Raw genomic sequence first — 72,089 nt, 5'->3', positions numbered from 1 at the left:
TGTTTTCAGGATAGGCCACATCAAGCACTCTTATAGATCAAGATGTCAACTGTGTGTCAAGTTGGCAAAGGGTGGACCTCTGATGACTTACTTTCACTGTCCATTTGACTGGCTTTTGAAGCACACCTGGCAAGGGATGTCTCTGAGTGTGCCTGTGAGGATGTTTGCAGACAGTACTCACTGACAGGCATTCTCTACCTCTGCTTCCTGACAGCTGAGATGTGGATCGCTCTGTGCTACCTATCCTGATAGGCTGAAATCCTCAACTGAACCTATGTCAGGCATCCTTCTGTGATGAAGTCTTTCCTATGTGCCACTGCTAGATAGAGACAGGCAGAATCAGTGGGACTTCTGCCTCAAACAGCTCCCATTTTGGTCTACCTTGAAAGAAAATGAGAATTAAGAAACAATGTTTTCCTTGATTTTTAAGTATTTCTTATTTTCATGAGCATGTGTGTTAGCCTACATATATTTCTATGCACCATATGCATGCAGTGCCCACAGAGGCCAGAAGTGGGGTTTCAGATCCCCTGGAATGGAGTCTCTGACAGTTATGAAGTAGCAGTGAGTGGCCCCAACAATGACCTGTCTTTCTGTCCCCAAACACAACATTTTAAAGGCAGGGTCATTATTAAAATTTTACCAGATTTAGAGAAAATCAACTTGCTTAAGGCTATATGTTACTTGGGCTCTTTTGAACCAAATAAGAGAGAATTTCAAGGTCTCAAACGCTTGACAGCTTGCAGCTGGTTTTTAAATGTGCTGTTTCTTTGGTTCTTAGTTTCTTTATTTCTAGGCAGTGGCAGTGTGAAGCATCATTCATTTATTGTCCTCTCTGCATTTGGCTTTGGGCTAACCCTGACATCATTGCATTCTAATCACAGTGCATATGGTGCCTGATCAAGATTGCCAATGCAAATAATGGTTTCAATGGTCTATGAGATCCAAGCCTAGTCTTACGTATACTGTCATTAGCTTTAAAAATGCAGGATTTGTGACCCCATTGATTTCCTTATTTGGAAGCAACCTAGTGGGTCTAACCAATATCTTCTTAGGCAACTCACGAAAACAAGCTTAGAGACATCTGTGGTAGATCACATCCCCGTCTATGTTGATGTGCCTTTGCACAGTGACATGGTAGATATTCCTGTCAAAGGGTGGAATGTAATTCTTTCAGGGGAATTGGAAATAAAGTTCACATTGGCTTCCTCTAAATGCCAGAGAGGCAGCATGTATAAGTCCCTGCATTTACAGGGCTCTGCTGGCTTCCACTGACTCTCACTGGGATCTCCTCACTGCTGTGAAGCCAAAGCCCAGGCTAGCCTTCCTTCTGCAGGGAGCAAGAATGTGAGAAGAGAAGCTACTATTGCTGAGCCCACCTCTGCATCCCCAGATCCGGGAAATCTACCAACTGACTGCACAAACAAGAAAGGGCAAGTCTAGACAACAGACCGGTCTGCCTTAGGACAGAACAAACAAACAACGGAACCAGCACCTTCCAAATCTGAGCTTATGTGTTTTGATCCAAAAAAAAACCCAATGTAGCATTGGTCATAGCATATTAACTCATGGTACCTCCTGTTTCCTCCTAGGAATATAAGCAGTCAAGGTTTTTGTAAAGGTGACACTTCGATCTGCTTGTTGTAATACATAGGATATGCCTTTGGGTAGGGATACAAATGATCTAATGGTCTGATAATTAAACTAGAATTTTTCAATATTCCCCAATCATGCTATTTGTTCAGCAAATTGTGTCTTTCATATTTTCAGAATGCCACTCTGGCAAGGCTCCCTGTGTTCATTCAGAGAACAGAATGTAGACTGAGATTTGCCTGCATAGGCGTTTTGTATTAGGATAGGCACCATGACTGGGAATTCCAGTTACTTGAATAACACCAAGGCAGGGTTCATTAGCATGGAACACAAATGGTTTTGTTTTTTTTTTTTTTTTGGAAATGAGCTTAAGTTCCTGGGAAAGGAAATGATATTAAAAAAAAAAAAACAGCTAAATAAATACATACTTGGGAAACAGATTCAAATAATAGAAGTAAAATATATTAATAAGATGAAGAATTAAAGGAAGTGCCTTGATTAAGGAGGTGACCTAATCAGTGCTTACTGTATAAGTGTGAGGACTCCAAGTCAATGGTCAATACACACATAGAAAGCCAGGCATGGAAGTGCTCACCTGCAATCCCAGAGCCAGGAAGGTAGAGACAGGAGGATCCTGAGGCCTCTAGCCAATCTCTCTAGCTATTGGACACCTCCAGCTTCAGTGAGGGATGCTGATCAACAAATAGAGCAAAGGTCAGAGATGAAGATATCGGATGTCAACCTCTTGCCTATTCATATACATATAGTCATGAAAAACCATAACCAAAGGAGCTGAAGGGGTTTGAGCCTCATAGGAGGAACAACAACATGAACCAACCAGTATCCCCAGAATTCCCTGGGACTAAACCACCAGCCAAAGAGTACACATAGAGGGACCCATAGCTCCAGCTGCATATGTAGCAGAGGATGACCTTGTTGGTCATCAATGGGACTCCTCCTTGGTCCTGTGAAGGCTCGATGCCCCAGTATAGGGGAATGCCAGGACAGGGAAGCAGGAGTGGGTGGGTGGGGGAGCAGGGGGAGCGGGGATGGGATAGGGGGTTTTCAGAGGGGAAATCAAGAAAGGGATATCATTTGAAATGTAAATAAAGAAAATATCGAATAAAAAGGAAATATAAATAAATAAAATAACCAATAAAAAAGAAATCCTAAACAAAAAAAGAAAGAAAGAAACCCCATACATATATGCACACATACACAATATATAAACATATATACCACACACACACACACAGGCATCCATATACTGTTCATACACTTGTATATAAATACTGTATACACACACACACACACACAAGAAATACCTAGAATCTGTTTCTGGGTGAGCCAATCACAGTGTTGCGCACACTTCTGCACCTCACACCCACTCAGTCACTATGGAAGAAAATGTATATCCTGGCTGAGCTAAGAGTGGAGCAGAGACTAAAGGAAAGGACATCCAGAGACCACCCACCTAGGGATCCATCCCATCTGCAGACACCAAACTCAGACACTATTGCTGATGCCAAGAAGTGCTTGCTGACAGGAGCCTGGTATAGCCATCTCCTGAGAGGCTCTGCCAGAGTTTGATCAGTATAGATATGGATAATTGCAGCCAACCATTGGATTGAGCATGGGGACCCCAAGGGAAGAGTTAGGGGAAGGACTGAAGGAGCTGAAGGGGTTTGCAATCCCTTAGGAAGAACAAAAATATCAACCAAACAGACCCCTTAGAGTTCCCAGGGACTAAACCTCCAACCAAAGAGTACACATGGAGGGACCCATGGCTCCAGCCACATATATAGCAGAGAATGGCTTTGTTAGTCATCAGTAGGATGGGAGCCCATTGGTCCTGTGAAGGCTCAATGCCCCAGTGCCGGGGAATGCTTGGATGGTGAGGTGGGAGTGGATGTGTCAGGGGGAGTACCTTCATAGAGGCAGGGGGAAGGGATGGGATAGGGGGTTTGCAGAGGGTAAACTGGGAAGTGGGACAACATTTGAAATGTAAACAAATAAAATAACCAATTTAAAAAAAGAAGAAGAAGAAGAAGAAATCTCTCAAGAGCTTCTCACATCCTTACAGAATCCAGTTAGAAGAGTACTTACTTATTTTTTTCTCTCTCACAGGGTGGGCAATAAAAAGTCTATGAACTAACAGACTCGATCCATAATTTACACGTAAATCCCATAACACCATATGCAACGGTTGAGGACTTTTGATACATGCTTTTATATTTCCTCAGTTTGTATCTTTTCCTAGCTGAGTCAGTTCTGCTGAACATTCCTGGCATGTTAATCTTGTCCACATTGTGTTGGCTATGCAGGGTCAACCTCTGGCCTTTGCTCAGGAACTTGCTTAGAGCTCACAGTCAGAGCCCTGTGCCCTGGTTAGCCTTGGCCCCTGTTTTAGTCATGACTTGACTCTGTTTGGTTCACTGGTTGCCTGAGGCCATATCCTTCTGGCCAACCGTGGTCTTTAGAGTGACCTCCTTTGATTTGTACAATTGACTACAATTCTATGTCCTAGAGTGATGGAGAAAAGGGAACAACGCATTCCTCCTGCTGAGAAGAATAGACTCGAAATGACAAGCACGCCACTATTGTGTGTGATTGCAGAGTAACGGATTTTTGACTATGATTTATGCAAGTTGAAAGAAATTAGGCATTTTACGGGATCTACAGGAGGGCGGAAGAACCAAGCTTTTGTCTGTGCTAAGGAACAATGACCGAAATCAAGCACAGCTGTGATCTGATGAGGAGCTGACTTCCCCACTGTGCCCCAGAACTAACTGGCGCTTGTGCAGTGAGCCTCTCAGCTCTGACAGAAGTCTGCGCAAGGGGGGTGGGGGGGGGGGCAGAGGAACTCCGTACTTCCTGCTCACTGGCCTCAGCAGATACCCAGCTCGGCACTCCTAAGAGTCCATTCATATCCATGTTGGAGGCCTGTGGCCCACAGGACACACACATGCAAACACACACACACACACACACAGAGAGAGAGAGAGAGAGAGAGAGAGAGAGAGAGAGAGAGAGAGAGAGAGAGAGAGAGAATCGCAGACACTGTGCTAAACTGTAACTAGAGAGCTGATTTTCCTATTTGTGCTGTATCATCCCGTGAAAATAATCATGGTGAATAGACATTAACCAGGAAGGATAACTTCAGTGTAATGTCTGTCCACCATGTTTTGGAAACATCAGAGGTAATGTATGTGCTATTTTAAGCAGGCCAGGGACATGGACCTGGTGCAACCCCTCTCCTGCTCTAGGCTGCTGTTCAATACACACTAGCATATTCTGTTACATAGGGAAGACAATGGGTGTGGTGCCCAGTGTAACTGTATAACCTCATTGAGTTCTCTTTATCTTAACAGCCAGGTGTTACTTTAAAACATGCCTCACAGATTAAGTGACATTGCATGATGTTCATTCAAACTCAGAAATCTGGTATCAATGAAAATAAGAAATGTAACAACTATAGACGTTTTATATGTGCATGCTTGGTATCTGTGAGACAATGGGATGTGGAACTGGGATGCTTATCACAGAGAGACCAAATGCCAGTAGTCCTTTCAATTAATGTTTCTTCCAGACCCAACATCTGTACAGTGGATTAAGTACACATATACACAGATGACTAAGGCATGGGCCAAACACAGTACTCTGGACCCTGGGGTTGCAAAGTTTAGAAAGTGAGGAGAGCAGTGTGACCAACCAGCATAAGCAACTGTGTAAAGATAGATATGTGGTCAGATAGTGTGTTATAAGGAGCAGTGCCAGGCTTACACTCAGGATGTGTGACTTGTGGGCCCTTCCTCTTGCTGTCCCACAGAGTATCTCTGTGACAAATACACTTCATCAGAATGCTGGAAAGAGGGGCTGGTGAGATGGCTCAGTGGGTAAGAGCACCCGACTGCTCTTCCGAAGGTCCAGAGTTCAAATCCCAGCAACCACATGGTGGCTCACAACCATCCGTAACGAAATCTGACTCCCTCTTCTGGAGTGTCTGAAGACAGCTACAATGTACTTCCATATAATAAATAAATAAATCTTTAAAAAAAAAAAAAGAATGCTGGAAAGACAAAACATATTTCACAGCAGCCCTCTGACCTTTAGAATATTAGCAACCAAGATAGAGGACATCAGATTACCTGTGCCTGAAGATTGCTGATGGTAACTGTAACTCGTTTGCCATTCATGTGTGACTCGTGGCCACTAAAGTGACAGTTCACTAAGTGTCCGAATAATGCTGATGTGATGAGCCATAACAATGGCATTCTCTGTGATAGTCATGATGCTTCTGCTACTATAGCTGACCATGCACACAGCATAGTTATGAGTGGATCTTCAGAGCAAGCATCTGCAGTACTGATAAAAAGAAGCCCAAACACCATTAAGAGAAAAGATGGGGAAGGGAGGGAGAGAAGAAGGAAAGGAGGAAGAGACAGAGAGGCAGATAGATAGATAGATAGATAGATAGATAGATAGATAGATAGATAGATAGATAGATAGATTTTAGTAATTGCTACAAGAAGTCAAACAAATATTCTTAGTAATAAGTTCAATGTAGCTTGTGTACCCATTCATTTAGTTCTCATTTTCATTTACATTGTTTGACACTGCTATGTTATCTGTGAGATTTCAAACATGTTGAGGATTTGGCCTTTATTTTTCAAGTTAGTAACTTGTGTAACAACGATAAGTATAAGTAAAAGTAATTATTTTTTCTTTTTTCATTGGATATTTTCTCTATTTACATTTTAAATGTTATCCCTTTCCCAGTTTCCCGCCCCCTCCCCAAGAAACTCCCTATATCATCCTGCCTCCCCCTGCTTCTATGAGGGTGTGTCCACACCCTTGCATTCCCCTACATTGGGGCATCAAGCCTTCAGAGGACCAAGGACCTCTCCTCCCACTGATGTCTAACAAGGCCATCCTCTGCTACATATGGGGCTGAAGCCATAGGTCCCTCCATGGATACTCCTTAGTTTGTGGTTTAGTCCCTAGGAACTCTGGGGGGTCTGGTTAGTTCATATTGTTGTTCCTCCTATGGGATTGCAAGCCCCCTCAGTTCCTTCAGTCCTTTCTCTAGTTACTTCATTGGAGACGCCATGCTCAGTCTGATGGTTGGTTGCGAATTTCCACATCTGTATTTGTCCGGATCTGGCAGAGCCTCTCAGGAGACAGCTATATCAGGCTCCTGTCAGCAAGCACTTCTTGCCATCCACAATAGTGTCTAGGTTTGGTGTCTGAATATGGGATGGATCATCAGGTGGGGCAGTCTCTGGATGGTCTTTCCTTCAGTCTCTGCTCCACACTTGGTCTCCATATTTTCTCCTGTGAGTATTTTGTTCCCCCTTCTAAGAAGCACTGAAGCATCCATTTGGTCTTCCTTCTTCTTGAGCTTCATATGGTCTGTGAATTATATCTTGGGTATTCTAAGCTTTGGGGCTGATTATCCACTTATCAGTCAGTGCATACCATGTGTGTTCTTCTGTGACTGAGCTACCTCACTCAGGATGATATTTTCTAATTCCATCCATCTACCTAAGAATTTCATGAATTCATTGTTTTTAATAGCTGAGTAGTACTCCATTTTCTGTATCCATTCCTCTGTTGAAGGATCTGGATTCTTTCCAGCTTCTGGCTATTATAAACAAGGCTGCTATGAACATAGTGGAGCATGTGTCCTTGTTATACATTGGAGCATCTTCTGGGTACATTCCCAGGAGTGATATAGCTGAGTCCTCAAATGGTATAGCTATGTCCAATTTTCTGAGGAACTGCCAGACTGATTTCCAGAGTGGTTGTAGCAGCTTACAATTCCACCAACAATGGAGGAGTGTTCCTCTTTATTGACGTGGAAAAATCAGTGATTAAACAGATACCTGACTTAATATCTAAGATGTCAGTTTAAATAAGAACACTTTATTTCACCTTTATTTTATTAAAATCAAAATACTTATGACCTGACACAAGGCAGAAAGTTATAGTCATGCCTGTTTATCACATTGCGCAGAGAAGAAATTTTAATAATTGAGTTTTAAAACCACTGCTACAGGGCTGGAGAGATGCTCAGTGGTTGATCACAGCTTTGTTGTTCTTGCCTAGGACCCAGGTAAATTCCCAGCACTGACATGATGATTCACAACTACCTGTAACTCCAGTTCCTGGTGACTTAGCGCCTTCTTCTGGCCTCTGCAAGCACTGCACACAAGTGTGAATGTAAATACATGGAGGCACGCATACACATAAAAATATGTAAGTCTTTTAAAAAGTTTGTTTTAGGTAAGACTGAATTCTGCCTTAAGTCTAAAAACAGGAAAATGCACACACTTATTATATATATAATAAGGTGTGTGTGTGTGTGTATTCCATATGTGTGTATGTATATATATATATCTTATAACAGAAAGCTGCACCTATTATTGATGTGTATTCAAATTGCCAAATTGTAGAACCAATCTAGTTTTGTACTAGTGGAAGACAGTCCTCATCGGTAGATGGTAAATACCATACCATGCCTGTCACATAAACTCGTGATGCTAATGGACCTTCTGTCCATAGACAACTGAATGGGTAAAGGGCACTCTTCATCCCAGGGAATAACATGAGGTTGAACTGGCCTGTGTGTCCCAACCCTCCTTCCCCCTTTTCAGCACTCTCCCTTCTCATCCAACTGTATATGTCTACAAGTTCATGTGAGTTACCCTTTCTCCAGGCCATTGTTCTGATATTGTATTCTTGCACCTGTTTTAATATCAAACTTGATCATATGTCCTTGCCTTGCTGACCATGGTGAATGGCTCGGACCTCTAAGCTTCCCAGCCCTCTGACTGTGAGGTCATTAGGCTAAATCAGTTCTTCAGTGGTAATTCTTTCTGGTCCTGAGCACACAGCTTAATATAACATGGCTGCCTATCATGGCTGACTTCATCATCAATTTGACATAGTTTAAAATCACCATGGAAGCACAACTGTGGATATAGCTATGAAGGCTCTTCCAGAAAAGTTCAAGTGATGATAAGGGAAGACCCACCCTGAAGTGTGGTAGCATCATCACTTGGGCTGAGCTCCCAGACTGAATATAAAGAAAGAAGCTGAGTGAGCCCATGCTGCCATCTCATCATGTGACAAACTGTCTCTGCGCTCCACCATGCCTCCCTTGCCCACCATGATGAATGCACTCTCACACTGGGAGCTAAAATAAAACCCTTCCCTCCTCAAGACTGTCAGTAACAGCATCAAGAGGAGTGACCAATAAAGTACCTATGAGATGGTTATAGGGTGTGAATAAAGTTAAGCCCATTGCCAAAACCAGAACAGATACTGATAACTTTAGTACAGGGGCCATTCCCTGAGAATAAAATAAATACCAAGATTAAGACCTTGAAGTGAATTATATTCCATTCGCCTACCACAGCACGATGAGATTAAAGTGCTGAACAGTTTGTATATACCTCACAGAGCTGAGACGAACACAAAATGCATGTCATAAGCTGGGTTTCATTTGCACTCCTACCAGTGATGGTTCAGTTACAGGATGAAGGGTGGAGGCTAACAAAGCCTAAGGGGTAGTGAAAGCTTACCAAGCTGAGTTAGCATCTCCAGAGATGGCTCTCTTCAGGAGGCAAGGCTGACTTTTGATACTGGAAAGGACAGTGTTTACACAGAGCTGGGGAAAAACAGATGGTTTTGTAGAAGTGGGAAGTATGGGGAGAGGGGAGGGAGGCTGCTGTGTCAGTGCGCTGCTAAAAGCTGATTGGGAGGCAGCGGCAAACGGCCGGTGCTCAGAAGGTCAAAGAGGAATGTAATGAAGCTTTGAAAGTTACTAACTGCCAGAGAAGTTTGAGGGTTTGGGGATTTTTTTTTTATGGTAAGTGAAGCGAATGATTGATTGATGAAATGGGGGGGAGTACACATTCTGTTGATTAAACGTTGACCATTATAATTTTCAGTGTAACAGCTGTGCCTGAAATTGCAGTAATTCAGAATGAAAAATAGACACTGTTGTTCTAAAATAGCCCGGACCATTTGGAGCCCTGCAGCACGAGTCTGTGCTTTGTGGCTTTACCGGGAACATAGTGGGGTGCATGTTCTTTGCCTTTCATTTCATTTCATCATAATGGCTTGTTCTATGGATGGGGAGCTCAAACTGAACAACAGTCTCACAGCGAGGGCTGCTGTGTGGGTTGTGTACAGGAGTAGAAGTGCCAGCCAAAGATGTGAAACCTCTTCCTGTCTACCTTGTGATAATTTTTATGCAGAGTATTTTAATGATGAAATGTGCACGCTTTGTCTACTAAAAGTCTATTGTCAGCTTATTAGCATCTGCATTCTGTTATGTTCCTGAGAAATTAAACCTTAAGTTTAATTTCTGCCTTGGCATCACCTTTAACTCGTTAACCATTCTATACCAAAAGGTAGAAAGAATCCATAAATACAATCTACAAGTCAGCTCATGGCTCCTTAGTGTTTACTTCTCTTCATAATTGATCATCGCTTTAGCCTCCAGTGGCTTAGCACTATCTGTATGGCCAAATCAATTAAGTTGTGTTTCTACATTGACATATAGTATCTCCTCTACTAGCATTATCTTATCTTTTACATTTCTAATTTATGCCCATGATTCCTCATATCAAGGAACTCGAGGCATTACCCCATTATAGAGTTTAGAAATCAAGAAGATGCTGGAACTCAACCAACCTCTGTTTTAGAAGGACAATGCTGGTGCCAGTAGGAAGGTGAAATGGAAGACAAGGAACGAGATGTGCAGGCAATGGGATGAGTTTTGAGATAGATGTTCAGGGATGCTGAGTGCATACAGAGCAAGGAAACAGCAAGGAGACATCTCCAGTGCTGAGTAGAACTTGTTGTTGAGCAAAGAGAAAGAACATGCTCACAGTCTCAGCCAAGCTTACTGAAACTGAAAATGGGCCTCTGCCTACTTTAGGGAGAGGATGGTACCTTTGCAAGGTAGCAGGTTGCCATGGCAACAGTATCCTACGAACTGCAAATAGAGTCCATCGTCTCTGCCAGGGACCAATAGAGATTTTTCAAAAGGCCAGAAACAGCATTCTGGCCTAACTGGTCTTTTGTTATGGGAAAATGATCATCAAATGATCACCATAAACACGGTCAACACAAATTTTATATAAAGATAGATGCTAGGGTATCTCACTGTAGGAAAATGTATTAGTCAGATTCTCTAAAGAAGAAGGGCAGGCAGAAAGAAGGGAGTTTATTAAACTGGCTTACAGGATGTGGTCCAGGTAGCCCAACAATGCTATCCCACACTTGAGATGCTCAGTCCACAAGACTGGTATCTCAGGAGTCCCATCCTGGTGCTGATGCTATGGAGACTTCTTCAGTCTATGTTGGCAGCCCAGAGAATGCCAAAGTCACAGTGTAGATGGACTTGCCAAGAGAAGTAAAAGCAAGCAGGCTCAAGGCAAAGGCTCCTTCTTGTGTCCACATTCATCAGGGCTTGCACCAGGAGATGCTGCCCACATTATGGATGGGTCTTCCAGCTTCACACTGTCTGATGAAGAAAATCCCTCACCGAGTGCCCAGTCGCTTGTGTTTTAGTTGATTCCAGATGCAGTCAAGTAGACAAGCGAGATTAGCCATCATGGACAGTACAGGTACCTAGCTCCCCTTGGCTCACAGTTCTCATCTGATGTTCAGAAAACTCATAGCACAAGTGAGTGGAATGCCAGCCACCAGCAGCAGCAGCAGCAGCATTCAGGGAGCAACATAGTGCAGCAGTCAAGATCATGGACGCTAATCAGAATGCCTGGACTCTTATTGCTATAATTTTTAATACACTTTTAGTACACTGAGCTCAGGCAAGATAATTACTCTTTCTGTGTTTCCACTCCCTTCTCTGTAAAACAAGGAAATCATGAACGACCTTAACTACTTCACAGATTTGGCATGGAGACTAAATGCACTAATATTTGTAAAGTACAGACAAGACACACAGTAGGTAGTGTTAAATGAGTAAAAATGTCTTCATTAGGCTCCTCCTAGATTTATAACTTCACAATAGCTCCCTTTTCCTGGTAGTTTTCAAATCCTTTTTTAAAAAGATTATTGTTTGTTTGTTTGTTTGCTTGCTTGCTTAATGTGTATGTGTCTAAGTGTCTGTGTGTCCACTGCATACATGCAAATGACCTTGGAGGCCAGAGGAGGGTGTCAGATCCTCTGGAACTGGAGTTATGAGCAGTTGTGAGCCACCAGTGTGGGTGCTGGGAACCGAACCCGAGTCCCCCAGAATGGTGCATGCTCTATGCACCGAGACCTCACTCCAGACCCTGCTTTTCAAAAATCAATTTACTTTTATACTTTATTGTGTTTAAAGAAACCAAAGAGAAAGTTTGGTTTGTGTGGTAGGGAGGAGGACGCCTGGAGACAAATAGACCCTGGAGGCTAGCTTGTCAGCTATTCTAGGCCAATTAGAGGGCTGCAGGTCCCAGGAGAAATTCTGTCTATAAAACTAAGGTGGAGAATGATAGAGGAAGACATGATGTTGATCTCCGACTTCCACATAGCACACACGTGCTTATAGTCACTCCCCATCCCCACCACCACACGCACGCACACACACTCACACCCACATATTCATGCCTGTGCATGTTCACACACACACACTATTCAAAAAGCCTTAAAATGTATTGGAAGCCTCCTGTGTTTCAGATTCTGCTCGTGGCACTGGCCCATTTAATCCTCACAAGAACCACATGGCGTAACTGGCAGCTGGAGGCAACTCAGAAACTCAGAACGAACCATTTCATAAATGGTCAGGTTAAAGCCAATCTAAACCCACATACCCTTGATTCTAATGTTAATAACTTTAGGACTATGATTACATGGTATTTCTCAGCTAAGTTCAAAGTAGCTAATAACTATTATCAGTTACTATTATTATTGTATGTCAATATTTCACTCTTGTTTTACTCTTATCAAATATTCTGGTTTTGGTAGCTACCCACCAGGACATATAACAAATTACCAACCTGCTACATTGCTCCAGGATGATTAACATGTTATCTTCAAGGAACAAGTTCAATGGATTTTTTTTTTTATGGTGGGTTGACAGATTCAAGATGGATTTGGTGCAGGGTTCATCCTAACTTATATGGAGCATCCATTGCCTGCCACCACAACTGAAACACACTAGCTTACTGTTCTAGCCATTGAACAGAGCTTTTCCAGACTACAGCAGCAGTTTGGTGTTGTGTGGGGGATGTGTGAGTGTATGGTATGTGTACATGAGTTGGCAGGTATGTGCACCTATGTATGTGCATAGCTCCAGAGGCCAGAGGAGGCTGCTGAGTGTCTTCTCTCACTCTCCACTTATTCCCTTGGGACTGGGTCTCTCATTAGCATGGATGTTTGCCGTGTTGTCTAGGCTGGCTGTTCACCAAGCTGCTGGTTCCATTTTTCCTCACCCTGCAACACAGGTTATTGACATGGATGGTTATTGACATGGATTCTGGGGACTCGAACCCATGTCCCCACACGTGTACAGCCAGCACTTTAAGCAAGAGGCTATTTCCCTAGGCTCCCACACTGACATTTTTTTATCTCATAAAAATATTTGTAGCATGTTTTGTCCAGTAATTTTATTTTATTGCATCTTGAAATTGTAGTGAGAGTCCTTTATGTCCTTTAGGCAGGTTAGGCACTTAATAAAATATTTATAAGGAAATAAGGCACAATTCAAACCTACATATAATTCATTACATATCGGGCTAATAGTTGACCCACCATCCACTTACGATGAGTGACACATTTGAGACACACGGAATCATCATTTCATTTCTCCAGTGTCACCAAACTTAGACTTGATACAAATGACCTCATATGTTATTTTCTAGATAATTTTCAGTTCAGCATTTTGTCAAATTTTATTTATAGCTATCATCTCCAATTGCACAGAAATGGAATCTCTTCACATCAGAGTTTAAAGGGAACAGACATAGTCTCAGATACTGGGGCAGAGAGACAATCACCTCTCTTACTCACTCCTGAAGGCTCAGAGAGAAAATAGAAATGATTTTAGACGAAACTATAAAGGTTAAATGAAATTCTTTCTCTGCCGTGCACTGGTTATAAAGCAATCTCAGAGATTAGAGCAGCATCCGACAAAATGTGCGGGAATGCCAGACTCGGTGCCTCTCAACCAAATCAGCACCTCCATACAGTGCTCACCCATCCCGCCTATACATTCCCTGACAGAAAATTTATCAATAGGCATTATTTTCATTCATGTGAGTATACCTGTAAGATGAATGTAATACACCTATGAGTTGTTTTCTGCAAACCAAAACAACAAACTCTCCAAAGTGATTAACCTTTTAAGCTCATCTAAACAGATGCATTTTTCAAGGTACATGTCTACATTTTACCCATCATACTAAAAAACCAAAAACAACAACAAAACAGAAAACAAACAAACAAACAAAAACAAAACAAAAGAAACCAGAGAACTTCTAAGTACCCACAAACAAGACCACATTTCCATTTAAGCATGCAAGCTAGCAAGCAGTCTCTCAAAAATCAAAAACAATGGAAAAACTTACCTGCGTCGTGGTTAGCTATAGTATCATTTTATACTACGAAATATCGATCTTTGTGAAATTGACATTTTAATTGGGGCTAGAAAGATGGCTCAGTGGTTCAGAGTGGTAAATGGATGTATGTGTAGTTTTAGACAGTATGGGGAAAGAGAAGTTTCTAATCTCTCTTTCCCTTATCTACAATAGTGTTAACTTCTATTTAAAAAAAAAATACAAATGCCAGGGCATCCTCATGTGTACATTTTAGCTACTTAGGACAGAGAATTTGATCTCTTGTCTAATGGGACACAGTCCTTCCCCTGGCTCCAGGTCCCATGGATGGCCTCTCTGCATCCTCTACATGGGACTTCCAGGAGACAGTCCAACCCATAAGCTCCTGTAAGACCAGAATTGCTTTGTTTTTCATTCTATCCCCCTGACCCCACCTCTCTCTGTCTCTCTCTGTCTCTCCCTCCCCCTCCCCATCCCTCCTCCTCTCAGTGTGTGTGTGTGTGTGTGTGTGTGTGTGTGTGTGTGTGTGTGTGTTTGCACACACGTGTGTGTATACATGTGTATATGAGGCCAGAATCAGGTGTCTCTCTCATTCGCTATCCATCTTGACAGACAGGCTCTCTGACTGAACCTGGGGTTTACTGCAGCAGCAAGCCTAGCTGCCCAAGAAGCTCCAGGGACTCCCTACGTCCATGTCCCCAGTACTTACCTTAAAGTAGAATCTCAGAGTTGTTTTAGCTTTGTTTTAAACAGAATGAGTGTTGGATGTGTATCAGGTTTTCTATTTTCCCTCCATCTCCTCTCTCTAGTTTTTGTCCTGATCTGAGCCCTGATCTGATGAGCTTGAATTGCACGGTCCCCCTGAGACTAACAGCTAAATTTGGCCCATCAAAACAATGATCAGGAATTCCATATGGAGATACTAACCTTCACCAGACCAGAGCTCCTGAACGTGTCTGTTAGTCTACCCACAGCCACACTGGCTCCTCTTTTATGGCCACTAGAAAATAACAGTAACATTTCCTTTGCATTTCCTGCCAAGTCTTCTACACTGGTGAGGGCTTCTCCTCTTGCTGGTTTCAAGGATCTTCATACCCTGTGACAACGGATGCTCCAAATTCTGACATGAATTTTTTAGTCATTGTTCTAGGAAGCATTTACTTCTTTGGAAAAAAATTTAAATAGTAATTCTTTTCTTGAGCCGACTTATAAAGTGATACTCAGATCCAAATTTTAACAAAGCAGAAACACGTAGAAATGTTTTCATAATACTAAGAGTTAAATCAAGTGAGTATTAACCAGACTGAGACGTGAATGTGATGTTTGAACATGTGTGGGTGCTTATTCATTCATTCAGCTGACATTTGTTGAACACCTCCCAGGTGTTAGGCACATGCCAGACACTACAGAGACAAAGGGAAGCCCCGGTGGCTGTCGGTCGGAGATAAGCTATAGACAAGATCACAAGCGGAGGTACCAATGCCACTAGGATCCTGGCTCGAAGGTCCTTTAAACATGATCACAGACACATTTATGAATGCATCAGACCACCTGCTGCTCTGATGTGCCCCCTACCCACATGGTACTAAGGCTTGGTATTCCTCATCAGAGAGAGGCATGGGGTGGCAATACCTCTTGTCTGTCAATTCCCTGACTTGCTCCATTGCTCCACCTGGTTCATGCCAAAAGGCTCCTCATCCCATGGTTTCCTCAAACTCCTTCACAACATCCTTATGGATTACATTGCCACTGTTCTTCTGCTTGAAACATGATAGATTAGGCCAGTCATCGTTTCCTTACTGATACACGCAGAGCAAACTTCATGGACCAATATAGTCTCACAGACCACACTGTCCCCTTCCAAATGGGCCCTTGCACTTGAAGTTTAATGCACTGTGGTCACCATCTATATCTATTTCTTTTTTTTTATATCTATTTGTTTTTATTTAATTTTTTTCCATTTTTTATTAGGTATTTAGCTCATTTACATTTCCAATGCTATACCAAAAGTCCCCCATACCCACCCACCCCCACTCCCCTACCCACCCACTCCCTCTCTTTGGCCCTGGCGTTCCCCTGTACTGGGGCATATAAAGTTTGTGTGTCCAATGGGCCTCTCTTTCCAGTGATGGCCGACTAGGCCATCTTTTGATACATATGCAGCTAGAGTCAAGAGCTCTGGGGTACTGGTTAGTTCATAATGTTGTTCCATCTATAGGGTTGCAGATCCCTTTAGCTCCTTGGCTACTTTCTCTAGCTCCTCCATTGGGAGCCCTGTGATCCATCCAATAGCTGACTGTGAGCATCCACTTCTGTGTTTGCTAGGCCCCGGCATAGTCTCACAAGAGACAGCTACATCTGGGTCCTTTCAATAAAATCTTGCTAGTGTATGCAATGGTGTCAGCGTTTGGATGCTGATTATGGGGTGGATCCCTGGATATGGCAGTCTCTACATGGTCCATCCTTTCATCTCAGCTCCAAACTTTTCTATATCTATTTCTGTGTCCCTGAATGCTGTCCTGCCTGCCTCTCTTGCTGTACCTCCTTGTCCACATGCTCTGATCTCCATCTCCTTGCTCCAGGGCAGCAGACTCATCACATCTACAAGGAGAAGCCTGCATCCTCTTGTTTCCCTCTACCACATGAGCATCTGAGCAGGGGCCTGGAGAAGGGCAGGACTTTTTGTATTTTTCCCACCAGGTCTAGAGGAGGGCTGTGGTGATGAGCTCTTTCTGTAGATGAGCAGTACACAGCACATTTTATGAGGACAGGTCTATGTTCCACCCCTGATCCAGGAACCCAGTATTTATCAATTATGAGTTCCTTGGATGCTCCTCCAGTCAACTGTGGGTTGGGATGATGATATAGAGGGAATGACGACCCAAATGCAGCTTGGGGCATTGCATCAGCTAGCCTGAAGGAAACTCCATGAGTGCATTGTGGAAGTAGAGTGTATATCATCGGTGTGGATAGAAAAGTGTTTATACACAGGCTTGAAATACTAAATGAAGATGCCAATGACTATGGCTTATCTTGGTTATCAACCTGACCTACCTTTGAAAATGGCACCTCAACTGAGGAACTGTCTTCATCAGACCAGCCTGTGCACATAACTGTGGGGCATTTTTCTTGATAGCTAACTGATTTAGATATCCCTAGCCCATGGGGAGCAGTGCCACTCTTGCTGATAGCTGAGCAAGCCAGGGAGAGAAAGCCAATAAGCAACATTCCTCTATCGCCTCTGCTTCAGCTCCTGCCTTTAGGTTCGTATCTTGTGTTCCTGCCCTGGATTCCCTTGACGCTAGACTGCAAAGGAATAAGCTGAACTAAACCCTTTCCTCCCTGACGAGTGCTGTTCCTCCCAGCAACAAAAAGAAAATCAAGACAACAACCATTAGTACATTCATCCTGGCAGACAATGAAGTTCTTACTGTCTTCATAGTTTTGTTTCAGTTCTGTTGATTCCAAGAGTACCATAACCACAATCCTAGATAATCCTAGTCTTTTCTGATCAATCTCTTTCACTTAGCAATGGAGACTCCTCCATTTTTTCATTGTTTAATAGCTGATGTTTTGATCACTGATCAAATGGTCCATGTCATAGAATATGCTAGCCATTCTTCTGTAAAGGAATGTCTTGGTTGCTGCTGGGTTTGGTGGCTTAAGAATAAAGGTGCAATAAATTTATGGATGCATGTCTGAGCGGGCATATCAACTCAACTAGGTAACACTCAGGAACATGCTCACTGGCTGGTTTGACAAGTATGTGTTTAATTTTGTAAGAGAGTACCAAACCACCGTCAAATGCAGTAAGTAAGTAAGCAATAGTTGTAGCTGTGTGTTCCTTTCTCAACTTGGTCAGTTTGTATCCTGGTACCTAGCTCTCATTTGTAATGCCATACTTCACTGGGCATCATTTATAAGTTTGTGTGCATTCTGCATGTCTTCTTCCTGAGTTATAATCTTGTTCCTGTTTTTGACTGAAATTGGACTGTTAATTTTCTATTACTGAGTTTTAGGCCTTCTTTGTTAATTTTGGGTAATAATTCTTTATCCGATCATGGTCTGTTGTTATTTGGGTTTTTTTTTTTTAATTTTATTTTATGGTTGTTCTGTTAAAATTCTGCTTCATAGAGCAGGAAGTTTTGATTTTTCACAAACTGTAGCATCATGCTTATCAAAGATTCTATTTTTACTTTTAAAAAATTCATGGAACTGGAGAGATGCCCCACCAGTTAAGAGCACTGGCTGCCCTTACAGAGGACCTGGGTTCAGTTCCCAGCCCTGACATGGAGGTTCACAACTACCTGCAGCTCCAGCTCCAGCTCCAGCTCCAGCTCCAGCTCCAGCTCCAGCTCCAGCTCCAGCTCCAGCTCCAGCTCCAGCTCCAGCTCCAGCTCCAGCTCCAGCTCCAGAGGATGTGACTTCCTCTTCTGGTATCCATGGTTACTGTGTGCATGTGGTTCATAGACATGCATGCAAGGAAAACACCCACAGACACATAAAATAAAAGTAATTCTTTAAAAACAACAACAACAACAACAACATCAAAACAAAAAGGTTATCTTTCAGAACTTTTAGCCTTGCATTTGATACTTCAGTCTGTGACCCAGTCTGTGAGCAATGCACACCTTCTGAGCTGAGCTTAGGGATCTAGGAAGAAGTGCCTTGCTTTCCATTTGTTCCCTTCTCCCCTGCCGGGAGAGTCAGAGTGACAGCATTCGCTTCATCTCTTTATGGGTCACCAGCTTTTAAGGAGCACAAACGCTGCTCAGCTGACACTGAGCAGTCCCAGGAATACCCTTTCTACTGGCAAAGTGAATATCTGTTATTAGGGAGAGATTTACACAATATTTCGGATTATATCATGCACTGAGAAAAACAGCTGTAAAGCTGTCAAGACGCACACCATGAATGAAATTGCTATTAGACAGAAGGACATCCAAACGGAGGTGATTCTGTGAGGGGACTGAAGTAGTACCCTTCACAGTGCCATCGGAAAGGCCTGCCCTGTCTTCCTGAAAGGGGTGAGAAGCAATTATACAGCGTCCACTTCAGAACGAAAAGGAGGAAAGCTGACTGGACAGGTAGTGCAGACCTAGCATCCCCCATGCTGTTCTCCCTCATCTTTTATATTATGTATTTCCTCTCAGTTACCCTTGTGCTTTGGTAGGGGCTGTTACAAAAAAAAAGAAAAGAAACAGAAAGAAAGAGAGAGAGAGAGAGAGAGGGAGGGAGGGAGGGAGGGAGGGAGGGAGGGAGGGAGGAAGGAAGGAAGGAAGGAAGGAAGGAAGGAAGAAAGAAAGAAAGAAAGAAAGAAAGAAAGAAAGAAAGAAAGAAAGAAAGAAAGGGGGAGGGAGGATGGGAGGGAGGGAGGGAAGGAGGGAGGGAGGAAGGAAGGAAGAAAGGAAGAAAGGAAGGAAGGGAGAGAGAGAGAGAGAGAAAAAGAAAGAAAGAAAGAAAGAAAGAAAGAAAGAAAGAAAGAAAGAAAGAAAGGAAGGAAGGAAGGAAGGAAGGAAGGAAGGAAGGAAGGAAGGGGGAGGGAGGGAGGGAGGGAGGGAGGGAGGAAGGAAGGAAGGAAGGAAGGAAGGAAGGAAGGAAGGAAGGAAGGAAGGAAGGAAGGAAGGAAGGAAGGAAGGGCTTTGGGTGTTTTAGAAAGTTAGAGTAACTATGAAGCCAAAATTCACTTTTTCAGTATTTTGTTTTTAAATTTATTTATTTATTCATTTATTTATTTATTTATTTTTAAAGATTTATTTATTATTGTACATAAGTACACTAGAGCTGTCTTCAGACACGCCAGAAGAGGGTATCAGACCTTATTATGGGTGGTTGTGAGCCAAAATGTGGTTGATGGGATTTGAACTCTTCGGAAGAGCAGTCAGTGCTCTTACCAGCCGAGCCATCGCACCAGCCCCACATTTATTTATTGTGTGTGTTGGAGCAGTGAGAGTCAGGATGCTTTCTTGGAGTTGCATCTCTCCTTCAACTATGTGGGTTCTGTGGATGAAACCCAGCTCACCAGACTTGCTGGCAAGTGCCTTTGAGACACCTCACCAATCCCAAAACTCATTTCTAGGTTTGTTTCCATGTGTTTGTGTGTGTATGTGTGGTTTCTGCGCTTGTTTACTGATTCATGTTCAAGAACCACTAAGTAAAGAAAGATACCAAAACACAAATAGTGATTCTGTTTTGTTAACTGAACCTAACTCAATGGCAAAGTCAGATTGAAGTCACAGCATGAATGAATTATCATACGCCTATCACAGGGTTACAGAGGAAATCAGAAAGGTACTCATGTTTAGTGTCATATTACACAAAATAAATGAAATATATTTAAAAACAAAACAAAACAAAAAACCTTGTCCATGGCGCTCAGAAGAGACATTAAATCCTTGTGTGAACACGTGAGCAGCCTTGCACTAAATTACTCTTATCTCTTGCAAACCGTACCTAGCCTAGTGATGTTTTTCATTAATAACTTGACCCAGGTTTTTATTGTTTCACTGTATTACATATCCAAATATACTTCTTTCAAGTTTGTGGGCCTCTCTATATCACACAACACTTTCTTACCTCCTTGATAAAGTGGTTTTTTTTTTTTTTTAACATATTCACTCTCTCAGGCTTGTTGAGAATTTGGCTGCAGTGTTCTTCCTTCATCAGAGAATAGAATGTACGACATGATAAAAGTGATCTTATTACATGATAACTGTGAGCATCTGTTTTCCTTCTGCTTGTGGCAGAGAAACTCTCAAACATCAAGATTCAAAACATTTTGTTCCAAAGAGCCATGAAGCTGTACACACGGGGAACAGAATCAGATGTAACGTACAGTGTATATCATGTAACATACAGTGTATATCAGAAGCCTGTGCTCAGTGGGCTTGCAAAAACTTCCTGGCTCAAGGGTGTTTCCTTAAATAGAATGTGCGAATTCTAGTTATTTTGGGAAGACTTTAGAGAGAAGGGTGTGGAGAAGGGTCAGTCTGCCAGGCGACATTGCTCACAGCCCCATCCCAAATTTCAGTGAAGCCACCAGAAGACAAAGCATGGCAAGCAAGCTTCAAGAAGCCCACCCCGAAATCTACAGAGGGATGATTGATTTCACGGCAAAGATCTGAACCAATTGCCTCTGAATTCTAATTCCGCCATGCGGACGCTCTAAGAGTTCTGTTACGGTAAACTGACGGTCTGTGAAAAGCCACCCACATTGCTCTAAGCTAATGTATACAAACTGAATTTGCAATAGAGTCTTCCAGTTTGACTGGAATCAAAGGTATTAAAATGTGAAATTTCAAAGACATATGCTGGAATCCCAACTTGAGCTCTCTTGTATTTGACCTTAGATGCTAAGCATTGTGCTATTGGATCAGTATTTGGGAATATGGGGATGTTAGTGAACATTGGACCGCTATAACAAAATACCTCAGGTGATTAAGGAATAAGGAAAAGGGGTTATTTGGACTCAGGTTCCTGGTCAGTTGGTCCCATTCCCGGAGCCTATGATGAGGTGACACATGACACAGCTGGTAAGAGCATTTGACACAGCCAAGGTTCTCTTTGGGTAAGTTCTGTAAAAGCTCCCAACTACTTGACCTTCAAGACCTCTGACCTCTCAGAGGGTTCTCACCTTTGGTCAGTAAAGTGCCTTCCCTTCTCTCAAGGATCAGTTGTCCCTCCAGAGTCCAGGTGAAAAGTAGGCATAGGAGTGCATGCTTGTGATCCTAGTTCAGGGGATATAGAAATGGGATTCCCTTGGGTTCAGTGGCCAGCCTAACCTACTTAGTGAGTTCAAGGCCTGTGAGGAACTGTCTAAGGTAGGTGGACGATGTCCCTGGGGATGGCCCGTGAGGCTGTGATTTGGCCTCCACATGCACGCAGCACAAATGCACACACTGAAGAGAGAGGTGGTGGCTCTGGGGACCTAGTAACACCATGATACCCAGTCACCATCCAGTTTTTTCTGCTGCCAAATTTTTACTGAATAACAGGCACAGTCAGAACTTCTGAACGGTGAGCTTCTGCTTAAAGGGGACATTATTTTACAATAACAAAAACCAGCTTTGTGACTGTTGTGTTTTATAATAATAAAGGGAGAGAGAATGTGTCTAGTGGATGTGAGGTAAGCTGTGGGGGAAGGGGGTGCCTCCGAGGGCCCATGCTGAGGCATCCCTCCCCACTGGGTGACCAGCCACAGGACAGTATAGTATAGGATAAAGTTTATTCAGGGCATGGGGAGGGGAGTTGATAGGGTAGTAGAGACAGAGAAACGGGGGGGGGGGGAGAGGGAGAGAGAGGGAGAGAGAGAGAATAGACTGTAGAGGCAGGCCATGAGTGCCGCAGACCCTCTGGGCCCCTTTGTCTGCGTGGAACAGGTCTCTAGTTGCTGGTGGACAAAGCGTAGGATGAGTGACAAACAGACGTACATAGGAGAGGTCGTGTGGAATCTGAATGTATTTTTCAAATCAAGCATCAGACTTTTTATGCAGAAGACAATAAAGAAGTTGGGTGACATACCCACAAGGTACAAATGAGGTAACCGGATGCTTAATGACTCTTACACAGAATAGAGAAATGAAAACACAAAGACTGGCAGGAACTGGGCAATAAAATAACTGAGACAGAGTCAGCCCTATCTAAGGTCAGCTATAGTCTTAGAAGCCAGGTGTGAGAACTTTTCACTCCTAGGGCAAGGGCTTTCACACCCAAGTCATGGTGCTAACTAGGGAGTTCCGTTCTAGCTAACCATCTCATGAATAATGCAATACTCTAAAACCACAGCCCGATCTACTTCCTAAACCATTGTAAATTCCTGTATATGGGTGTAACGCAGCTATAGTTCTAAGTATCTATTCTGGTTTCTCCTACGGTCAGAAACTTCTTTCTTCCTTGGTGATGGTAGATTCCTGTGAAGGGCAGTGATCTAACTTTTACTCAGAGATAGTGTAATACCAGGGGCAGAACTGAATTCCAAGCCCAAGGTCTTGCTCAAGGACGATCTAGGACTGTTGGAACACTGAGGCTTTAGCTATGTCAGAATTCAATCTTAAAAGGCACTTATAATAGAATGATATTGAAAGAGAGCACGTGGGTCCATACACTAGACTAATGTGGGCATGGAGAATTAAGGGAACGCCAGACTCCAGGAGGAGAGCTTCCTTGAAACTCTTTTCCTCATGAGTGACTTTTAAACCTCTCGGCATGGCACATGAGCATCTGGAGATAGAGTTTGGAGGGGGAATGGGGAGAGAGGGGGAAGGGTTGAGAGGACAGAGGGATAGCAAGAGGCAAGAGAGCAAGAAAGCCGAGGGGGCAAGCAGTCCCTTTTGTAGTGAGTTAGGCACACCTGGCTAACCGTTGCCAGGTAACTGTGGGGCAGAGCCTAGACAAAATGCTAACAATGAGGAAAAATGGAAACGAGATGTCATAGCAGGTGACATAATGTCCGTCGCTTGCCCGTCCTCACACAGAACAGCATGGAAGAAGAGACAAGCTACTAGGATGTCAACTGGAGCTTCTCCTGGGTCTCACATGGCGCTTTCCAAAATCTGCAGACGTGTCATTCTTGTTCCCTGTGATGAGTGCCACGTCCCCCGTGTACCTTCTTGATTGCTGTGTTTTTTTATGTGGGGGAGGGAACGCTTTCTTGACAATTCCCCTAGAAAAGTAATATATCTTCTCAAGAGGTCTGAGTTTTCTAAACAAGCTGTTTTAATTTTGCCAGGAGCAGTGAAGGGTAGGAGATTTAAGTGTCTCCAGTGTAGTGGTATTGTGGCTGTTCTCAAAATAAACTTCACGGTGTCAATGCTGATGTCATCTTTACTTATCTTTCATCTCAAAAACAACTCAACACTTAGGAAAGGAGTTGAGAAAAAAATTAAGAAGCACATAGGTGGAGCGAATATAATGATATAAAACTGTTCAAATTCTAAAGAAAACAGTGGTCCTTGGGAAAGGCTGAGTTTCCCAATCTCTGGAACTGTGTGTCTCTGTATGGCTAAGATGTGGCAGTAGGTGGGGTTGCTACTGGGACCTAGTCAGTAGTGGTCAGGGATGCTGTTAAACAACCCACAGTGTACAGGATAACAGAAGCACCTCATCTTATCTGTCATCTGCGCCAAGCTTGCTGTGCACTTAGCCAGTTAATTATTCCTGAGCACTTACTCAAAGCTCAAAGATGTCCTACCCATGTCAAGCTCAGAAAATGTCATAGCTCTATTATCAACTCTTAAAGGTCCTTCACCCTACATACTTTCAGTTTAAACGCCTAAAATTTTTAAAATTAAATTAAATAAAAATTTAAAAGGGTAGAGGTGTCTGAAGCAATTTCTCAGTGATTAAGAACACTGGCAGCTCTTCCAGAGGACCAGAGTTCTATTTCCAGCACATGGCTGCTGACAACAGTCTTTAACTCCAGTTCCAGGGGATCAGAGACCTTCCCACAGGTGCACATGTGAATGAAATAATCAAAGAGCATTAAAAGTACTTAAAAGTAAATGAAAGAAACTGACACTTTGCCACTCAGGTCCCATCACCCTCGGGTTCCTGTGTCAGCCTCTCTCCCATCATAAGGAAACAGCGGGCACATCCTTAACACTGACTGGAATGACAGGAAGCTGTCCTCCAGGTCAGAGACATATGGAGGAACAATGACTCCTCTGTCTTAAGGAGAGACAATGTGCATGACTGACAGGACCCTGAGTTCTAAGGAAGACCTGACCCATCCCACTCTTCAAGCTTAATCCCACCCATTCCCCCTCTGCTTAGACTCTAGCCCCTTTTCTGCCGTGATCAGTTACGGTCCCTAGTGCCCATAATGCTAACTCCCCTGTTAAACTCAAGTTTGGAGATGCTGGTCAGGTTTCTTACACCTGTGTCTCTTTGACTTGAAGACAATCCCACAATGATAACCTTGCAATTAGCAAAACTAGCTGATGACTGCTACCCATCAGAGTCCTGCTTAGTGGATCTTATTCACACACCCCTCTGCCTTTTGGAACACTGTACCCTTTCCCATGTTGAGAGCTGGATTTCTTGATGGGCTCCTTTCCCAACAATCCCAAATCGCTCCGTGGGAGAGGAGTGGATTTCCATCTCTATATTAACCCATAATATCTTACATTGTCTTGTACATAGGTCACTGCAAAGAAAATCAAACATTATTTTTGTATTTAAAAAAAAAAGCTATGCAAGTTAGTTTTTGACAACTTGACACAAACTAGAGTCACGTGAGAAGAGGGACCCTTAATTAAGGAATCACCTCCATTGGCCTATGAGTATGTCTGTGGGGCATTTTCTTGATTAATGATTGATGTGGGGAGGCCACCTACTGGGAGCAGTGCTACTCCTGGGCAGGTATTCCTAGCAGGACGAGCAAGCAGAGGAGAGCAAACCAGTAAGCAACTTGGTCCATGGCCTCTGCTTCCGTTCCTGCCTTGACTTCCCTCGGTGATGGACTGTAAACTCTATCCCTTTCCTTCTCACACGCTGCTTTTGATCAGAATGTTTTATTACAGCAACAGAAACCAAAATGGAAAAGCATCTAAAGAATTAGTCATTGCCATCATTTCTGTGGACACAGCAACACAGACCCCAAGGAAGCCTCCGGCTCCTCCACTGGATTACGGACAACAAAGCTACTCTGTAATCAGAAGACCTGAAGCTGATGCCCACACCACCATTTAGCCAGGCACAACTGAAATATGGAACAAGAAACATTTCAGGAACAAGCTGGGTGGTGGAGTAGCATCCACATGGGCTGACATGGCACTGCTTAGATGTCGTGACAGGAGAGGAATATACACGTTAAAGCCAGCCATCCAAACAGAAATGAGAATGTGTGAACAGGTCTATTATCCAAAAAGTTATCTGTGACAAAATGATGTTTATAGCAGTGCTTAAAAATGGACTGTCCTGTAGGGATTGCATTTGAATACTGTGAAGTTACTCTTTATAAAAGGTGATGAAAGTGCTCTTATTTTGAGAGGATTTTATACTATTCTTCAGATCAGCAATGAAAATAAATACAAGTTTTTAAAACAGGTCCACACTTACGTTTTGCTATAGAAACAGAGAATTGAATTGTGTTAAGATTCTACAAAATTTATGGTAATCTGAAATACCATATATGTCCACTAATTTAATAAGAATGCATAATTTAAAAATACTGCTTTCTTGCCATTAGACTTTCCAGTAAATAATGAAAAGTGTTTGAAACAGGACTAGAGATATTTAAATGTGTGTTAGCATCATCCCAAGGACCAGTCTTCAAGGGTGGAGTGAAGAATTTTTGTGCTTGAATGATGGGTCCCAGGAGAGATCTTTTTTTACATTAACATAGCTAATATTTTATACATGTATCAATTTTTATACATGTAACTTTGTTACAACACTTAATTCACACTATATATTTAGTATCTTGTGAATTCATCTAGTACAAGATAAGCTATATTTTTTAATTAATTGAAGGGACAATTTCCAAGTAGGATCCCAAGAGGCTGAATTCTCTCTGCAAGTGAAATGGCCACTCTGTCACTCAGTCACTCACCACTGTATTCCAGTGCCAAGAATCACCATGGCTGGCTTGAACTGAATACTCAATCTTTGTTTTTTGGCGCGCACACACACACACACACACACCCCTACATACACACATATACACCCATATATACATACACACATACACAAACACACTCATACATAAACATACATTTATATACATACACATATATATGCACATATCCACAAACATTCTCACACATAAATACATACATACACATAAACATATACCCACACGTAACAATAGTTAAAGAAGAAGCCATACATTCAAAGAGAACAGTGAGGGTGCGTGCACATGAGGGTTTGAAGGGAGCAAAGAGAAGGGGAAAATGAAGCAATTATACTCTTAAAATAGTCTCCTGTGTGCCAATAATACTCACTCTGAAAAATCTAAGTGAACCCAGATTGCTCATAAACTAGTAGATATCATACATGATGATACATTTATGAAGAAATGTGCAGAATCTAAATAAACTATAGAAAAATCTATTGGCTGTCGCATGCACAAATAAGCAGATGAGACAACACAATCCCAATCCAACGTTAAACTAGAACACAAAAGCATCCTGTCTTTTCTAATGCCACTTAGTTAGAATAAAAACACGGAAAAAGCTTTTTTTTTTTTTAAGTACAAAGAAATGATGCTAATGGAATTGAAAAACTAGGCTAACACAGTCCGAATAAGCCTGGGGGACTATACTCTACTAATTATTAAAATCCATTAAAGCGTTTCAATGATTAGATAAAGTAACCCAGACAGGATGCGATCTAAAACTTGTAACAAAGAGACAGCCCCACGAGCAGGGCTGTTGGTAGAATTCCCACATGTCTATAGTCTGTGGAATAAGTCTGGTGGTGGTCAGATTGGGGCCAACAAAGCCGCTCCATTGTGCCATCCAAAGCTGGGGTTTTAAGACAAGTATGGGTGTTTCCACTGTGGAACCTGGGAAACAAGGTGACCTGGGAAACATGAGGAAGGGGGGCAGGGTTGGGGAGAGGGGGTGGGGACTTGGAGGGACAGGGCTTGGAGGGGGGGTCCACAGGAGATCACAGACAGGTGCTCTCCTGAAAATGTCACCGTGAAATTCAGTATTCTTAGAAGAGATATGCATCTATCCACCCAATGCTCTCAGTATTAACGTCCTTGCTCAGGGTAGCCCCAGGCTGAATTTGGGTTCAGTGTGATTGTGATTGCTGGAACAGCCTCTGTGGCTGTTCCATATTGTAACTCAGAAGAAAATGAAAGAAAGACAAACGTGTGACCCCCCCCACCCGCCCCTTGACATGCAGCGTCCCTTTATTCGGTCTTCTGTGATGGCCTACTTGATAATCTTACCAATTTACCAGGCACTGATTAGTAAGCTAACATATGATAATTTTTATAGAGAGAAAAGACAGATTGACACACACACACAAAATGATTCTACCAAACTGGTTAACACTTCAGAAAAATACTGGTATTAATCTTTCTCAAGGAACACACACAATTTCAAATTATTTGATATTTAGGATTTTATAGTAATATCATTTTTCTGACTCCAAATAAAATGTGTTACTGAAAAACAGTAAATATGAAATATTAAATCAAGATCATTATAACATCATTAAAGAGCATACCAATAATTAATATTTTGTATTTTCGTATGTATACAGACAGTTGCATGTTTATACAAAGAACTGTACCAGGTATAAACATTGAAGGTAAACATAGATAAATATGTATGTATATCGGTGTCTGGATATATATAACACAGGCTCAAAGCATGAAACAACTCAGATATTTAGATTAGGCAAATGCAGACAGAGACACCAAGTCTGAGCTCTGGGGACTGAGTTGGATTAATGTGTTCTGGATAAGAGCTGTCTGTGTGCTACAGTCTTGGAGGCACTCAAAGCACAGCTGGACAATCGATTAGTTTTGTCTTTTCAAGGCTCAAAGTTCATAGGATCTTATCTTCCATCTCTGGTTTACACGAACACCCAAAAGAGCAAATAGATCCACGTGTTCATTCATTTAACATGTTATTCATAATTCTAGGATTTTCCTTAGAAGACATATTCCACCAGTGTGTTCTGGGATCTAAATAAGCATGCTTTTCTCAAAATAGTAGGCAGCTGGTCAGGAAAACGGTTGGGAGTTGAACCTTCCTCTCTGGTAATCAGTGAAGGGCCCATGGTCAAAGCCGAGACACGAGGGTGCTGTCTGTGACTCCTGTTGCTCTCAGCGATCACAAGTTCTTATCTCTACCCCGTACTCCGTCTCTGCCATGTGCTTTCTTTATATCTGTTTTCACTTCCCTTAAGTCTGTGCCTGTTAATTGTCCCTAATAGGAGTCTAATACCAAGTGATCACATAGAAGAATCAGGGGTTATGTGTGAGTTAGACAATTATCTCAGAGAGAGAGAGAGAGAGAGAGAGAGAGCGCTGCCCACCAGCATGACGCCATTAGCATTACTCTGAGAGGGAGAAATTGGAAATGTTTGTTTTTACACAATAGCTATGCACTGCTTTTCACATGGATGACAGTTCATATTAATCCACTCACAAAAAAAATGTGTTTTTAATTTACTGATGTTTCTCCTCTTTAAGATAATATAAGAATTTAGCAGTGCTGCAAAGGGTACCGTATGAGATAAATTTAAACAAAGTTAAGAGGAAATAGCTACCATCAAGAATTTGATTCATAGGTTGGTTTGTAATGTGTTTATCTGGAAGTCTTATTAGTAGGAAAAAAAAAAACAAACTCTGAAGTATTTCTCCAAGAAAGTCACTTACTAAAAATATATTAATATTATTTAATGTACTCATAAGAAGAGAGAATGCACGGAGGGAAGCCATCAGATCTGTGAAGCATTCAGCCTGTCCATCTAAGGGTCTGATTTCCTGGGAATAATAGTAAAATTACAGACAAGACATTGTTTTATGACTGAACAAGACGCCTCTAGGTTAGATATATATAAACCTCCTCAGAGCTTCCCAGGCTGCTGGTTGTGGGGTATGTTGTGAAACTAGGAGCCTTCGCAGCTACTTTGGAAGAATAGTAAGTAGACTTAGAAAGTGTGTTGCCCAGGCTGCTTATAGTTCCATGTCAGCTGAGGGGATGATTGTGTGTGTGTGACTTCTCTGTTCCCTTTGCCTGCACAAACCCGGAGCTAAACCCTCAAGCCCACACCTAATGACCCTGTCCTTATGGGAGGGAAATAATCAGACTTTTCCTTCCATGAACTTCAGGCTACCTCAGAGGTACCAGTGGCCAGAAGACCCCAGAGCGCAACACCCAAAGCTCTTCATCAAACCTGAATTCTGTAAGTTTTCCTGATAGATGAGACCATGTAAACGATATAGTATGTTATACATATGTGTATGTGTATATGTGTATGTATGTATGTGTGTGTGTGTATGTGTGTGTGTGTGTGTGTGTGTGTGTATACGTGTATGGGTACATGTATGTGTATGGGTATGGGTATGTGTATGTGTATGTGTATGTGTATGTGTATGTGTATGTGTATGTGTATATGTATATGTATATGTATATGTATATGCATATGCATATGCATATGCATATGCATGCCACATCCAGCCTGGTTTATCATTCCTTTATCTCTTTTAGTTTTTGCATTAAGGGCCCAGTGGTAACATCTTAACATTGATTGTCAGTGACATCAAAATCTCAGCTTTGGCTGTAGAAATCAATGTCTTTATTGCCTTTTTAGTTGGCTTTTATAAATATTTCACGAACTTTCATATAGCTAGGCTGCCTGCCATTTAAAAAAAAAAAAAAAGGTATTCATGATGTTAGCCTGGAATAGGTCTTTAAACCCATTCGTTAAGGTTCGAGTAGCAGGGAGAACAAAGAAGCCTCATTTCAATAAACCTGTAGCTCTGAATACTGAAGACATAGTGCCATCTGGTGGGAGAAAGGAATTCAGGGGGCAATGCTCCAGGAGAGAGAACTGGGGTGGGATGCCAGGCAAAGAGGAAAAATCATTTCCTAACCTCAGGTTCCAGTATGTGGGTGACAGTGATGGGGGTGTGGGGAGAGGTGGTGTAGGGGGCATCTCAGCGGCTGTCATGATGTCACCATAGAGAGAAAGTCACCTTTTTCACACCGATAGCCGTCCCCTTGTAACTCAACAGCTACCTGATAGGTGTCATTCAAAGTGCTGAGATCACCAGTTTAAATAGAGCAGATGAAGGGAATAGGGGACATAGCTCAGCAGTGAAGAGCACTCGCTGCTCTTCTGGAAGACACAAGTTCAGTTCCCTGAACACGGGATGGACAGCTCTATGGCTGTTACAGATGGACATCTGTAACTCTAACTCCTGGGGATCTGACCTCGTCATCGGAACCTTCTGGAATCATTGGAGATGCATTGTAAATAGGTATTCCAAGTTTGTAGTAATAAGTCTCCTATCGTCACTGTCTCTATTCCTTCTACCCTGACATGGTGACTCTTTTTGCAAGTATCCAATGATTCCCAAAGGTTCCTGGGATGGACACCATGTCTTTCTTTAATGTACCAGTCAGACTGCTAGTGCATGCTGGCATTGCATTTCACAAAGCTTACAAGAGTGCTCTCAGTTTCTCCTAACCATAAAAGGCAGGGAGGAATCCAGAATTACCTATTACCCATCAGGGCCCAGAATGTAATGGCAGTGACAACTGATTGAGCAAGCAGAGTTCAGACAAGGACACGGATGCCATTCTCCACTAGATCAGGATCCAAAAATGGACTCAGAAATATCAGTAACTCCAAAGATAATGTGTCCTACTACAGCCTCAGATGCAAATAGCGAAGCCCGAATAGGAGATGCGTCTTTCTCAACAGTGTGAGATTAACATTAGCCTGGGAATGCATCTGTATTTTCAGTCCTGGCTAGTCAACTTCAACACAACTTCATGTGTTTGTAACCAAAACCCAATTTAGTTAGCTAGGTTTCCACTAGTCAAGCAGCCAACTTTTGATCAATCATGGCTACCAGTCTGTCACCTCACCTAAGGATTAAGCAAAAGCTTTGTCCCGCCCGGGGGCCCAAACAAGGTACTGCAGAGCTGTGGCACTCAAACTCGTTCTCTACGGTACTCTGTGTCTAGGCTACAGGAACAGTTGTTCACAACTCTGGGCATGATTCTTCCTCTGGTTCGAGAGATTGCCAGCTTCTTCTGCTATCTGTGCTATAAGAACTGATTCTCGAGAACATTCATCCTGCACACCCGGGGGGAGAGGGGGCGGCGTGTGTGTGTTGTGTGTGTGTGTGTGTGTGTGTGTGTGTGTGTGTGTGTGTAAGTTGGCTTCCGACCTGCAGCCTTCTGTTGTGAGTACTAAGCATGAAGCAATTGCTCTAGGACATTCTTCTGTATTAGTCAGGGTTCTCTAGAGTCACAGAATTTATGGAATGAATCCATATATACCAATGGGCCGCTGAGAATGGAAAGTCCAAGCATCTGGTAGTTGCTCAGCCCCACAAGGCTGATTGTCTCGGCTGGTCTTCAGGATAAGCTGGGATCCTGAAGAAGTGGTCCCCAATGGATATGCTGGCAAAGGGAATGCAAGCAGGCAAAGAAAAGCAAACCCTTCCTTCTTCATTGCCCTTATGTAGGCCTCCTGCAGAAGATTTGGCCCACATTAAAGCCGTGCCTGAAGATCTGGCTGGATTAAAGGTGTGCGTCATCTCACCTCAAGATTTAGATCACAAACTTGGTGTCTTCCCGCCTCAAGATCCAGATCAAAGGTGTGTTTTCTCCCCGACTCAAGATCTGGATCAGAGGTGTGCCCTCCATTTCTGGATTGTAGTTCATGCCAGACAGCGTCAAGTTGACAACCGAAAATAGCCATCACTCACCCCAAGAGAGTATTATCCTCATATTCTGTGGTCATGAGTTGAAAGAAATTTTACTTAAAAACAAGAAAGCTTGATTCCTTCAGAGTGTCAAAATTGAATATAACATTCTAAGCCATGTGGACATTAACTGGGGAAAAAATGATCAAAACCATGAAGCTGAGAGCAAAACTTGACTTCTGTGTATTTCAGTGTCTTCATTTGTAAAATAAGAACAACACCAGCCCTTGTTCCTCTTGGCTCTTTCACAGTGGTATATAGCAAACAATATAGAAGCCGAAATTCTCATTAAACAGTTATGATGATGTCTTCGTTGGGGATTTTACTGCTGGAACAAAACACCATGGCCAAAAAGGAAGTTGGGGAGGAAAGGCTTTATTTAGCTTACACTTCCAGATCATGGTCCATCATTGGAGGAAGTCAGGACAGGAACTAAAGCAGGGCTGGAGCCTGCAGGCAGGAGCTGTGCAGGGGGCATGGAGGGGTGCTGGTAACTGGCTTGTTTAACATGGCTTAGCAGCTTTCTTTCTCATAGAACCCAGGACCACCAGACCAGGGACAGCACTCTCCTTATTAGGCTCCCTCGTTGATCACTAATGAGAAAATGTCTCACAGCTGGATCTCATGGAGGCATTTCCTCAACTGAGGCTCCCTCCTCTCTGGCTTGAGCTTCTTGTCAGTCAAGTTGACCCTCAAAACCAGCCAGCACAATGTCTGACTCCATTTTATTAGAGGAAAGATGAAAGTCTTCAGTGACTCTTATGTTAGCCAGCTTTCTGTCACTATAACAAAACACAGGAGATAATCAAGTTATAAAGAAGAACGATTACTTTTTCACTTGGACTTCTAGGGGTTATAGCCCTAAATAGATCGGCCCGTTAGCTTTAGGTGTGTGGCAAAGTAGCAAAGAGATTCAGGCAGAAGAAACCTGCTTTCCTGGTGGGTGGAGGGTGCACTGAAGCAGAAAGAAGACAGAGAGGAAGAGATCAGAGAGCTACTGACCCCTGAGGTCATTCACCGTCCTACACAATGACGTAATGACTTTCCACAGAGCCTCAACTCTAAACCTCTTCTTAATTACACCACCATGGAACCAAGCTTTTGACTCATAGGCCTCTTAGGCAAGCATTCAAGATGGAGCTGGAGCAAATGACATTGTCACTAGTGATTAACACTGCCTGTGTGAATGGGGTTCCTAGAGCAAGAACACTATCTGGAGGTAAGTAACTCATAACCCACTCCCCGTGATTTATTATTCTCCTTTATTCTCTATATTGCTGCCTTGCCTACATCTGAAATAGTTGCAATGTCTATTTTTGCTTCCGTATTCTGGCATTTACAAGAAAATCCCCCACTCTAAGGAACCTCCTAATAGGTTACCCAACTTTAAATGTGTCACTTTTATGCCTGATGTGTGCACTGATGATTCTCTGTAAAGATCTCATCTTACAAATCTTCTAAACCAAAAAAAAAAAAAAAAAAAAAAAAAAAAAAAAAAAGATACAGCTCATGAGTAAAAAGAAACCAGTGAGGGGAGATAATAATCCTAATTAATCAAAATAATCCTATGTAGTTGCAGGATGCTGTCTCCTCCCCAGACTGCCACATAACCAAATCACAGCGGGGAGTCAGTCTAGAACTCAGAGCGAGCAACTTCCACATAGCGTCGCGGTGGTTGTGTGCTCCACCATAGGGTTCTTTCCCCCAAATGGCCTTTTCTAACCTACTTGATGTTCTTGACGCTGCAGGTATTCTAGAATGTTTCTCTGTAGGTGACTGCCCTCCCTCCACTGCCCACCATCACACATTTAATCCACCCAGCTGGTTTCTTACACAATGTTTTACTTCAAATTTCATCTCAACCAAGCTGTCTCCTTTCAAGACTTTACCACCTCAGAGTATTTCTTTGGGGAAGTAGGAGTCTGTCTTTCACATCTCCATTTTCCCACCTAGATTATTCATTTGGCATATTGTGTATTTAATCTCAATGTATAGGTACAATAGATGCATATTAAATATGAAATACAAATTTAAAGAAAAGATTTATAGATGTTAGCTAAGAAGCCTGTTTCTCATTTCTGACTAAAGAATAAATCCTGCAAAATGATCAAGTCTTAAATCCAGAATGGAGGGAAATCTGTATCAATAGTGAATCCATTTATTTGTTTATATAACCTATGTAGATTGGTTTGTTGATAATTGATAATTATTCATCTCCTCATAATTATCGCAGCTATATTTTCTCCCATGTGCATTTTAATATTTATTTTCTGAAGACCAGATGGAGAAGTACATCCATCGATGCTTAATTATTTTTTCTCCCTATGAGATTTTAAAACTATACAGCGAAATAATTTCCTAAATAGAGAAGAAATACAAACGTATAAATGTTTCAGTGACACTTCGGGCTTATTTGGATTTCTTCCCTCAGTGTACTGAAGCTTGCTACCATTATCTGGAGCATATTGTCACCTTCAGAGAAAGCCCCTTCCCTCCTGTCAGAAATTGGGCTGTGAACGAACCCCAGCTCTCCAGCTTTCTTTATGCACAGTCCTCAGAAACTGTCATCCAAGTGAGCCCTTGTGGGGAGCGCCATCATCAAAGGACCCAGAAGCATAGTGAGGCTTAAAGTGTCACTCATCAGAGAGATAATGATGCTTTGGAGACCCCGTGTCATTTGATCATTTCTTTTTTCCTAAGTGCCATTAAGTCCCTCTTTGGCCAAGCATAGGGCTTAGCAAACAATGTGTAATTCAAACTCCAACGAGATTGGGCAGGAATGCACACCAACTAATCACAGTGGTGGCAGAGCCAGAGAGCAAAACTCTTCCGCCTGCTGTTTGCTGCCTATCAGCAACACACCACGGGGACTCCCGCCAAAGTGGCTTATCTGAAAAGACAGAGTAAGTGCTAAGACAGAGTTGCTAAAGCTTGTGACCATGATCAGTGGTCCCTCCTTGAAGAATTGTGGTCGAGTTAAACATAAATCAGAACCATTAATTAAGAAAAGCATCTACCGAGTCACCAGGGAGAAAAGTAGCTTGCAATGACCTTGCCAGCAGAGGCAGAAACCCTGAGCCCCAGCAGGTGTCGGGTCAGTGTGGGGCCCCTCAGCTGGCCCTTGCTTCACTTTCCTTGTATCTCTGGCCACTTACTCTTCACCAAGGGGTTTGCCTTCTGTGTTTGTTGTTAAACCCAACAGATAGCAGATGTTTTGATCTTCTTTCACCTTTGGGAAAATGCCATGCTTCTGCTCTGTGAGTCTCTGTTTCTTTGTGGGCCTGTCCTTTGCCTTCAGGTAATGTAGCTCAGTCTTTGGTGGGCTTGCCTTCGCCTTCCTTGGGCGCTTCTAGACTCTTCCCCTCTCCTGACTCACCCATCCACAGGCTTCCTCATTAGGTCACAGCTGGGCACCCTGGGCTGGAATTTCCCGTGTCCCCACTGGGTGGCGATCTTCAGCATAAGAGCTGGAAAATAAATGCCCAGAGATTTTTTTTTCTTTTTTAAGTTTACTCAGTTTATCAATTCAGAGTGGCTTTTTTAAATCTGTTTTTCGTTCACCTCATTTTAGCTTCCTACAGTTGTCACTGATAAGATTCCTCAAATATGTGAGTTTCGAGTTTATTCTTAATGCACTAACTTAAATAATTGTTCCTCACACGCGATCTATGTGTCTACAGTAACAGCCTACACTGGAACTCACCATTATCATAATAAATTTCACTTTAATTTGAACATTCTCTTAAGCTTAAAAAAATCAAGACATATTATACGAAACCAAAGAAGCTTCTTTTAAAATCACTCATGTGTAAGACAGGACAGCGGAGAAACAGAAAATACATACATACACATAGACGGGTTTAGCTTTCAGTTGATCCTATAACAAATCTCCGTAAGCCCAGTGGCCTAAATCAACACAAATGTGTCATCTTACAGTTCTAGATCAGAAGTCCAACAATGGCACCCCTGACTAAATCAGGTCCAGGCCAGCGCCATCCCTCCCAGCTTCCACAGCTCTGCCCTCCTTTAAATTCGGAGCCATGACATCCCTCAGACCCTCAGTCTACCATATGTCGCTCCCTGACTATAGCCTGGAAAGACTCATGTGGCAAGACTAGACCTTGCCAGCTGCCTTACAATGGCCGTCTAGTGCCGTGAAACTGGCATCTCAGTAAGCAGAGTTGGGTCAACCACACGGACAATTGGAGAGCGATAAAGTAACCGTAACCCTGACCTCCATGAACGTGAAACAATCAATGCTTAGTTACTTATGGATCTTACATGCTTGGGTGCTTTGTCTGCATGTATGCAGGTATGCATGTATGCATGTGTACTACACGTGTGCCCTTTGCCTCAGAAGGTCACAAGAGGGCACCAGATCTCCTAGACTCGGGGTTACAGTGGGTTGGAAACTGCCATGTGGGCGCTGGGGACAAGACCTTGGCCTTCTGCAGGAACAGCAAAAGCTCTTAATTACTGGTCCATCCTACGGTCCCTGCACAGTTATTTAGTATATCCACTTCACAAGGATAAAGTCCTTACAGTAGTAACATACAGATAAAAAGAGGGAAAAATTCAAATCCATATTTGACCTCAATATATAACATTAAATTTTAAATGACAAATTAAGGAAATGCATTTATAGTTTCTACTAGAATTGGAAAATTGGCTAAATTCCATGAGATAAAAATATCTATTAAAAAATAGAAGAAAATCTCTATTAAGTCTAAAAATATCTATTAAGAATAGAATGAAGAAAGAAGAAAGAAACTCAATCTAAAAACAGGCAAAAATGTTCATAAACAGACCACAAAAAATAAAAGCAAAATATTCTGAACATATAGAAAACTATTCCCAGTTTCTCTCATAGCTGGGCTACTCAGAAAGTTTTTCCTGGGGGGAAAACTGTTAGTGTTAACTTTTTTACATAATTTTAAATTCTTACCTACTTAAATTATGTATGTGGTCAAACAATATTAACTTCAAATATTAACTACAACTCTAAAATATAATATAAAATGAAAGAAATGAACCTACATGGATATAATATTGTTGAGATCAACACAGAGGAAAAAATAGTTCTGATAAGAACTTTAGAACAGGTTTCTATAGATCCCAAGGGAATATCTGTATATATTCTGAGAATACTGATAACTACCCCCACCCCCACCCCCACCCCCCAAAAAAAAACAAGGAAAAAAAAAGAATGTGACACTCTGCATGTTGAGTGACAGTGGTGTTACTGGTATTGTAATTTTAGTTGTATGATAAAATGAAGCAAATAAATAACCTTATCAGGAGTTCTGAGTTTTAGTGTTAAAAAAAAGGAGATATAAAAAGTGATAGAAAACGTAGTATGCATCACTGTAATGTTATAATCAAAAATAGTAAAAATAAACCTTAAATTTTGTTTGATTTTTATGTACATAAGTGCCTATGTGAGTGTATATGCATCATGTACATGCAGTAGCCCACAGAGGCCAGAAGAGGGTGACAAATCTAGAACTAGAATTACATGCACTAGTGAGTCACCATGTGGATGTTGGATGGAGCAGAGTCCAGGTCCTTTTTAAGAGGAGCTGGCACTGAAAGCACTGAGCCATCCCCAGCCCAGCACTCTTTTAGAAGCAGACTTTCCAACCACAGGAAGCATTTCAGGACACATTCTCTCCCCTGAGCTGTTTCTGAGTGTTATTTACACTAGTTAGTGTGCTAGAAAGCACACCCACAAACTGGACATGAAGTACCGAGGTTTATTAAGAGAAGGGGGAGATGTCTCAGAGAGTAACACCGGAAAATGCCTCGGGTCAGAGCACCAGTTTCACAACTGTGGAAGGAGAGACCGGGGGGGGGGGAGGCTCAGACCCTACACACATCTGTGGAGTGTATAGCCAGGCTAACTACAAATCTTCGTGCAGAGGTCATTAATTAACGTGTATCAGTTGTTCAGAGTAATGCACCTAGTTGAACTGTGAAACGGCGGCTAGTCTATAAAATTCTGAGAGCACTCTAAAGCTGACTCCGTAAGAAACATGAGCATGCGGGGCCGAAGCGGAAACGAACTCCACAGGAAGATCAACAGTCAACTAACCTGGATCCTTGGGGTTCTCAGAGTCTGAACCACCAACCAAAGAACATACACGGGCTGGGCCTAGGCTTCTCCGCACATGTAGCAGGTGTGCAGCTTGGTCTTCATCTGAGTCCTGAACAACTGGAGCAGGGGCTATCCCAAAAGCTGTTGCCTGTCCGTGGGATATGTTCTTCTAGCTGGGCTGCCTTGTCTGGCCTCAGTGGCAGACGAAGTGCCTAACCTTGAAGAGACTTGATATGGGGGTGTGGGGTGGGGGGTGGAGAGTGGGGATGGGAGGAGACCCTCCATGAGGAGAAGGGGGATGGGGGATGGACTGGGGGGACGTGTATGGGGTGGGGGGACTGGGAGGGGAGGAGCGGTAAGCTGTATTTAAAGTGAATAAGTAAAAAAGTTAAAAAAGAAACAAAATGGTCTGAGACTGACTGAGGCTGTGTCATTCCGTGAGAATCACATAGTAGACGTGATCTCCAGGTGCGGGCAGGGTTTTGCCTTCAGGGTTTGAACACATTAGGACAGACTTCATCAGCTCACTAGATTTACAAACTAAGTTTTCCCTTGTCCATTTCCAGGCAACTCTGTCCTTGGGCTAATGTTTCAGGCAGGCAGAGGGAAGTCATGGCCTTTCTCAAACTCACCTTGCTAACCAGGATCCTAAGGTGTTGTGACAGGTCGTCAGCAAAGTTTATCGAAAAGCACAAGCTCAAGCCGGGCATGGTGGCGCACGCCTTTAATCCCAGTACTCGGGAGGCAGAGGCAGGCGGATTTCTGAGTTCGAGGCCAGCCTGGTCTACAAAGTGAGCTCCAGGACAGCCAGGGCTATACAGAGAAACCCTGTCTCGAAAAACCAAAAAAAAAAAAAAAAAAAAAAAGCACAAGTGTGTGCAGTGCTGTATGTTTTACAGTGGTTTTGTTTTGTTTTTGTTTTTTGTTTTGTTCTGTTCTGTTTTGTTTTTGTTGTTGTTGTTGTTGGGGGGTTGGTTTGGTTTGGTTTTTCTAGACAGGATTCCCCTGTGTAGCCCTTGAAACTTGCTCTGAAGACCAGTCTGGCCTTGAACTCAGAGATCCACCTGCCTCTGCCTCCCCAGTGCTGGGATTAGAGTTGTGAGCCACCACACCCAGCTGTGCTGCGTTTTAGTTAGTCACCTCTCAAGATCTCCTAAGGAACTGTTTTACAGGAGGAAGAGACCACCTTTTTAAGTAACCGCCACAAGGCCGATTTGCTTAGAGATTTCAACAGGACATGTAGACTGTTGATTCTGACTCTAAGATAACAGTCCTCAGCAGAGCCCACCGCCTATTGTACATGTCCTACACGAGTTGACAGTGAAGTGCAAAGGCGATTGCTAAATTAGCAAGGGCAAGCATGAGGCACAACAAATAGACTAACCATTAGTTCAGCACAACTAAGTCTGAGACACAACGTAGGCCTCTCGAAACCTCAAACTCAGTCTTTCAACTACGTTCTAGATATTTGTTCCTAATGTTTGTATGCCTATGGTCATAAATCAGATATAGACTTTGACTCCTCCTCACCCCCCGAGGGTTTATATTCTGGCAAAAGAGATGGGGCTAACTATTAGCTACCTATAGAGTTGACATAATGAAGTCAAAATCCTGAGAATAATGAAAGTCCATTGTGGAAGATTCAAGGCTAGAAACCTACCTCAGCCTGTCCGGGATGGACCACACCCTTCCTCTGCTCCTTGTGCATTTCCGTGCTGCTTCTGTTAAAGGAAAAAAGAAGCATGTGTGCCATGCTGATGGTAGAACAGTTCACGAAACACAACTCCTGCATCTGCGGGACTCTCACATCAGTCCTCCAAGCCTTTGTCTCCTACGAATCAGGATGTCTCTGCCTAAGTTTCTTCAGAGAGTGAACCTCAGAACTGCCTTTGATCCCTTCCCCTTTGTGGACACTTGGACCCTAGTCAGTTCTACTTGTCTCGTCTGTAGTCACATTCCAGCATTATCTACTTCTTAGTATTTTGTTGCATTAATGCCATCTCCATAAAGAGTAAAGAGCCCTTGTCCCTGCCAGCACCCACACCCGCATCTCAAGGCCCTGGCTTAGGAACGGGGCATTTGTTATAAGAGTGGGTCATGCTCACTATTGAGCTCTTCACAATTAGATTAGATAGTATGTCTAGTCTCACCCCTGTCTCCTGTGTACTGAGACACCGTCGTAACTGACTATTTTATTTTCTGGAATATGACCTCCCACTGTGTATAGGTTGACTTCTTTCTCCTACCTCCTCTTCCCTCCGTGTTGCAATCACTCCCTGCAGGTCAGTTTCTCATGATTTGTCCAGTGTCTTCTACAATTACCATCCTACCTTCCTTCTTTGGAACATTCAAAGTCTGCTGGTGATGCCCTTTCATTATGAAATGTCCAATACACATCATAGTTTTCTCCATACTGATATTATATAATTTTCAGAGTGCCTTTGAAAATGTGTTAATGAGTGTGGAAAGCCTGGTGAGGGAACAGAGTCAGAAAGACAACCAAGCCCACCAAGAGTCTTCCCTCTGAACTTGCGTCCATACCCGCTCCCACACTTCCATTCTCCACAAAGACTCTCAAGTCTATCTGCCTGCACTTAGGGAGTACATGAGGACTTGCCGTGGGTTCCTTCTCATCTGCATCTCACTCTTTAGCAGAGTCTGCTTCACTCCCTTACATGAATTTAAGGAGACAGGAGCCAATAATTAACACGAAACTGAACTTGCTCCTCATTCCCTGTGTTGCAAGAGAAGGAGCTACGCTAAAAGCTCTGTGTATGAGGCAGTCTGGTGAAGGGAATGACCCAGGTCTGATAACCAAGTTTTAATTCCCTGGACCAAAATACCTTTTAAAGAAATCTTCCAATGGGCAAGAGAGAGATAGCTCAGCAGGCAAAAGAACTTGACATCAAGCCAGATGACTTCAATTCAATTCCCAGAACCCACACAGTAGGAGGAGAGAGGCCCCTCCTGCCAGCCGTTCTCTGAGCTGCTGAGCATTGTGGCACATGCATGCTCACCCCAGTGCATGCTCACCCCAAACCCACAATAAATAAATGACTGTTTTCAAAAGTATCTCCCATCTGGGGGGACGAGGGGGTTGTAAAGCTAGTAAGAATTTTTCCTTCTACCACAATAAAAGTCCGTTAGCCATGTGCTATCACCTATAATAATGTATTCTATTTGGAAATTATAATAATTCACAATATGAACTATTTCCAAATATCATAGTGAGCTTTGGTTACAGTGCATTTTTTACTAAATCTCTCAATACAAATCATTGTTTTGATGTTACAAGGTCTAAATACTAATCTATAACTCACTAAGAAGTGTACAAAAAGCCAAACGTGCCTAAGCCAACCTTAGTGTGGATTGATGCAGATGTGGTGGCCTGAAGGAGGAGACAACAGGTCCGACACCGTCCCAGTGACTTTGGCTCAGTCCTTACCAGTGTTATTTGACTATCTTCACTTTGGAAGGGGCCACGTCTCAACCCGTGTTAGAGAAGGACGTTACACTAGAGTTCTTAGTTCCCTTCTAGAAACCAGTTTCCCCCCTCCCATTCTGCAGTGTCTTGTACAGGGAGTCAAGCTCTGAAGCCTGAAGTCTCCCACTCTCAGGAGCTCCCTAAGGCGAGGTTAAAGATTCATTTAAGGTTGCCTCTCACATTGTGGCATCCCAGCTAACAGGAGAGAACGATTGGTTCCTGTAGGCAGTGGGATGGTAAGCTGCAGTTCCCCACCTCCAATTTCAGCTTGAGGAGACTGTTGCATCCCTGTGGTGGTTGTTTTCTCAGTTATAAAGACCCTACCATCACAAGCCATGCCTGAAATAGTGATGAAAGAGAAGGACTTGCATAGATGGAAACCGAGATGCAAACTTCTTGCGCGCGCTCGACTGGCCAGGAAGAACGACGCTGCAACAGGATCCTTCTGCACACGTTTATTGGGAGAGCTTGATTGTAGAGGCGAAAAGACCCCGAGCCCAGAACTGGTGCTGCTTTTATAGGCCTAGGAGAGGCGTGTCTTACACCCAGATTGGTTATGCACTACGCCTCATTTGCATGTTCCTCATCTGATTGGCTACTCTCTCTCAGTACCTCACAGAGCCTCATTATCATACCTCATTTGCATGTCTCACATCCGATTGGTTACTCTCTCTCAGTACCTTACAGAACCTCATTATCATACCTCATTTGCATGTCTCACATCTGATTGGTTATACTCTCAGTACCTTACAGAACCTCATTATCATGCCCGGGCCAGGCAGTGTCTTTGCAAAAAACTTTACTGCATATGTACACATTGGTTGTTTGTCCAAACTTATGCGTGGTGGCCAGCAGTAGTCAGTGCCACTCTGCAACGGCACATGTGGCTTCCCACGCAAACTCTCCACCGTTAAACAGCTCTGTAACAAACTACAGGTTTTCATTTGAGCGTATGAAGGACATGTCCCCTCTACTCAGAAACCTTTGGAATTCATCTGAGCTGTTTATTACCTTTTCTGCTAAACATGATACTTTAGGAAAGAAACTGATCAAATAGGAATATAAACACAAGAAGATTACCGGGCTGGTGAGGGAACACGAAACCGTATAATGCACAAAGCAGCAGAAGTAGCTGGAGAGTCTGCGTAGAAACCAACATTCACAATGAGGAGGATTCTATTCAAATATCATTTGAAAGGAGAGTTACATCTGTATAATAAGGCTCTGGTATTTGAGTTGAACTCTGCGTGGAAATTTCAGGCCTAAAGCCCCAATAATAAAGTTTATTTCAACGTCCAAATCTAATTTTTAAATATCTTTAAAAAGTCAGAGTTGCCTCAGAAAATGCTTCAATAAAAAGTTCCTCTGACTAATGAAGTCCAGGGAGGCCTGGCAGAGATCACCTTGTGGTCAGGCTGGGGAAGTTTATATTCTCTTGTCCTGCATAGACAGAGAGGGCTCTCAGAGAAGTGGATAACATGCATCTAAACAATACACTCCAAGGAAAAATATTTTAAAAGTTGTTAGTACTCCATATAGTGTGGCACTTGCTGGTGCTAGGAGATGGGCACAGGGGTTATGAGCACTGGCTGCTCTTTCGGAGGACCTAGGTGCAATTTCCAGCACCAACATGGTGGCTCCTAACCATCTGTAACTACAATACTAGGGGATCCAAGACCCTCTCCTGGCTTCTTCAGACACTGTATAAATGTGGTGCACATACACACCTATAGGAAAGATGCCCATACACATTAAAAAAATGCTTTAAAAGAAATTAAATGAGTTTTTCAAACTGTCACTTGTCTGCCCACATTTGGAAACAGTTTCAACTGATTTCTATCTTCATGTAAGATTCAAGGGACATGTTAAGAAGCCAAATTGTTCTTGGTCCGAGACCCGCCGAACTTAGGAAATTAGTCTGAACAGGTGAGAGGGTGCGCCAGAGAACCTGACAGCTTCTGGAACAGGCAGAAGCACAGAGGCGCTGAGGCAGCACCCTGTGTGGGCCGGGGACAGCCGGCCACCTTCCGGACCGGAGGACAGGTGCCCACCCGGCTGGGGAGGCGGCCTAAGCCACAGCAGCAGCGGTCGCCATCTTGGTCCGGGACCCGCCGAACTTAGGAAATTAGTCTGAACAGGTGAGAGGGTGCGCCAGAGAACCTGACAGCCTCTGGAACAGGCAGAAGCACAGAGGGGCTGAGGCAGCACCCTGTGTGGGCCGGGGACAGCCGGCCACCTTCCGGACCGGAGGACAGGTGCCCGCCCGGCTGGGGAGGCGACCTAAGCCACAGCAGCAGCGGTCGCCATCTTGGTCCGGGACCCGCCGAACTTAGGAAATTAGTCTGAACAGGTGAGAGGGTGCGCCAGAGAACCTGACAGCTTCTGGAACAGGCGGAAGCACAGAGGCGCTGAGGCAGCACCCTTTGTGGGCCGGGGACAGCCAGCCACCGTCCGGACCGGAGGACAGGTGCCCGCCCAGCTGGGGAGGCGGCCTAAGCCACAGCAGCAGCGGTCGCCATCTTGGTCCGAGACCCGCCGAACTTAGGAAATTAGTCTGAACAGGTGAGAGGGTGCGCCAGAGAACCTGACAGCTTCTGGAACAGGCAGAAGCACAGAGGCGCTGAGGCAGCACCCTGTGTGGGCCGGGGACAGCCGGCCACCTTCCGGACCGGAGGACAGGTGCCCACCCGGCTGGGGAGGCGGCCTAAGCCACAGCAGCAGCGGTCGCCATCTTGGTCCCGGGACTCCAAGGAACTTAGGAATTTAGTCTGCTTAGGTGAGAGTCTGTACCACCTGGGAACTGCCAAAGCAACACACTGTCTGAGAAAGGTCCTGTTTTGGGCCTTCTTCTTCGGCCAGGAGGAGGTCCAAATACAAGATATCTGCGCACCTTCCCTGTAAGAGAGCTTGCCAGCAGAGAGTGCTCTGAGCACTGAAACTCAGAGGAGAGAATCTGTCTCCCAGGTCTGCTGATAGACGGTAACAGAATCACCAGAAGAACAATCTCTAAACAGAGTCAACTATAACTACTAACTCCAGAGATTACCAGATGGCGAAAGGTAAACGGAGGAATCTTACTAACAGGAACCAAGACCACTCACCATCACCAGAACCCAGCACACCCACTTCGCCCAGTCCAGGGAACCCCAACACACCTGAGAACCTAGACCTAGATTTAAAAGCATATCTCATGATGATGGTAGAGGACATCAAGAAGGACTTTAATAAATCACTTAAAGAAATACAGGAGAACACTGCTAAAGAGTTACAAGTCCTTAAAGAAAAACAGGAAAACACAATCAAACAGGTAGAAGTCCTTACAGAAAAAGAGGAAAAAACATACAAACAGGTGATGGAAATGAACAAAACCATACTAGACCTAAAAAGGGAAGTAGACACAATAAAGAAAACTCAAAGCGAGGCAACACTAGAGATAGAAACCCTAGGAAAGAAATCTGGAACCATAGATTTGAGCATCAGCAACAGAATACAAGAGATGGAAGAGAGAATCTCAGGTGCAGAAGATTCCATAGAGAACATCGGCACAACAATCAAAGAAAATGGAAAATGCAAAAAGATCCTAACTCAAAATATCCAGGAAATCCAGGACACAATAAGAAGACCAAACGTACGGATAATAGGAGTGGATGAGAATGAAGATTTTCAACTCAAAGGTCCAGCAAACATCTTCAACAAAATTATTGAAGAAAACTTCCCAAATCTAAAGAATGAGATGCATATGAACATACAAGAAGCCTACAGAACTCCAAATAGACTGGACCAGAAAAGAAATTCCTCCCGACACATAATAATCAGAACATCAAATGCACTAAATAAAGATAGAATACTAAAAGCAGTAAGGGAAAAAGGTCAAGTAACATATAAAGGCAAGCCTATCAGAATTACACCAGATTTTTCACCAGAGACTATGAAAGCCAGAAGAGCCTGGACAGATGTTATACAGACACTAAGAGAACACAAACTGCAGCCCAGGCTACTATACCCAGCCAAACTCTCAATTATCATAGAGGGAGAAACCAAAGTATTCCACGACAAAACCAAATTCACGCATTATCTCTCCACGAATCCAGCCCTTCAAAGGATAATAACAGAAAAAAACCAATACAAGAACGGGAACAACGCCCTAGAAAAAACAAGAAGGTAATCCCTCAACAAACCTAAAAGAAGACAGCCACAAGAACAGAATGCCACCTTTAACAACTAAAATAACAGGAAGCAACAATTACTTTTCCTTAATATCTCTTAACATCAATGGTCTCAACTCGCCAATAAAAAGATATAGACTAACAAACTGGCTACACAAACAAGACCCAACATTTTGCTGCTTACAGGAAACTCATCTCAGAGAAAAAGATAGACACTACCTCAGAATGAAAGGCTGGAAAACAATTTTCCAAGCAAATGGTATGAAGAAACAAGCAGGAGTAGCCATCCTAATATCTGATAAGATTGACTTCCAACCCAAAGTCATCAAAAAAGACAAGGAGGGACACTTCATTCTCATCAAAGGTAAAATCCTCCAAGAGGAACTCTCAATTCTGAATATCTATGCTCCAAATACAAGAGCAGCCACATTCACTAAAGAAACTTTAGTAAAGCTCAAAGCACACATTGCGCCTCACACAATAATAGTGGGAGACTTCAACACACCACTTTCACCAATGGACAGATCATGGAAACAGAAACTAAACAGGGACACACTGAAACTAACAGAAGTGATGAAACAAATGGATCTGACAGATATCTACAGAACATTTTATCCTAAAACAAAAGGATATACCTTCTTCTCAGCACCTCATGGTACCTTCTCCAAAATTGACCACATAATAGGTCACAAATCAGGCCTCAACAGATTCAAAAATATTGAAATTGTCCCATGTATCCTATCAGATCACCATGCACTAAGGCTGATCTTCAATAACAAAATAAATAACAGAAAGCCAACATTCACATGGAAACTGAACAACACTCTTCTCAATGATACCTTGGTCAAGGAAGGAATAAAGAAAGAAATTAAAGACTTTTTAGAGTTTAATGAAAATGAAGCCACAACGTACCCAAACCTTTGGGACACAATGAAAGCATTTCTAAGAGGGAAACTCATAGCTATGAGTGCCTTCAAGAAAAAACGGGAGAGAGCACATACTAGCAGCTTGACAACACATCTAAAAGCTCTAGAAAAAAAGGAAGCAAATTCACCCAAGAGGAGTAGACGGCAGGAAATAATCAAACTCAGGGGTGAAATCAACCAAGTGGAAACAAGAAGAACTATTCAAAGAATTAACCAAACGAGGAGTTGGTTCTTTGAGAAAATCAACAAGATAGATAAACCCTTAGCTAGACTCACTAAAGGGCACAGGGACAAAATCCTAATTAACAAAATCAGAAATGAAAAGGGAGACATAACAACAGATCCTGAAGAAATCCAAAACACAATCAGATCCTTCTACAAAAGGCTATACTCAACAAAACTGGAAAACCTGGACGAAATGGACAAATTTCTGGACAGATACCAGGTACCAAAGTTGAATCAGGATCAAGTTGACCTTCTAAACAGTCCCATATCCCCTAAAGAAATAGAAGCAGTTATTAATAGTCTCCCAGCCAAAAAAAGCCCAGGACCAGACGGGTTTAGTGCAGAGTTCTATCAGACCTTCAAAGAAGATCTAACTCCAGTTCTGCACAAACTTTTTCACAAGATAGAAGTAGAAGGTATTCTACCCAACTCATTTTATGAAGCCACTATTACTCTGATACCTAAACCACAGAAAGATCCAACAAAGATAGAGAACTTCAGACCAATTTCTCTTATGAACATCGATGCAAAAATTCTTAATAAAATTCTCGCTAACCGAATCCAAGAACACATTAAAGCAATCATCCATCCTGACCAAGTAGGTTTTATTCCAGGGATGCAGGGATGGTTTAATATACGAAAATCCATCAATGTAATCCATTATATAAACAAACTCAAAGACAAAAACCACATGATCATCTCGTTAGATGCAGAAAAAGCATTTGACAAGATCCAACACCCATTCATGATAAAAGTTCTGGAAAGATCAGGAATTCAAGGCCAATACCTAAACATGATAAAAGCAATCTACAGCAAACCAGTAGCCAACATCAAAGTAAATGGAGAGAAGCTGGAAGCAATCCCACTAAAATCAGGGACTAGACAAGGCTGCCCACTTTCTCCCTACCTTTTCAACATAGTACTTGAAGTATTAGCCAGAGCAATTCGACAACAAAAGGAGATCAAGGGGATACAAATTGGAAAAGAGGAAGTCAAAATATCACTTTTTGCAGATGATATGATAGTATATATAAGTGACCCTAAAAATTCCAACAGAGAACTCCTAAACCTGATAAACAGCTTCGGTGAAGTAGCTGGATATAAAATTAACTCAAACAAGTCAATGGCCTTTCTCTACACAAAGAATAAACAGGCTGAGAAAGAAATTAGGGAAACAACACCCTTCTCAATAGCCACAAATAATATAAAATATCTCGGCGTGACTCTAACGAAGGAAGTGAAAGATCTGTATGATAAAAACTTCAAGTCCCTGAAGAAAGAAATTAAAGAAGATCTCAGAAGATGGAAAGATCTCCCATGCTCATGGATTGGCAGGACCAACATTGTAAAAATGGCTATCTTGCCAAAAGCAATCTACAGATTCAATGCAATCCCCATTAAAATTCCAACTCAATTCTTCAACGAATTAGAAGGAGCAATTTGCAAATTCATCTGGAATAACAAAAAACCGAGGATAGCAAAAACTCTTCTCAAGGATAAAAGAACCTCTGGTGGAATCACCATGCCTGACCTAAAGCTTTACTACAGAGCAATTGTGATAAAAACTGCATGGTACTGGTATAGAGACAGACAAGTGGACCAATGGAATAGAATTGAAGACCCAGAAATGAACCCACACACCTATGGTCACTTGATCTTCGACAAGGGAGCCAAAACCATCCAGTGGAAGAAAGACAGCATTTTCAACAATTGGTGCTGGCACAACTGGTTGTTATCATGTAGAAGAATGCGAATCGATCCATACTTATCTCCTTGTACTAAGGTCAAATCTAAGTGGATCAAGGAACTTCACATAAAACCAGAGACACTGAAACTTATAGAGGAGAAAGTGGGGAAAAGCCTTGAAGATATGGGCACAGGGGAAAAATTCCTGAACAGAACAGCAATGGCTTGTGCTGTAAGATCGAGAATTGACAAATGGGACCTAATGAAACTCCAAAGTTTCTGCAAGGCAAAAGACACTGTCTATAAGACAAAAAGACCACCAACAGACTGGGAAAGGATCTTTACCTATCCTAAATCAGATAGGGGACTAATATCCAACATATATAATGAACTCAAGAAGGTGGACCTCAGAAAATCAAATAACCCCCTTAAAAAATGGGGCTCAGAACTGAACAAAGAATTCTCACCTGAGGAATACCGAATGGCAGAGAAGCACCTGAAAAAATGTTCAACATCCTTAATCATCAGGGAAATGCAAATCAAAACAACCCTGAGATTCCACCTCACACCAGTCAGAATGGCTAAGATCAAAAATTCAGGTGACAGCAGATGCTGGCGAGGATGTGGAGAAAGAGGAACACTCCTCCATTGTTGGTGGGATTGCAGGCTTGTACAACCACTCTGGAAATCAGTCTGGCAGTTCCTCAGAAAATTGGACATAGTACTACCGGAGGATCCAGCAATACCTCTCCTGGGCATATATCCAGAAGAAGCCCCAACTGGTAAGAAGGACACATGCTCCACTATGTTCATAGCAGCCTTATTTATAATAGCCAGAAACTGGAAGGAACCCAGATGCCCCTCAACAGAGGAATGGATACAGAAAATGTGGTACATCTACACAATGGAGTACTACTCAGCTATTAAAAAGAATGAATTTATGAAATTCCTAGCCAAATGGATGGACCTGGAGAGCATCATCCTGAGTGAGGTAACACAATCACAAAGGAACTCACACAATATGTACTCACTGATAAGTGGATACTAGCCCAAAACCTAGGATACCCACGATATAAGATACAATTTCCTAAACACATGAAACTCAAGAAAAATGAAGACTGAAGTGTGGACACTATGCCCCTCCTTAGAAGTGGGAACAAAACACCCATGGAAGGAGTTACAGAAACAAAGTATGGAGCTGAGATGAAAGGATGGACCATGTAGAGACTGCCATATCCAGGGATCCACCCCATAATCAGCTTCCAAATGCTGACACCATTGCATACACTAGCAAGATTTTATCGAAAGGACCCAGATGTAGCTGTCTCTTGTGAGACTATGCCGGGGCCTAGCAAACACAGAAGTGGATGCTCACAGTCAGCTAATGGATGGATCACAGGGCTCCCAATGGAGGAGCTAGAGAAAGTACCCAAGGAGCTAAAGGGATCTTCAACCCTATAGGTGGAACAACATTATGAACTAACCAGTACCCCTGAGCTCTTGACTCTAGCTGCATATGTATCAAAAGATGGCCTATTCGGCCATCACTGGAAAGAGAGGCCCATTGGACACGCAGACTTTGTGTGCCCCGGTACAGGGGAACGCCAGGGCCAAAGGGGGGGAGTGGGTGGGTAGGGGAGTGGGGGTGGGTGGGTAAGGGGGACTTTTGGTATAGCATTGGAAATGTAAATGAGCTAAATACCTAATTAAAAAAAAAAATGGAAAAAAAAAAAAAAAAAAAAAAAAAAGCCAAATTGTTTAGAATAAAATAATATTCTGCTTTTTTATTGTTTGGGTTTTTTTTTTTTTTTAGTTTATTCCCAGTTTTGTCAGTTTATTGTAGGTTAAACTTAGAATTTCTTGGAATAAAAATTTCATATAATGAGGTCTTATCGATCAGGTGAAAAAGTATATAACCAGACAGTATGAAAATATTTTCATAAGTACCTAGAAAGATGACCTGGTGGTTAAGGTCACTGGCTACTCTTCCAGAAGACCTGATTTCAGTTCTCAGGCTTACCTAGTAACTCATAACTCCAGTTCCAAGGAATCTGTCTTCCATGAGCACTGCACATGCATGGTACATGTACATAAGTGTAGGCAAAACAGTCATGCAATTAAATAAAAAGTATTAAATACATATGCATATGCTTGATTAAAATAGAGAGGGAAAGGCGACCACACCTGGGCTAGAGCCCTAGCTAAGGGATGGTCCTGAAGAAGTTAGCAGTTTTCACTTTTTCACTCATTCGTCATCCTTGACATCTGATCCAATGGCTCTACACTACTTAGAAAACAAGCAAACAGAGGCTAACGCTTCTCCGGTATCCAATAAATATGAATGAGTCTCACTCATTTATATGTGCTCAAATATATCCTTGGTTTGCAGAGAGAGAGCCCTGCCTTATGTATGAGTTCATTCAGATTGCATAAGATGTCTACTCAATTTAAATATGTACAAAGAAACAAGAAAAAGGCTTTGGTCAGCACTGTCTGTATTCAGGGGCTTTATAATAAAGACAAAGAGGAGGTGATTTTGAAGTGTGTGAGGGGCGTATTCTTCACACTGCTGAGAGCTCACGAGGACAAAGAACTTATGCTGTATACCGGAGTGCTTGGGAAATCCTAAATCAAGGCAGTGTTAAAGCTGGGTAGGTTGTGGAGAGATACCTTCCAGGTGAGGTTGAAATGTTACTCAAGTCTGACAAAAGACGTGAGTCCACGAACCAAGTGAAATTCCTCCTAATTGTATAATTGCCTGACTCCTTTATCACTCTGCCAATTTTTAAATCCTTCCATAGATATGCAGAAGGAAGAACGCTCTTTCCATATTTGTCTTCAGATTATTTGGTCTTCATTTGCTCTGTGACCATTACAGGCTAAGTCTGAGCAGCCCCCAGTTATTTAGATTTACACACCCACATAATGGGTGGATTTAGGGTTCTACTTGGGAACACCGTGTTTCAAAACATTCTGTCAAAATAGGCTTTGCTCAGACTTGCGTTTGAAACAAGAAGCCACAAACGACAGCGTGTGTCAGCCCTCCTGTCTTTGAAATAACTTGTTGGGGACCTGACTGGGTGACACATTAACACCAATTTACATTTTTCATTGTCCTTTTTTTATGATTTTATTGCTTTTTAATGAAAAATGACACTTGTTGTAGATACCTTTAACTAGTTTAAGATTTTTGTTGCTCATATACATAAAGTCTAAGATGGAAGCATTCATTAAATTCCATCCATGTAGACTTCATAATCATGGAATTGTCTAAAAGTCTGTTTAACGGCCTGGATGTTCCTTTAAAACTGACTGCAGTGAGGGCCGTGCATATCTCTCCAGGGATGCTTGCCTCATCTATCCACAAACCCTCTTCCCCATAAACTTCTGTGTAGTGGGTTTGGTTTTCACATTTTTTTTTTGAGTTCTTTTTTTTTCTTTTTTTTTTTTAATTAGGTATTTTCTTCATTTACATTTTCAATGCTATCCCAAAGGTCCCCCATACCCAACCCCCCCCCAATCCCCTACCCACCCACTCCCCCTTTTTGGCCCTGGCATTCCCCTGTACTGGGGCATATAAAGTTTGCAAGTCCAATGGGCCTCTCTTTGCAGTGATGGCCGACTAGGCCATCTTTTGATACATATGCAGCTAAAGACAAGAGCTCTGGGGTACTGGTTAGTTCATATTGTTGTTCCACCTATAGGGTTGCAGTTCCCTTTAGCTCCTTGGGTAATTTCTCTAGCTCCTCCATTAGGAGCCGTGTGTGACCCATCCAATAGCTGACTGTGATCATCCACTTCTGTGTTTGCTAGGCCCCGGCATAGTCTCACAAGAGAGAGCTATATCTGGGTCCTTTCAGCGAAATCTTGCTAGTGTATGCAATGGTGTCAGCATTTGGAAGCTGATTATGGGATGGATCCCTGCATATGGCAATCACTAGATGGTCCATCCTTTCGTCACAGCTCCAAATTTTGTCTCTGTAACTCCTTCTATGGGTGTTTTGTTCCCATTTCTAAGAAAGGGTAAAGTGTCCACACTTTGGTCTTCATTCTTGAATTTCATGCGTTTGGTAAGTTGTATCTTATATCTTGGGTATCCTAAGTTTCTGGGCTATTATCCACTTATCAGTGAGTACATATTGTGCGAGTTCCTTTGTGATTGGGTTACTTCACTCAGGATGATACCCTCCAGGTCCATCCATTTGCCTAGGAATTTCATAAATTCATTTTTTTAATAGCTGAGTAGTATTCCATTGTGTAAATGTACCACATTTTCTGTATCCATTCCTCTGTTGAGGGGCATCTGGGTTCTTTCCAGCTTCTGGCTATTATAAATAAGGCTGCTATGAACATAGTGGAGCACGTGTTCTTCTTACCGGTTGGGACATCTTCTGGATATATGCCCAGGAGAGGTATTGCGGGATCCTCCGGTAGTACTATGTCCAATTTTCTGAGGAACCGCCAGACTGATTTCCAGAGTGGTTGTACAAGTTTGCAATCCCACCAACAATGGAGGAGTGTTCCCCTTTCTCCACATCCTCGCCAGCATCTGCTGTCACCTGAGTTTTTGATCTTAGCCATTCTGACTGGAGTGAAGTGGAATCTCAGGGTTGTTTTGATTTGCATTTCCCTGATGATTAAGGATGTTGAACATTTTTTCAGGTGCTTCTCTGCCATTTGGTATTCCTCAGGTGAGAATTCTTTGTTCAGCTCTGAGCCCCATTTTTAATGGGGTTATTTGATTTTCTGGAGTCCACCTTTTTAAAGCAAACTACACACAGGTCAAGAATACACTTTCCCAAAGAACTAAAAAAAAATGCAGTACCTATTTTAAAACTGCCTGGTACCTAGGGTTTTCTGAAATAACAATAGTCACTTGTTCAACATATGAAGGGTGTTGCCTGAGGGACAAGAGTACATCCAGAAGTAAAGGTATTCATTGAATTTTCCTTGTTCAGATGTGCAATTTAAAAGTTATAAAAGTAAAAGTCAAATTGACAAAGGATAATTTCCATTTCTTATTTTGTTTGGAGTAAACAATCATAGAAAATTTAAGGGTACTAAAATAGTATCCACTATCCCACCTTGCGGCCCCTTAAACAGCATCCGGAAGATGCAAGCAGAAAAGATGAGTTTAAGGGCCCCACAACCACAGCAAGCTGTAAAACACTTCAAATTGGGTCAACTACCGCTCCGGGAGCCTCTTTCCTTCCATGCAGTCGTTATTATTTAGAAACATCAATGAAAAAACCTGAATTGCAAATCTTAAGCCTCTAGCAACAATTACACAAGCAAATAAGTCTAATTTTTTCTCCAAAATGGCATGGTTTAGCAATATATTAAATTGTAGAACTGTTAGAGTCCATATTTCAGTTGTTTTAAAAGTCTATTTAAAAGCATTTGCATGGTCCTAAACCTGACTAGCGGCGGCTGCACATATTCATGAACATACGGAAATCTTTTGAAGAGTGGGCTTTTAATGGGCAGATTATATGACATATATACCTCCAGAAAGCTGCTTTTAAAATATGTTGTCTGTAACTATACTGAATATTGAGTTATAAATTAATTTTTTACGTCTAAAAGAAATCTACTCTCCAGAATTTCAATGATGTGCTCTGGAATTCTCGGCTCCATCTCTTTCCTGACATCGGCTTGTGAGTATTATGTCCCTAAGTAATGGATACTAAAATTCAGCCCTATTTTATGGGCATCTTCCATGAATCGTGGAAGCCAGACCTTCAGATGTGCACAGGACAGGTAAAAATTCTTGACTAAATAGAAATTCTGTTGTGGCAAAGAATCACAGTAAAGAAACACCAATGCAAACAGTGGCAGGTTTAACCGTGAGGCATCAGGCCACATCACAATAGACCTGCACAAGTGGTCATGTGCTCCGAGGTCTGGATCGACATTCTTTCACAGGGTTTGCATAGCAGAGATTTACACTAAGATGCATAACAGTAACAAAATTGCAGTTATGAAGTAGCAGCAAAAATAACTGTGGTTGGGGTCACCAGGACACAAGGGTGACAGCATTGGAAAGTTGAGAACCATTGGTCTTCAAACACCCACTCTATCCATTCTCTGGGTACATATCTGCTGTCTGGGAATCAACCCCTGGGGGAAGGTATGTGTCCATCAGGAGTCCAGAGGGCTGGGGTGTGTGTCTGAGCATTACTGCAGAGAGGATCTGATGTCGAAAAGGGAAGGCTGCAGTCTTCCTCTATTTTTAGATTCACTTAAGGAGGCATAGACATTTTGCTATTTGGCTACTTTATAACTCTGTTGGGGGTAGAAATTAGCTTATAGAAACACAGAAAACAAAATAATAATCTCCTATTGCAATACAAATGACCTTTTTTTTAAAAAATAGTTTTAATTAAAATATAGTTACATAATTCCCTCTTCTTTTTCATCCACACACACACTTGCCTGCCCACTTTTCTCAAATTCTTGGCCTTTTTCTCTTTATTATTATTTTAAAGCAATCATTGATATTTTTGATCTTTCACCCTGTAGAAGACATGAGTTTGACAATTTTCTCTGTGAAACATTTGCTAGCTTTGCATTTATTAATAACATTATCTTAGTACTTCTGACTGTATGATGTATTCATTAGACATCTACTTGCCTCTTTTCGGGTCCTCTTCTTAAGCAAATATATTACTGTTTTACAAGGCCATGAATTATCATCGTGCTATCATTTAGATTTGATCAGAGACATGTATGAGAAGGAGTTTTCAATGTAATGGTCAGAAAGGACTGGGTGATGGCCAGAGGATATGACAGAGAGAGAATGATTGTCAACTTCAGATAGTGACGTTCCAGGCAAAAGACAAAGCAAAAATAAGTAGAGGAAAAGAAAGAAAGAAAGAAAGAAAGAAAGAAAGAAAGAAAGAAAGAAAGAAAGAAAGAAAGGAAGGAAGGAAGGAAGGAAGGAAGGAAGGAAGGAAGGAAGGAAGGAAAGAGAAGGAAGGAAGGAATGAGGGAAGGAAGGAAGAAAGGAAGGAAGGAAGGAAGGAAGGAAGGAAGGAAGGAAGGAAGGAAAGAGAAGGAGAAAGATTAAGAAGCAGCAGAAAAAAGGGAGGAGGAAGAGAGGAAAGAGGAGGAGAAGGAGGAGAAGAATAAGAGGCACAGTGAAAGACATTATAGTTTTCTGCCTAATACAGCTTTGTGTTTAATTTCATGTAAAAATAATCTTGCATCAGAGTTATAAAGAATATTCAGAACTGAGTTGGGAATATTTACACCCTAAGTCCCTGAAATCAGGAGAGCTAGTTAAAGTTAGTTTACCATGTTATAGTTTAGAATACACAGAGACAGTTGTAAATAAAGCTTGTGATTGAAAAAATAACACTATCGACTCTGACTATCAATAATAACTAACTAGAATAGAGTAGTTACTACCTTGATTTGGAGCCTGCCACCAGGGTGAACATCATTTAGGCAGAAAACAGCGGTGGACAGGTACTGGGAAGGTCGTCTCATTTCACATCATCGTGGCAATATTTAAGAGCTTCCTTAAGAACTCGCACAATATGTACTCACTGATAAGTGGATAATAGCCCAGAAACTTAGGATACCCAAGATATAAGATACAACTTACCAAACGCATGAAATTCAAGAGGAACGAAGACCAAAGTGTGGACACTTTACCCTTTCTTAGAAATGGGAACAAAACACCCATAGAAGGAGTTACAGAGACAAAATTTGGAGCTGTGATGAAAGGATGGACCATCTAGTGACTGCCATATGCAGGGATTCATCCCATAATCAGCTTCCAAATGCTGACACCATTGCATACACTAGCAAGATTTCGCTGAAAGGACCCAGTTATAGCTCTCTCTTGTGAGACTATGCCGGGGCCTAGCAAACACAGAAGTGGATGATCACAGTCAGCTATTGGATGGGTCACACACGGCCCCTAATGGAGGAGCTAGAGAAATTACCCAAGGAGCTAAGGGGAACTGCAACCCTATAGGTGGAACAACAATATGAACTAACCAGTATCCGGGAGCTCTTGTCTTTAGCTGCATATGTATCAAAAGATGGCCTAATCGGCCATCACTGCAAAGAGAGGCCCATTGGACTTGCAAACTTTATATGCCCCAGTACAGGGGAATGCCAGGGCCAAAAAGGGGGAGTGGGTGGGTAGGGGATTGGGGGGGTGGGTATGGGGGACCTTTGGGATAGCATTGAAAATGTAAATGAGGAAAATACCTAATTAAAAAAAAAAGAGCTTCCTTAAGATCTCAAACCACATGGAGGAGACATTTTACCTGTAAAAGAAAGTCATTCCCCTACCTTTGAAAGCACGCAGGGTCGTCTGACAAGTTCTTAGTATTGTTGTATGTTCTCTTGTATGAGAGACGCTACTTCAAACTGCTCCAGAAGGGAAGGAAAAACATTTATTTCGAAGTGTCTTTGGGCCATAGCCCCCACTTCATCCATTGTTTGCTTCCCAGTTTCTCACTTTTAATGTGTATTTCATTTTTCTTCATCTATATTATTTTTATTTTTTGCGGTTTTAGAATTAAAATATAATTACATCATTCCCTCCTCTCTTTACTCCCTCCAACCCTTTGTTGTCTCTCAAATTCATGGTCTCTCTCTTTTGATTTGTATTATTACACACACACACACACACACACACACACACACACACACACACAATATATATATAAATACAACCTGCTGAATCTGCTTCATGTTGCCTGTGTGTTTATTAGGACTAATCACTTGGTGCTAGACAATCAATTCACACCTGGGGATGACAAAGTTTTTCCTCTTTCAGTAATTGTTTATTGCTGGTAGTTCTTTGTTTAGCCCTTCTTCACCCTGTGAGATTTCCCTCTTCCACATTAACATGTCCGTTGATGTCCTTATCCAGGTCTTATTTAGGCAACCATATTACTAAGGCATCATGGGTACAGCTTCTGATATGCATTTGTCACAGCAGTATTCTAGTTGAGTAAGTTTCAAGACCATCTTTACAGGCAGAATCAGCAAGACCCCCTCTCGGTCGTTTTCCTAATGGGCTCCCAACATCCACTATACAAAACAAGAAACCTCCACCCTCTTCCAGGGCATTGTACTCTTAATCACAGCATGGTCTTCCAAGAATGTGTTGACATATTGCTTCAAATATTTTCATCAGAAAACCAGTAATAATTGACGTGTACCCTTGTTTTGGCAGCCGAAACATGAGGACTGGTCAGGAAGACATAAAGCCTAACAGGCAAGGGTGGGAATGTAAGGATTATGGGAGCACGCCATACACGGGTGCCTCTTTCTACTGTCATGAATTCATCTTAGCACCCCTCCACCCCCCACCCGAGAGCTGGAAAGCAAAATTCAGAAAAATGCAACCAAATGTTGCGCTTGGGGAATTAAAGGCAGTGGCCAGGAGCAAGCTTCCCAAAGCAAGCATGGGAAGCTCTGAGCCTTTGCTCCCTGTAACTTGTGATAAGGGTCTACAAGTGCAGGCTTTTGGAATGCAGACAAGAAAACGGCTAACAAACACTGCAGGGCCAGACTCATGGAATGAGGTCACTTTATACCAACCACTGAAAGTGACCTCCACTGTGAGGATCCTGTGAGGGATCCAGGAAATATGTCACTGGGCTTTATAAGTTAAGCCAAGGAGAAAAACTAAGGATGTGAGATGGCTGCCCAGCTTACTACAATTTAATTTATTAACCAGTCCATGTTTGGAAGTGTACTTTTAAAAGCCTACGGTGTCAAGATTGGATATGAATGTTCCTTGAGCTAGTATTAATTTCTCTGATTCATTATAATTTACCCTGGCTGTTCCCAGTAGTGTTCCCCGAAAAGGTTTTCGTTCCGCAGAGCTAAGGGTCAAATTCAATGACTTTGCATATTATACACAAGTACTCTACCAATGAGCCCCACCCCAGATAAAAATATATATATATATATTTTATCTTAGTTATACGTATATTTTGCAGAATGTTTTTAAGCAGGCAACATTGAAAAACTTATAATCTAGTAAAGAAGAGAGAAGAGATTTGTGTTGCCATGTGGCCATCAAAATAACTATTTAAAACATGATTTTATCATCCTTTTCCATCTACAATATATAATAAATTAAATGTTTAAAGGATATGTGTTGTAATTCAAAATATTAGTAAGGAACTTTCCCAGCCACAGGGACAAATACTTTCCTGAATGAGGCAGTTATTAAAATACACAAACCTAAGCATTGCCATGCTGTGTTCTGCCATGTCGCTGTAAACTTGAGTACAGATTGTGAGCTTTGTATAGGAGTCAGTAGAAGTCATATTTTGCATGTAAAAGGGTAATGTAATACATACATCATATGCTTCCCACACTAAAATGCACCTCAAGTCTAAGCTCTGTAGGAAGGATGTGATACCATTGGGCAGTGAAAGGGAAATAAAACCTTGTACTGTACAAAGTTTATAATTATCCAAGTGTTTTATGCAGACGTATGGGCTGGGGAAACATTGGCTTGAAGTGAAACGACGTTTATAATTAACTCCTTTGTTAAAATGTTTTAAGGAGGCGAATTCTGGGAGAAAACAGCACAGTCCACTGCCAGATGGAGAATCAAGGTTTGATTTTCCCCAGGAAACATCTCACACCTGTTTCTAATATTTGTTCCTTTGGCCTGAATCCATGCCTTTGGCTCACTGATTTATTTTTCCTTCTTAGTTCTGTCTACTCTAGGAGTTGAGCGTAACTACTAAACCCAGGTGGTCTAGACACTGTCATCATTTCTGAGCTGGTGGTGGCAGAGGATATGTTGACTAACAATAGATGCCACCCACCACCTTCTTTAAAGACACCGACAGCAGCCCTGTAGTTGCCTAATGAGATGCACCAGTGGAATTTAGCTTCTTCAAAGAAACTGATGTAGTAACTTTCAACATAAACACGAACCGTTAGGCTCCAAGAAAAACAGGTGGTGGTACATCTCTTGTTCAGCTTCTGGAATCCGACTAAAGACCACCTGGCAGGGAACGCGCTAGACGTTTGAATGGACTCATTCCGGTAATGCCACAGAGCCTTGTCTATTTCCGTTTTGTAATTAATTTTCTACCGTTTGTTGGGAAGTTACAGATATGGAGATAAACCAGGTCCTTCCTGCAGGAAGGCAAAGATGTATTCATCTGCATTGATTCTGAGAGGTCAAAACTGTCCTTAGGAAAGTCACAGTAGCATTGAGGACAGCAGATAAACATAATGAGTGGTAAGTATTCGAGTTTTCAGAACAGGGTGCTATGAATCTCACCAAGAAGACCTGAATTAAAACCCGGGAGCTGGAACTCAGTTAGAGCTGCCATTGCAGGCTTCAGCTTCTAAGCTGAGCATAGGACTAGTACAGGAGAGTCAAAAGGATGGGGTGCTCACTGCATAGAAGATAAAAACTAGGTCAGAAAGAGCAATTGTGCTCAAGAATTTCCAGCCATTCTAACAGCGTGGGACATGAGACATATTTATGATGGGTAGCCATGGTGGGGGTGACACTAGGTGGGTAGGCAGGCAGTGAGTCCTCAGGTCAATTCTTACATTTGGTAGTTTAAGATTTGTCTAAATGTTTGTATAGTCATTAAAACATTTAAATTGTAATTCACATGATGAAATATATATACATATATAATATATATTATTTCTGGAAAGCAGCCATTGGTTGGGATATACATATCCCACTATACATACAGACACACACATATATATTATATATACATATATAATATATATGTATATATATATATATATAAAATCTTCTGGGAAGCAGCCATTGGTTAGGTGGGTGTTTGGCTAGAGAAAGAATTGCACTGGGGTAGTGATACTGAGACCAAACAGAAAGATGAATTTGGAAGCTGTAGAAGGAGATTCCAGTACCTTTATGATAAAATGACAGGTATGTATCTAAGTGACTGGTTGTTCGGATGCTATATTAGAAAGCACACGTTGGGTGACTTAACAGGGGTTGAGCATCACAGTTCTAGAAGTGAGCAGGAGTCCCTGAGGTTGCCCCCTTGGCTCATAGACAATTGGTGTCTTCTCTCAGATGGCCTTATCTCCATTCCTGTTGGTCTAGGGACATGTCCTTACAACCCGACCTCTTTTAACTTTAGCTATATTGTTAAAAACTCCTCCTCCAAGTCTCAACCCAAGAACTTTGAGGAAACACAGCTTAGTCCATGGTACAACATGTTCTCAAATTGTAAAAAGGTGTGGAGCATATGATGCCATCTGATGCTAGAGCAATGAAGATTGTAGATCTACAGCCAACAAGATACCTGAGAGCCCAGAGAGTTAAGAGACACAGAAGGGGGCAGAGCTGTCACCTGAAGGAAAGCAAGTGGGCTAGCTCTTGCCTCCCATACTGGACTGTGAAGGAAGCAAGGAGGAAGCTGTTACCTGTATAGTATATATTGTATTATAAATACTGGGCACTTTCAAAAATAATAGTTTCAAAGTAAAACTCCTGGATTTAATAAATATCCTTGACCTAAAATGAAAAATAAATCAGGTATATGTAGACATTAAGTTTTCTAATGAACAAAATTAATGAAAAATATAAATCTCCAAGGAGAATAATGCATAATAATAATAATTCTCTCCATCTCCCTTTCCCTCTTGATGGATAGACAGACAGACAGATAATAAACAGACAAACAGACAGACAGATAGATGATAGATATTTGTTTGATCAACCCATTGCAAAAATTAAATTATACTATGTTAACAACTTATAATTATTTTTGTTGCCTAAAAGATTTCAGCTTAATACAAATAAACCCATAGAGAAAGCTTAAGAGCTCTATAACTGAAGCTTTTAATGTTATAGCGTAGTATCCATGAGTATCCATAAGTAGGGCTAAGAAAAAAGGTTTCGTTTCCCGTTAGAGATACATGATATAAGAAACAGGCAGGTAAGACACCAAGAGACTCCCTGCAGTAGTTACTAGCCAGGGTTGGAAAGCTTTGCCAGTGCTCCAAGTACAAACGAATCAAGCTTACGCTAAATGTTCAGTGGCTGTGTACTTTTGTAGTATCTTAGGGTTCTGCCTCTTCTTCCTCCTCAGCCAGGACAGAAAGCCGGTCCCTCAATGGCTGTGTTTACACACACACACACACACACACACACACACACACACACACACCCTCAGCGTTTGGAATCAGGGTTTGAGGGTAGCCCTTCCCAAACTCTTCAGCCTCAAAACTCCTCTCTTGTCTTAAAAATCAGCTCTGAGGTTGCAGCGAAAGCACGTGGCGTTTGAGTCTTACCCACAATGCTAGGCAGTAACTTCAAACCTAAAGTACCCGAGTTCAGGTGAAGAGCGTCATCGTCCTCCCGGCATGTGGACTCCTCCGTCCACCCACACAGCCATTCAAGCTGTGTTCCAACTCTGATGTTCTCACATGAGGTATGCATGATCAGCGATGTTTCCAGAGGCCAGTCTGTGAGAGTGTCACCTTTGTGCCGGGGTCACAGAGCCATTTGTGACAGACGCTAAGTCTGGACACAGAGAGGCTTGCCTGTAATCTGGCCAGGGCCAGCCATATGCTGATTCTGGTGTTCTGCCCACTCTGCAACTTGAAGCTCTTGTCACACATCGATCTGGCCTCCTTTCTCTTCTGCTGAGCAAATGCATGGACCTTGCACTCCCCTCTTCTCTTCACCTTCTCTCTTCATTTTTTCCACTGGCTGCACTCATTCTGTGCCCAAGACTTCAGGTTGGAGTGAAATAAATTTTGGGGGTGGTAATTAATAATAAATAATTAAGGACAGATCGTTCTGTTTTCAATTCACACTACTACTGCTTTATAAATTGTACCATGAGAGATCTTTCTCTTTTGCATTTGTATTGTATTTGCTAATGAGATAGTTGAATAAATTACCCACAATACAGTGCTTTCACCCTAAGCATTCCAGCTTCAATCTCATGGAAATCACTTCGCTATTGTAGATTTTCCACTGTTATGAATTTTCATGTTTTGTTTTTTTTTTTTTCCTGACATGGAGAGTTGGTGAAGAAAACAGATTTTCTAAACTATTTTGGACTGTCTTTGCAATCTATTTGCACCTGACATGTGACACTTGAAGCACCCCTCTCCCAAATGCATTCAGATATTTGATACTGGCACGCGTTCCAGGCATCTGTCAGTCCTCTGACCAGCCACAGCTGACACTTCCTGACAAACAACGGCAAAAAATGTTTGCCGTTGAATTGAGCAGACAGTTGCTGGATAGCCTTAATGCACACAACGCATTACCCTAAGCACCACTGATAGAAAAGCAGAGAGTAGCATAATAACCAGCGTGCAGGTCTGTCTATCAAACATGGCTCACTCTTTGTGTTCAAACACACAAATTAAGTAAACACAGAGTTAAAACATTCCTGTATGTACACGGCTCCAGTAGCTAGCAAAGGGCTTTAGCTATGCTTTCCAGACTTCCTTCTGACCTGCTAGAATAATTGTGACTCTACTTAGAAGAATCCATGAAAGTAGGATTTCTGATTTTGGCATCCAGAGGAGGTTTTGTAAACTATGGCTCAGTGTCTTCTAAATGTCAGGTTGCAAGACCCTAAACTGAACAGCACCCATGCAAAAGAGTCTTCCAGCCCAGCCCAGTGTCTCAGTCAATATGCAACTTTCAGAGGGAGCACAGAGTGTAGCCTCGAGAATGAGCAGGAACACTGATGCTGGGTGTGAATCCCTGACCTTTGGCCTGAGGCCTCTCAGATCAAGCTACCTTACCAGCAGAGGCACCAAGAAGTATGTGTTAAATTTTATCACAATAGCCTCTATCCAAAAACAAAAACTCTCTTCTAAATACAAAGAAAATAAGTGTTCACCAAAAAAAATGCACAAATGTCATTAAAATTCTTTTTTTCATAATAACCACAGACTAAAGCCCTGGTAGAGTGAAAGAACATGCTGCAAGACCTGTGCTTGCCTCACACCATGAGGGCCCCAGGGATCTAACTCAAGTCTTCAGGCTTGGAAGCAAGCACCTTTACCCACTGAGCTATCTCCCAGGTCCAAGAGGTAAGAAAAGACCTTTAAGAGATAGTTGGAGTTGGGTATGACGGTGCAACCCCTATAACGCCAGCACGTGGAGCTGAGACAGGAGGGTCAAGGGTTCAATACTAGTCTGAGCCACAGGGAACTCATGTAAAATTTCAGATTATGTGACTGGAATAAATTTCTACTGCTAGGACTAAACCAGATCATTATGAGCCATTATTTCTGGGTTAGAACTCATGGTGAAGCTGGAATCTGGAGACACCAGCTTCATCTATAAAGACTGCTTTTGTTTTTTAATTTGGCCTGATATAGTTTTCCTTCATCAATTTTCTGCCATAAACAACAAGAAGCAAGCCAAAGGTAATGATATACTCCTAAAATCCCAGCATTCAGGAAGAGGCCAAGGCAAGAGGATCACAAATTTAAGGCCAGGCTGAAACACGTAGCAACGTCTATTCTGTAAAAAAAAAAAATAGGTGAGGTTATTATGATAGCCCAGCAGTTAAGAGCACTGGCTGCTCTTCCAGAGATGCAGACTCTGTTCCCAGCACCCATGGGGTTATTCACCACCATCCATAGCTCCAGTTCCAGGGGATCCGATGCGCTGTTCTGGCTTCAATGGTCACTTCACACTCGTGGTCCACAGACAGACATACACAGAAACAAACTGCTCATACGCTTAAAATATAATAAATCTAAAGAGAAAAGACATCAATCTTTCTCTCTTGAGCTAGTTATTGTCTGTGTCTAACAAATCTTAAAAAGCCAAAAGGCTTCAATAGCTATAATAGTCTCAGTTCAAACTTTAACTTTACGGGATGGGGATATAACTTAGACTCCTTGTGCTTAAAAAAAAAAAAAAAAAAAAAAAAAAAACTATTTAAAAATTTAAATATGCTAATACCATACTCATTTTCTTCAATTTTATGATCAGTATATGCAAATATAGTCAGTAAACTCAAATGACTTGAATTAAACAAGCCATCACACATTTTAAGAGTCTTTGAAAGGGGGTCAAATGAGGTTTCTTGATACTACAGTTTTCCAGAACTATCCAAAAGTATCTAGAGGTGAAAAAATAGGCAGGACTTTCTTTGAAAGGTGTCTTCAGGCAATGTTACTTTGAAACAAAAGCACTGTGTGTGGGTGTGGAGGCACAGGCTGTGTGTCAGAAAGGGTGTGTGTGTCTGTGTGCATTTTCACGCTTAAAACACAAGGATAACATGTACATTTTGGAATGTTCTTGAAAGGGCTTTGTTCCCATTCGATGTGAGGGGAGATTACAGGATCCTTGCCGCTGACATATGAGTCCTAATTACAGAGGATCAGTGTCTCCGGGGAGTTTTTTCTTTAGACACTCCCATGGAAAAGAAAGACAGTCGCTCAAGTATGTATTTTTAATTGCACCTGAAATCATCTATTAAAATATGAGGACAGAAAGGGGTGAGGTAAGGAGGGGTGCAGTAGGGAGGACTTGATTCCAAATTCTTATTTTTTATTGCAATAACTCCCTATTGGTAGACCTTCAGGGTCATATTTAAGAGCACTCTTTTTGTCTCACTTTCTAAGAAATAAGAAAAAATACAATTTAATTGTCTATAAAACATTGTATTCTATATATTTAACTAATATTTTTTTCCATTCCTAAGACTACACTGGATAAGTATCTTTTTACAGGATGCCTATGAGTGTCAGAGATTTCCACATATTCTGGGATAAAGTCAAAACTGTGTATACTAAGTAGCATGGTTATTGTTATTGTGACCTATTTTTCAAAATTAAAACCAAGAGCTATTTGCCAGCCATCTGATTAAGCTAAGCTGACTCTTAGTTCATAGCAACATCAAAATGAAGTTTCTTAAATGGCCATTAGTGTGGTTAATTCTGATTAATTTGGCTATTTGAATACTGATTAATCAAGAAACAATTTTTCTTACTTGGAGAGTACAAGAGAAGTTAAACAATGAACACGATCAGCCATTACACTATAGCCTCCTGAACACCCAAACACCCACTTATCATAACACAGTAGCAATCACATGGTTAAGAATTAGCCTTGACTATATATATATATATATATATATATATATATATATATATATATTCAGAAGGAACAAAATCGAATCAATGAACAGAAAGAAAACCTGGGCAGGGTTCAAGGTACACCTCCAACCTTTATTAAGCATGAGCTAAGACCTCTGTTTCTGATAGCAGAAAACCAAAGATTGGGAGGATTGCCCTGAAAAGGCATTTTGCTAAGCAACTGAAAATGTTTTAACTAAGCAAATTCACTCAGCAAGAGAGATAATTTGCTCTGTAGGATATTTAATATTTTTGAAGTGTTGACAGTGTGTGTGGTTCTCTTTAAAGCTCCCAGGGGAAGGCTTTCAGGGTGGCACACAGTTTTCCCTCCCACCCATGACAACCAATGCCAGCTGGCTTTTTTTTCCTGTCAGTAGCTTCCACTCCCCCTTTCTTCCCCAACGTCAGTTCATAATTATCTCATAATGATACATCAAGACTTATAAACACTATAAACACACATACTCTGTTGCATGACACTGTTCCTGGAGAGATGTGACAAAATGTCTACTAATCCCAGCTAGGGCACCAGTAACAGACCAAATAAGGATATGACCAAAGTCCAACTCGCTGAACCAATGCGTTCTATTGGGGTTACTTACAGGAGTGTAGGTGAGGGGTTTATTAAAGGAGCAGAAATGAGTCAAAGATAGATGCTTTGTCAAAGCCCACCCAAGCATGGGTAATAGCTCACTAAAGCTGGAAAGCAGGAATGAACTGCACAAGCTTCAGGCAGCTCACAGGCTTGAGGGCATCCTTTCCAGGCAGGTTATCTTGTCTGAGTGTCTCTCAGCAGTTCTTACAGCTTAAATAAACCTGGAATATGAGGGGCCTGTGAATCTGGTCAGTTTCAGGTACTTCCTGAAGCCTTTGAAGTTGTTTTCTCCCAGATCTTAAAAAGCTTCCCTTCAGGAAGGAATGTTTAACCTTCTCTTAGGACCTCCTGTATCTTAAACCAAATTCCCTCTAAGATTAAATCCTCTGTCTTGGCGGAAATTGTTGTTCATCTCTCTTTAATATATACTCAACCCACACAGTGCTTGATTTTGTTCTTATAAGTTCTAACACCTGAAGGCTGAAGACAATAGACAACTGTGCTGGATAGGTGTTTGTCAACTTGACACAAGCTATGATCATCAGGGAAGTGGAAGCCTCGATTGAGAAAATGCCTTCATAAGACAGGGTTATAGGCAAGGTGGTAAGGATTTTCTCAATTAGTGGTTAATGTGGGATGGTCCAGTCCATTGTGGGTGGTGCCATCCCTAGGCTGGTGGTCCTGGGTTCTATAAGAAAGCAGGCTGAGCAAGCCAAGAGAAGCAAGCTGGTAAGCAGCATCCCTCTATTGCTTCTGCATCAGCTCCTGCCTCCAGCTTCCTGTATTGACTTCTTTCAGTGGTGAATTGCAATGCAGAAATGTAAGCCAAATAAACCCTTTCATCCCTGGATTGCTTTTGGTCATGGAGTTTATCATGGTGTCTTAGTCAGGGTTTTTAGTCCTGCACAAACATCATGACCAAGAAGCAAGTTGGGGAGAAAAGGGTTTATTCGGCTTACACTTCCATACTGCTGTTCATCACTAAAGGAAGTCAGGACTGGAACTCAGGCAGGTCAGAAAGCAGGAGCTGATGCAAAGGCCATGGAGGGATGTTCATTACTGGCTTGCTTCCCCTGGCTTGCTTAGCCTGCTCTCTTATAGAACCAAGATTACCAGCCCAGAGATGGTCCCACCCACATGGGGCATTTTCCCCTTGATCACTAATTGAGAAAATGCCTTACAGTTGGATCTTATGGAGGCATTTCCTCAACTGAAGCTCCTTTTTCTGTGATAACTCCAGCTGTGTCAAGTTGACACAAAACTAGCCAGTACACACAGCAATAGAAATCCTAACTAAAATACCAACGTTGTGTATGAAGAGAGTTTCAAGAACACCCACTCAAGGTTGTAGGTACTTGAGTGGACATAGTAACGTTCCTATCTACAATAAATTTTGCTCCTTCAGTAGGTGGAGACAAAGAGAGACCCAGAGCTGGACAATGTGCAGAAGAGCGAGAGGCACATGGAACACTCAGTCTAAAAGGGGGTGTGTCTCCATCAAGTCCCTCCCCTCAGGGCTGGGGGAACTCTGTGGAAAAGGAGACAGAAAGATTGTAAGAAGTTGTCTTTTAGATCCATCAATACTGACCCCTTATGAACTCACAGAGACCTTGGCAGCGTGCACAGGGCCTGTGCATGTCTAAGCTGGATGTAGGGCAGAGGAACACAATGCCTGTAACCCATAAGCTAACTCCAAATGGTAACTGCTTGCAGAGGAAAAATTAGTGAGAATCCAATGGAGTCTCACTGGGCTTCAAACCACACTTAAGGAGAGGACTCATGACCAACCCAAAACAAACTCAATGACATTTTTGAAGACTTTATCTCATTATGCTTTGTTTGGAATTTTTGTTGTTGTTTGGTTGGCTGGGTTTTGTTTGTTTTCCCTTACAAATCTTTGATTATATTTTATGATTCCTGGTTTTGTGTCTTTATGGTATTTCTGTGTGTATGATTATGTGTGTTTGTGTGTGTGTGTGTGTGTGTGTGTGTGTGTGTGTGTATGTGTGTGTGTGTGTTTCTTTGGGTCTTTTTTCTGTTTGTTTTGTCCTATTCTAGTTTGGTTTTATTTTATTATTTTTTTCAGATACTTGTTTGTTTTCTAATGAGAGAGGGTAAGAAGGGGTGTAGGTTAGGGTAGGTGGGGATGAGGTAGGAGCTGGAAGAGAGGAAGCTACAATCAGAGAGTATTGTATTTTTTTTAATAATTTTCAATTAAAAAATTAGTGCTTAGCTCATTTTCTCTTTCTAATTCAGTCAGTGACCCCAGCAAACAAATGGCCCTGCTCACAGTCCGAGTGGACCTTCCCACCCCAAGGAGTCCGCTCTAGGAGCTTCTTCACAGTCATACTCAGAGGTCTCTCTTCCTAGATGATTTGAGATCCTAACAAGTAGATAATCAGTGCTATCCATCACTGACTCCGTCTTCATCCCTCAGAAGCCTCCAGTCCTCCACTATGGCTGAAAAAGAAAATCCCACCCACCCCCATCTTGCCAAAGCCAAGGCCCTGAACCCAGCTCAAAGTCCCAGGAAGCCAGCTCTCCAGGGCTTGCAGAAAAAAGCAGCTGCCTGGATCCCAGACACTGACTGGTCTCGGAAAAAGGCAGCCAATGCTGGTCTAAGGAAAGCAGCTCACTTCCTCATTCGGCCCCTAAGGATTCCCATCTCAATCCTGGGCTATGAAAAGCCACAGACTTCCACGAACTGTGTTCGTCAAGCTATTGGGTCCTGTCCCTGATCAGTGGCCAGACTAGAGATGTCGCCTCTCCGGCATGAAATGAACCTGCCTCAATTGTTTGAGGTCATCTGAATTCTCATCTTTTACTCCTTCCTACAACTTTAGTTCTTACTTATCCTCACAAGGTCATGGATATCTACATTTAAGTCATCACCAAAAACTCCTTCTGCCTTTCGGAGAAGAGACTGTGGTAAGTGATGTGCTGAGCTCAGCCGAGCAAATGGAAGCTTCCGGTCCAGTCTTCCCGCTCTGTTTCCTCACCAGGAATGGTTTTGTTCCCTCCCTCCCTCTCCCCTCCCTCCTTTCTTGCCTTTTTTTCTTAAATTTGGAGTCTCCTTTCATGCAGAATATATTTTAGATCAGATATAGTACTTATTTCACTTAATGGCCTAAATCTCATTGAAACGTAATACACACAGCTGTCATGGCTATAGGAAGGACTCAAGTTTGAAACTGTATCAGACATGTTCTCAGCCACAGGTTGTTTTTTTAATTTATTATAATCATCCTTTTGTCTTTGATTCCAGGCAGCTCTTCCTTGCCAGTGGATTTCACGTGAGAAACTAAACTTCTAGCAATGTTGCTTTGGGGTAAGGAAGGTAAAATGACAGGGGCGGAACTCAGATTTTAGGCAAAGTTCCCAAGCAGGCTGCAATAGCAACATTCTTGAAGACTTAGCTCTTCGTTTCTTTCTTTTTTCTTTTCTTTTCTCTTCTTTCCTTTTTTCTAAGCTTTCTTTTCTTCTCTTCTCTTTTCTTTTCCTTTCTTCCTTCCTTTCTTCCTTCTTTCCTTCCTTCCTTTCTTTCTTCCTTCCTTCTTTCCTTTCTCTCTCTCTCTCTCTCTCTCTCTCTCTCTCTCTCTCTCCCTCTCTCCCTCCCTCTCTCTCTCTCTCTCTCTCTCTCTCTTTCTTTCTTTCTTTCTTTCTTTCTTTCTTTCTTTCGTATGTGTGTGAGAGTCGACTTTGCAGCCCAGGATTAAAGACTATAGACATTTTATACTTTTTTTTGTGAAAATAAGTTTTAAAATTGTGGCAGCAGGCCAAACTACAAAGTATTCAGCACAACATGTGTTTATTCATCACGAACTATGTATAGATGTTGTGCTGATCAGTGATAGGCCACAGTGGAAAACCAGCTATGCTTGGGGTCTTATTATCTATAATCGGTGGAAAATCAGAACCAATCACTTGACCCGGAAAATAAAATACCATACTTCTTAGAATTAGGAAGTTGATGGCATTCAATTCTCTCTTCTCTTTGAACCAGTGGAAGTCGTTTTACGTGTTTTACGTACTTAGGCCTCCATAGGGTGGGGCTAGTTAGCAGCTCCTGGCTCTGGCTACTTCGGAAAGACAAGTGTCATGGCGCATATTTCTGTCACAGTTCCAGATAACAGGAAGACTGGATGGGTGCTATTATCCTCCTCATTTTAATGTCAGGGATGTTATGACCCTAATGACAATCTTTGTCGTCATTGCTAAAATGTGATCCAGTTTTTACTCTAAGTTTGACTGGTTTTCTGATTGGCTCAGCTCAATTCCAAAATGTTAAGGTACATCATCACACGACTACAACTAAAGGGCATCTCAGCTCAATTTCAGGTTAGACAAAACTGTCCTTTCTACTTTTAAACAGTTTTGTTGCCACTGCTGTTTTTGAGATGGGGCCTGGCTACATAGCCTACACTGCTCCCGAACTCCTGATCGTCTCCCCTCAGACGCTGAGTGCTAGGGTCATACACCACCATGCTGGCCTACCCTGCTAATGTTTGTAGGTATTTAGAATCTAGTCTAGTCTCCTTCCCCAAAGGACGTGTTCTTGAGTTTTATCAGATTGGTTCTAATAAACATTTGCTTTTTAAATACTGTACATGCCTAATTTTCCTTAATAAAAAATAATATATACCATCAGGGATGGGTACCTGAGTTTCTGTTCCTCCGTAGACAAACATCGAAATAATTATACCTTAGATCTTTACTGTGTCATTTTTACACTGTTCCTCAAACACACCAGTTAGCCTTCCCTCACCATCTCTGGATTAAAGCATGCTGTCTAAGAAACAGGATGTTTACAGATATTTCCTTGCCACATTGTGCTTAACCTTTCAGCAGCATCTGATTCAAAGGCCCAGGGCTTCCTTTGAATAAGTTCTGATGACATCACGGAGTCTTCAGGTGCAACATTGTCTCTGCAGTGTACTGACAACATCCAACATCAGGCTGCCCTGTGGATGACAAAAACCTGCGCTGTGGTGCTGACCAATTTTGATACCTCTGCTGAAACTGATCTCAGATCCCAATTAACATTGCTGAGCACAGCACACAGGTGCACGAATTTTACAACCTACTTTGTGTACTTTTTATTTTTGTAGAGTTTTAATAAGACGTAATTACATATTGCTCAAAGGAAAGTTTAAAATAAGTTACAGGATTGGGGACATAGCTCTGTTGCCAAAGCACTTGAGGGATAAAACACCCTGACAAAATCAGCTTAAGG

The 72,089-nt window shown here is 42.1% G+C and overlaps 1 long non-coding RNA gene across 9 annotated transcripts; it reads right to left on the bottom strand.

Moving 5' to 3' along the window:
- Window positions 1-28,223: 28,223 nt before the first annotated feature.
- On the bottom strand, window positions 28,224-62,948 carry Gm30735. Of its 9 annotated transcripts, none has more exons than XR_867288.2 (6): window positions 62,434-62,948; window positions 57,457-57,534; window positions 40,323-40,383; window positions 38,660-38,889; window positions 35,945-36,035; window positions 28,224-33,350 (listed from the first exon to the last, which is right to left on the bottom strand). It is a non-coding gene; the product is annotated as a predicted gene, 30735 (long non-coding RNA). The 9 variants fall into 9 exon arrangements; XR_003954476.1 differs by having other exon boundaries at window positions 38,660-38,810; XR_867289.2 differs by having other exon boundaries at window positions 62,470-62,948.
- Between the last annotated feature and the right edge of the window lie 9,141 nt (window positions 62,949-72,089).

Source organism: Mus musculus, chromosome 3, assembly GCF_000001635.26.
Source record: "Mus musculus strain C57BL/6J chromosome 3, GRCm38.p6 C57BL/6J".
Lineage (NCBI taxonomy): Eukaryota > Metazoa > Chordata > Mammalia > Rodentia > Muridae > Mus > Mus musculus.
This window is presented reverse-complemented; position numbering and strand designations above follow the sequence as displayed.